This window comes from Sarcophilus harrisii, chromosome 2 (genome assembly GCF_902635505.1).
Source record: "Sarcophilus harrisii chromosome 2, mSarHar1.11, whole genome shotgun sequence".
Taxonomy (NCBI): domain Eukaryota; kingdom Metazoa; phylum Chordata; class Mammalia; order Dasyuromorphia; family Dasyuridae; genus Sarcophilus; species Sarcophilus harrisii.
In genome coordinates this window covers 149,731,227-149,803,315 of record NC_045427.1, presented here as the reverse complement: position 1 = coordinate 149,803,315, position 72,089 = coordinate 149,731,227, and the positions used below count along the sequence as shown (strand labels likewise).

The 72,089-nt window shown below is 34.7% G+C and overlaps 1 long non-coding RNA gene across 1 annotated transcript; it reads left to right on the top strand.

Annotated features, from left to right (window-relative positions):
• The first annotated feature begins 27,992 nt into the window (after positions 1 to 27,992).
• On the top strand, positions 27,993 to 54,725 carry LOC116421447. The gene is made up of 4 exons (XR_004231814.1): positions 27,993 to 28,457; positions 33,897 to 33,945; positions 48,554 to 48,666; positions 54,297 to 54,725. It is a non-coding gene; the product is annotated as an uncharacterized LOC116421447 (long non-coding RNA).
• Positions 54,726 to 72,089: the final 17,364 nt, after the last annotated feature.

The window sequence follows — 72,089 nt, the reverse complement described above, 5'->3', positions numbered from 1 at the left end:
TATATAGTAGTATATAGTAGTATAGTAGTATATAGTAGTATAGTAGTATATATATTACACTATATATATTACACTATAGTGTAATATGATTTTAAAGCTAATCTCTGGTAAATTTTATAAGATGAATTCATTTGAATGTCATTGTTTTGAGTTGGGAAAGTTATTCCACAAATTAAACACTTAAAAAATCTGGATGAATGTGACCTTATTTAATATGAAATCTATGGAATTTTGGGATAATTTAAAGAGATATAAAATAATTCTTTTCTCTTCATTAATTTTATTATACAAAAGATCCTATCTCAGTAGAAAAATCATGATATTTGGAATTAGGGGACCTAGGCTTAAATGTTAGCTCTTCCATTTACTTCCATTTGCACTACATTGGAAAAATCATTTAAACTTTGTAGGCATCAGTTTCCTCATCTCTATAATTAAAGAGTTAGTATAGATGACAAATCTATGTTCCTATGAAAAGCAAAACTAAAGAGACATAAGATAGCTAGTAAAATAATGAATTTAATTAAGCCAGTGGAAGCTAAGAAGTAGAATAAGCTGAGACTCAGATATTTAGAATAGGCCAGAAGTTTATCTGAATTAGAAACAAAAATCTAGTTTAAATCTAGTGCAATCTTTGCTATCTGTAAAATTCAGGAAAACCTTAGTTTGAATTAAGAGCAAAAGCTAGTGCATTTTTGTTTTTTCTTCTCATGTTTTCTTTACCTTCTTTCTAAATCCGATCTTTCTGGTGCAGCAAGATAACTACATACATACATACATACATATATATGCGCATATATATATATATAATATTTAACATATTTAACATGTATGGGACTACCTGCCATCTAGAGGAGGGGGTTGAGGGAAGGAGGGGAAAAGTTGAAACAGAAGTTTTTACAAGGACCAATGCTGAAAAATCACCTATGCAGATGTTTTATATAAAAAGCTAAAAAATAATTTTTAAAAAAGAGCAGAAGCTAGTTTAAATAATAAAAAATTACAGGTTTCTTTGGGGGCCAAGGAGGTAAAGACCTGAAACAAAAATAGGTAAATTTTAGGTAGCTCTATAGAGGCAAGCAGAATCAACAGATTTGTATGATTTATCTCCCAAAATATATTCCATTGCTTTCTATTGCTAGTAGATGAATTTTAAGATCTTTTGAGCTCAAAAAGTTATACCTCTATCAATCTACATACTTATCTTTAGTTTGTAATCTCAGAGTTTCCTCATACTCCATTCAGTTCCTATGCTGATGATTCATCTTGAAATGGAGATGATTCTGGGTTTTCAAATCTCTGGCAATAGAGCATAGCTCTTATGGGCCCTATCAAACTAGAGAATCTTAGAATATTGTCCCAAGGATAAACTGTATTTATGTTGTTTGGGGACCAGCTCAACTAAGAGAAACTCCTTGCCAGAATGACCACTGGGTAATAATTTGGAGTGGAGGGGAGGGTACCACAATTCACAAAGACCATTTACTAGAGGTAGAAAGATTGCAATCTTCTTTGATGGGAGAGAGTTCTCATATGAACAAGATTATAGATCTATGAAGAATTGAAACAAGTAACACACTAAAATGAAGTTTTTGTTTGCACAGGATGATTGGCTTGCACCAGTCACTCTTGACAATGGTAGGAGTGGAGAAGATACAAAAAGGACTATGTTTCAGAGCTTTGGCCACAAAAGTTAGCCATGTGAGTGGTGGCAGCATAGGAAAGGTGTCTAATAAACTGTCTAAGAGGTATTGAGGACCTCTGCCCAAAAAATGACTAAAATAGTCTCCATTTTTACTCTTGTGAAGAATGACCACAATAGATCACCTACTTATCTCTGCTTCTATAGCCTTAATGATATCTTTGATTTTTAGAAACCCAACTCCCCAAAGATATATGAATATCCTGATATCAAGAGAATAAATAATTTAAAGTGAATTAGAGTATTAAAATGTTTATCTTTGTATTCCACTTTTTCTTTGGTATATTAGTAGTGTTTCTTTCCTTTATTAAAATCCGAAGGGCAGGAATCTTGGTTTAACTTGCCAGTACATAGCTTCATATGCAAGTTGGCATTTAATTCTAAAACACTAGCAGACATCTATATACTTCATGTTAAACTTTGTCCCTCTCTTGTTACTGACTATTTTGGCACTGTCCAAAAGGCAAATAAAGGGGTTAAAAAAATAAGCTCTACCTACCATGTTACAGTATTTCATTGCTAACATTGAACTGAGGAAAGTAGGGACCAATATCATGAGCTGGATGAAAATAAATTAACTGGATGAGATTCAATCAAGACAAGACCAAAGGGCTGCTAGTTGTCTGACAGAAATGTCCTGAGAAAATGATGGAAGCTATATATCCATCTATCTATATCACCTGTCATTCTAGGGCCTGTGGTTTGGGTGCTAGATGAACACAAAATACAAAATCAAGGAGAATATATTTTCTCTTGGCTATCTAAGGCTTCTGTGGGATCAATCTTGTGCAAATACATGAAACTATTCTGACCAAGGAATAAGTGTAACCTTCACTAACTTCAGTTTATAGCCTGAAAATTTGAAAAGGTCTTGTGTCAAACAAATTCTAATTACTATTGTCTTTCTTTGAAAGATATTTAGTACAAAAATGTTGGATAGGCTTACTCTAAAGTTCACACAAACTGAAGAAAATGAGGTATAATACAAGGCAGCATTATAAAGGACAGAGTACCAGTCAGGAATATATGAGTTCTACTTCTACATCAGATATTTACTAGGTCTATCCTCATCAAAGGTCCCTGGGATAAAAAAGATATAATTTATGCAGAATGTTTTGTAAGCTTCAAATGGCTTCAAAAATGTCAATTATTATTACAACAATTGCTATTTTTTCCCTTATATTCATTGTTCTTTTGATGAAACCCTGAATTGTTCTATTTTCTAAATGGTGACTTGACTAAGCAAATTTGATGAAATTCCAGAATAGTTTTCTTCACCTATTGCAAATTGAATCTGAATGCTTGATGCAAAAAAGTGAAGTAGGTCATTCTAGTTTCTCATCTTTTGTTGTTTTAGGTCAATAAAAATGGTTGGATATTGCTTAGATTTTATTTAATTAGAAAAATAGCCACATGACCCTAACTCTCTTGATTTTTTCTGCTCTCTTTCTAGTCTTTCTTTACAAAAATAAAATAAAACTGCTAATACTCATTTCCAGCCTCTAATCAACTGATTCTGAACAGCAAATTATTTTCGTCAAAATGATGTGATTTCACCTAGAATTGAAAATTAGACCAACTAGGCTTTCCCTCACTCCCTTGCCAAAAGTTCTTTCTGTGAAGGTATAGTTCAAATATAGAAAATGAGCACAAATAACCATGTAAATTTCCATTAGGCAGAAACTATGCAGATGATTCAGCTTTTTCAGTCACTGATTATTTAATCAGATCTGTTAGGCTATTGCTTGCTATTTAGAGGTGATATTCTGAATAATGAATACATTATTTTTTATGGTTCCCTTTTGTCTGAGAGATCTCAAAGTATTTCAGAAATATTAATACAACCTCATAATATTTCTGTGAAACAGATAAGCATTAGGATGTTCATTTTATAAGTAGAGAAAATGAAGGTCACACATCAGAGTAACAGCAATTAAGGAAGAGATCCAAGTTTTCTTGAATCCATTTAGTGCTGGGCAGTCTCAGATAATTAACATTATAGAACATTGTATGTTTACATTCATAACTCTAATGTGCCATGTTTGTGTGACTGTTCCAAGCAAAGGATCTATTTGTAGTTCATCTTACATAATATTCCATATCCCATCTCCTTTTCATAGGTGTCTAGAATGTATTCCTTGCTTATTCCTGCCCAGTAGAACTTTAGGTCCTCCAAAGCACAGCTCAGGTGCTACTTCTAGCAGAAGGGTTTTCCTGATCTGAAAGTTCCTCAAGTCTCCCACTTAGTACTTTCACCCTTCTGAAATTACTTTGTGTTTACTCATCTGTGCATATCTTGTATTCCTTTTCTCTTCCCAGTAAACCGCAGGCTCCTTGAGGAATGGTCCTAATTCATCTGGTCTTTATATATCCAATGCTTAATATAGTATACAATCTGTACTTGAAAAATGTTGAATCTAAAAACCAAATAAGCTAGAACAAGAAAACAGAAAACCCTTCTCCGTAACTCAGGAATTTTTTTTAAAGAGTAATAGGTATTATAACATCATATCATTTATGATGATAAACTACACAATTCTGAGTTCAAAGTAATGTTCTTTAAGAGTTTTTGATTTGAGAAACATTGAGATATAATGGAAAGAGTACATCAGAACACTTGGGTTTGAGTTTTTACTCAATTGCTACTTTGGCCTCTGGGTTGCAGTCCTCTCATCTGTAAGATGAGGGATGGGAGGAAATTATATCTTTAAATGATTTTCCAACTCTTAATCTAAGAACCCAAGATTGACACTCCTAATTTTAAAGCAAAGAGTAGTAAATAAGAATTGTTATTTACAACTGCCAGATTCTACAACCCAACAATCAAAAGGGAATTATCCTGGGACTTAACTATATACCAATGTATCTATTATCTGTGACTGATACTAACAGATGTAATATTCACCACACTTCCCAGTTTTAGACATAAAATGGGAGATTAGCTTCCCTTCCAAGCTATCTTTACAGCAGCTTCCCATATGAACTAAAGTCAACTGAGTAGCTTTTTAAGTGAGATGAATTAGGTAGATACTCCTTTTAAAATACATGTACACATATACTCACATACAATTCTGTCTAGCCCTTCTAGGTTCCTTGTGATACTTAATTCTGATATCTTATAAAATTATGATTGAATTAAATGTCTTTTACCTAATTACCCACATGATAAATTTCATCTTGAATTTAGGGTCAGAAAAAATGTCTATGCAGAACAATGTGTATTGGTTTCTGTTTTCAAAAAATGAAAAATATGAACCATATAGCATTTTCTATTTTTCTGTTGCTATCAAAGAGTATAGAGCCAAATTTAGTATCTTATTTCTGTAATCTGTAATTTGAAAACTTCTATTGGGAACAATATGGAATATAAAAAGAATGCTGGATTTAACATCAGAGAATCTGGGTTTACATCCCAACTCTACTACTTAACTATCTAGGAAACTGTGAGAAAGTCACAACTTCTGTGGGCCTCTGATTTTTTAATCTCTAAAATGGGGTAGAAGAGGGAGTTGGACATCACTAGAATTTCTTTCCCCTCTAATTATTATGATCTCATTTCTCCTGCTTCCTTCACAAATTCTGTTCTATCCCTCAATATCTGTATTACTTTAGGCAAGTCATTTCCCCACTCTGGGCATTTTTTCTCATCTGTAAAATAGGAGAATGAGGCTAGATTAACTCTAAAATTCCTTATAACTCTATCTAAAAATTATAATTAAAATATGTATATCTTTTGGTTTTTTTTGCATTATACTCAGGATCCCTTCATTTCCCCTCTCAGAAAGCCATCCCTTATACCAAATTGTATCTTTTATTTATTTAGTTGAGGCAATTAGGGTCAAGTGACTTGCTCAGGGTCACACAGCCAGGAAGTGTTAAGTGTCTGAGACCAGATTTGAACTCCGGTCCTCCTGACTTCAGGGCTGGTGCTCTAACCACTGTACCACCTAGCTGCCCCAAATAGTATCTTTTAAAGTTTAAAAGGGGGGTAGGAGGGAGAGAAACCAGCATTGATCAATATATTGAAAGAGTCGAAAAATATGTTCATTGTGTAATACTTATGGACTTTCACAAAGAGATATAGTAGAGGTATGCTGTCATATCTCTTCATTTGAATTCTACTTGAGCTTTATCTTTTTTGTAACATTCACTTTTGAATGTGTGTGTATGTGTATGTTCTTTTTCTGTTGACATTATTGTAATTATTGACTAAATATATAGATTTTTTATTCCACTAACTTTACTCTGCATGAGGTCCTGTAGATCTTTCTGTTTCTCTATTAAACACCTACTATGGACAATGACCTAGATACTCCAGTCCACTTTCTTTCTTCCATTAAATTCTGGAATGATGTGCTTTTCTAAAATTACAAAGTTTTTTTAATGACCTGAAACTTCTCCCTAAATTCTGTATTATCAATGTATTCTCAGGACTTTCTTGTGTATGTATATGTGAGTGTATGTATTATATATGTATATATTATATACATATTTCCTGAAACATCTAAATCCTGCCAGAAATGAGTAATAAACATTAGGTTATCTAGTCTGACATTTCTTTTTTTCACATAAATATGTCATCATTCTAGCAAGATTATACCTTAACTCTGGAGTATTAAATAATTATACTGATAAAATTACTTTCTTGAATCTTGTCACTTGAGATGAATACTGTAAAAGATTGCTAACCTATAAGGAGGAGATTGAGGGGAATAACGTTTGAAAATCTAATATTTTTAATTCATCCTTCAGATGAATATGCAAGGTATTTGAGAGTCTCTGTTTATGCCAAGAAACATTAAGAGAATATTGCATTGTACCATTTTTTTTAGCATCAATATCATGATGATTTTACAGAGACTTAGAGGGTACATATTAGAAATATGAGGCAATTAGTGACAGTGGTTAAAGCAGTGGGCTTCAAGGCAGGAAGGCCTGATTTCACATCTGGCCTCAATATTTACTAGCTGTGTGACCCTGGGCAAGTCAGCTAACCCTATTTGCTTCAGTTTCCTCATCTGTAAAATGAGGATACTAATAGTATCTTTGCAGTATATTTGTTCAAAAAAAAAAAGAGCACTTAACAGAATGTCTGGTACATAGAAGGTACTACATAAATGCTTATACTCTTCTCTTTTCCTAAAACATTTCAGGTCATTTGATGTCCAGATTCTAGAGTAACTGAGATTTTAAAAAAAGACCAAAAGATATTTACTGTGAATTAAGTGGATTATAGGCAAAGTATAAAAGAAAATTCTGGTGTCTTTTGACTTAGTTACCCATAGTAACTATCACAACTATTTCTAACAGAGTAAAAGTGGAACAGCATTTTCTTAAAGAGAAAGAACAATTATAGGAGTAAACTAAACTGGATAACTTCATCAACTACTATGTTTATGGTGAATTTGTCATATGGGGACAAGTCTACAAAGTTAAACACTTTAAAATAGCTCACTAGAGAAATTCAGTAAACACAAAGAAGATATAGACAATAGCAGAGATCATGATTAAACTCCAGTAAGATAATTCCAGTCTACTTCACACAAATGCAAATTAGTTTAGATACTTTTAGACTTAAATGTTGGATCATTTCTGTGCAATGTTAATGTTTATTCCATCAAAGAGTCAATCTAGTAGGTGGTAAGTGAGATAATGATTAACATCTACAATTCACACTCAGTGGCAGATTTATGTTCTACTATAGTTGATTTCACAATTTAATAACCATAATCAATCCATCATCAAAATTCTACTCTTAATAGTTATACCTGACTAGATCAAACATGTGAAAAGATGATAATATTCAATTCAAAAAATATTAAGCACCTACTATGGACAATGACCCTGATACTCTAGTCTATTCTCCTTCCTCCATTCAATTCTGAGATGGATTATTTTTCTAAAATTACAAAATTCTTTTCATGACCTCAAACTTTTCCATGACACAAAGATTCATTTTCCCAATTTCAATTTTTTTTCTTGGTGATATTGTATGGTTTATAAATCTTGGTTTCTGAAGAGTTGAAGATGAGGATCATTGAAAGAAGAATGGAGAGATGCATGGTAGATTTGAGTAGGCCAGATCATATTGGAAATAAAGAAATGATATAAGCATGTCATTAGGGAAATGTCTGATTCAAAAAAGAGTTGATCAAGTCACATATAGTTGAAAGAACAAAGCACAACATCCTCCATTCCTCATTGCCTTCCTCAGGACATTAGAATAACTCAAGGAAGACTCCTAGCCCTTTGGGGGAAACTTCACACGCTATATTTGTGAGCAGACATGGTCTAGAATTACAGTAGGAACAGACTTTACTGGATTGTGAGATACATGTTTTTGTCATCTGCATTGATAAGATCACATATTCATTGGTGTATTTAAGAACTTGGGATATGGGGCGGAGCCAAGATGGCGGAGAAGACACACGCGTCTTTCTAAGCTCTTCTCTTACCCTCTTTATCAATAATATATCAAGCCTCAAAAATAGTCTTGACTGCTACAATTCGTAAAGATAAGAAGTAGAACAACTCACCAGCCGAAAAAAATCTGCAGTCTCGCCAAAAGGTTGGTTCGGGGCCAGGGGGAGATCGGGCGCAGACTGGGAGAGAAATTAGGTTCCGAGGAGAGTCTCAAACCGAGGGTGAAGGCACAGATCTCAGCACAAGCGCGAGCCCCAACCCGCAGAGGGGCTTTTCCTTGGGAGTTGTGATCCTGCACGGCAGGAGGACGCAGCCGAGGTTAGCCTCCAATCTGCACAGTGGGAGCTCGGCTTGGGCCATAGAGCTTTTCCAGGGCCGATTTGCATCACGCAGAGACGCTGGGCAGAGTTGTGGCTGTCTCATGCTCTGCAGTCTGCGCTCAGCTGCTAATACTCACAGTCCCACAAGAGGCTCCGCCTGGGCGGTGACACTTTCACCACTTAGTCTCTAGCCGAGGGCAATCGATAATCCACTCAGCCCTACTAAGCAGTTTGATAGCTCGGCCAGTGCTGAATCCACCTCCTGTTGGGGGAAGGGAAAACTCTCACACAGAGCACTCCCATACCTCGGAGCCGGAAATCGGTTTACATCTCTCCCTATTCTGCAGAGGAAGCTGGTAACCCCCTTGCCTAGGAGACCTACCCTAAAGGCTTTAAAACATGAATAAAAAGATGAAAAGAACAATCGACAGCTTCTATGCAGAAAAAGAGCAGGTCAGCAAACCTGAAGAGACCTCAAACAGCAAAAATGCATCAGACTGTCCTCCTTACATAATGCTCTCATAGAAGAGACCATTAAAAGTCTCAAAAGAGAGTTAGAAGATAAATGGGGAAAGGAAAGAGAAGCCTTACAAGAGAGCAACAACTTCCTGAAATACGAATTAGAAAAAATAAAGAATTCACTACAAAGTAGGATTTGTGATTTGGAAAAGACAAAGAACTCGCAAGAAAGTAGGATCCATGAATTGGAAAAGACAAAGAACACGCAAGAAAGTAGGATCTGTGAATTGGAAAAAGAAAATAATTCACTAAAAAAAAAATTAGTGAAATGGAAAAAAATTCCACAGACCAAAACAATACATTCAAAAACTCAATTGGACATATACAGAAAGAAGTAAAAAAAGCTAATGAAGAAAATAATTCTTTAAAAATTAGAACTGAACAAATTGAAACTAATGATTCATTGAGACAGCAAGAATCAGTCAAGCAAAAACAAAAAAATGACAAACTGGAAAAAACCATGAATTATCTACTTGCAAAAACGACAGACTTGGAAAATAGATCTAGGAGAGATAATCTGAGGATTATTGGACTTTCTGAAAACTATGATGAAAAAAAGAGCCTAGATACTATTTTACAAGAAATCATCAAAGAGAACTGCCCAGATGTAATAGAATCAGAAGGTAAAATAGGCATTGAAAGAATTCATCGAACACCTTCTGAAAGAAACCCTAAAATAAAAACCCCAAGGAATATTGTGGCAAAATTTCAGAACTATCAGATTAAGGAAAAAATTTTACAAGCAGCCAAAAAAAAACCATTTAAATACCGAGGTGCCACAATAAGGATCACCCAAGATCTGGCTGCCTCTACATTAAAGGAAAGAAGGGCCTGGAATATGATATTCCGAAAGGCACAAGAACTTGAGATGCAGCCAAGAATAAACTACCCAGCTAAGCTGAGCATTTTCTTCCAGGGAAGAAGATGGACATTTAATGAAACAAATGAATTCCATTTGTTTCTGAAGAAAAAACCAGAACTAAACAAAAAATTTGATCTCCAAGAATAGAACTCAAGAGATGCAGAAAAGGTAAAAATAACTCTTGAGAATTGTATTTCTGTTGTGGATATACAAAAAGAATACATGTATAATTTGATTGTACTGATATAACATAAAAAAGGGAAGTAGATATGGAAAAGGGATGATGGCAGAATAAGGTGGGAAGGAGGGATAAAAAGAGGGAAACCACATCCCACAAAGAGGCTAAGGAAACTTATCATATCTGAGGGAATTTAGAGAGGGGGAGGAACATTGTGTGAATCTTACTCTCATCAGAGTTGGCTCAAAGAAAAAATAATTGACATTTGTTTTAGAGAAAATTCTCTCTCGCCTCATTAAAAACGGGGGAGAGGAAAAGGGAAAAGAAAAAGAGTAATAAGGGAAGGAAGGGGGAAAGACTCAAAGGGGGGGAGGGAGGGATTATAAAGAGGATAAGTATCGTGATACAAGAGGGGTACATAAGTTTAAAAGGGGGAAAGAGGGTTGGGGGAGGCAAGAATAAGTAAAGCACAATCTGGGGTTATTAGGATGGCAGGAAATACAGATTTAGTAATTCTAACCGTAAATGTGAATGGGATGAACTCCCCCATAAAGAGGAGGCAGATAGCAGACTGGATCAAAAGTCAGAACCCTACAATATGTTGTTTACAAGAAACACATTTAAAGCAGGGGGATACATATAGAGTAAAGGTAAAAGGCTGGAGCAAAATCTATTATGCTTCAGGTGAAGTCAAAAAAGCAGGGGTAGCCATCCTTATCTCAGATCAAGCAAAAGTAAAAATTGATCTAATTAAAAGAGATAAGGAAGGAAACTACATCCTGCTAAAGGGTAGCATAAACAACGAAGCAATATCAATATTAAACATATATGCACCAAGTGGTATGGCACTCAACTTCCTAAAGGAGAAGTTAAGAGAGTTGCAAGAAGAAATAGACAACAAAACTGTAATAGTAGGAGATCTCAACCTTGCACTCTCAGAATTAGACAAATCAAACCACAAAACAAATAAGAAAGAAATTAAAGAAGTAAATAGAATATTAGAAAAATTAGGTATGTTGGATCTTTGGAGAAAATTGAATGGAGATAGAAGGGAATATACTTTCTTCTCAGCAGTTCATGGAACCTATTCAAAAATTGACCATATATTAGGACATAAAGACCTCAAAATTAAATGCAAGAAAGCAGAAATAGTAAATGCTTTCTTTTCAGATCATGATGCAATAAAAACTACATTCAACAAAAAGTTAGGGGGAAATAGACCAAAAAGTAATTGGAAACTAAACAATCTCATCTTAAAGAATGATTGGGTGAAGCAGCAAATTATAGATACAATTAATAATTTCACTCAAGATAATGACAATGATGAGACATCATACCAAAATTTGTGGGATGCAGCCAAAGCGGTAATAAGAGGGAATTTTATATCCTTAGAGGCTTACTTGAATAAAACAGAGAAAGAAAAGATTAATGAATTGGGCTTGCAACTAAAAAAACTAAAAAAAGACCAAATTAAAAACCCCCAATCAAATACTAAATTGGAAATTCTAAAATTAAAAGGAGAAATTAAAAATATTGAAAGTAAAAAAACTATTGAACTAATTAATAAAACTAAGAGTTGGTTCTATGAAAAAGCCAATAAAATAGATAAGCCTTTGGTAAATCTGATTAGAAAAAGGAGGGAGGAAAATGAAATTAGTAGTCTTAAAAATGAAAAGGGAGAACTTTCCACCAATGAAGAGGAAATTAGAGAAATAATAAGGAGTTATTTTGCTCAACTTTATGCCAATAAATTTGATAACCTAAGTGAAATGGATGACTACCTCCAAAAATATAGACTTCCCAGACTAACAGAGGAGGAAGTAAATTGCTTGAATAGTCCCATTTCAGAAAAAGAAATAGAACAGGCAATTAAACAACTCCCTAAGAAAAAATCCCCAGGACCAGATGGATTTACATGTGAATTTTACCAAACATTTAAAGAACAATTGGCCCCAATGCTATATAAATTATTTGATAAAATAGGGAATGAAGGAGTCCTACCAAATTCCTTCTATGACACAGACATGGTACTGATACCTAAACCAGGTAGGCTGAAAACAGAGAAAGAAAATTATAGACCAATCTCCCTAATGAATATTGATGCTAAAATCTTAAATAAGATATTAGCAAAAAGACTACAGAAAATCATCTCCAAGATAATACACTATGATCAAGTAGGATTTATACCAGGAATGCAGGGCTGGTTCAATATTAGGAAAACTATCAATATAATTGGCCATGTTAATAACCAAATTAACAAAAACCATATGATCATCTCAATAGATGCAGAAAAAGCATTTGATAAAATCCAACATCCATTCCTATTAAAAACACTTGAGAGTATAGGAATAAATGGACTTTTCCTTAAAATAATCAGCAGCATCTATTTAAAACCATCAGTAAGCATCATATGTAATGGAGACAAACTGCAACCATTCCCAATAAGATCTGGAGTGAAACAAGGTTGCCCACTATCACCGTTACTATTTAATATTGTATTAGAAACGCTAGCTATAGCAATAAGAGCTGAGAAAGAGATTAAAGGAATAAGAATAGGCAATGAGGAAGCCAAATTATCACTCTTTGCCGATGACATGATGGTATACTTAGAGAACCCCAGAGATTCTGCTAAAAAGTTATTAGAAATAATCCACAACTTTAGCAAAGTTGCTGGTTATAAAATAAACCCACATAAGTCATCAGCATTCTTATATATCACTAACAAAATCCAACAGTCAGAGTTACAAAGAGAAATTCCATTTAAAGTAACTACTGATAATATAAAATATTTAGGAATCTATCTGCCAAGGGAAAATCAGAAACTTTATGAGCAAAATTACAGACCACTTTTCACACAAATTAAGTCTGATCTAACCAATTGGAAAAATATTAAATGCTCTTGGATAGGGCGAGCAAATATAATAAAGATGACAATATTACCTAAACTAATCTATTTATTTAGCGCTATACCAATCAGACTCCCAAAAAACTATTTTAATGACCTAGAAAAAATAACAACAAAGTTCATATGGAAAAACAAAAGGTCAAGAATTTCAAGGGAATTAATGAAAAAAAAATCAAATGATGGTGGCTTAGCTGTACCAGATCTAAAATTATATTATAGAGCAGCAGTTACCAAAACTATTTGGTATTGGCTAAGGAATAGATTAGTTGATCAGTGGAATAGATTAGGTTCAAGGGATAAAACAGTCAACAAATATAGCAACCTAGTCTTTGACAAACCCAAAGATCCCAGCTTTTGGGATAAGAACTTACTGTTTGATAAAAATTGCTGGGAAAATTGGAAACTAATATGGCAGAAACTAGGCATTGATCCATACTTAACGCCGTACACCAAGATAAGGTCAAAATGGGTTCATGACCTAGGCATAAAGAATGAAATTATTAATAAATTAGAGGAACATAGGATAGTTTACCTCTCAGACCTGTGGAAGGGGAAGGTCTTTATGACCAAAGCAGAACTAGAGATCATTACTGATCACAAAATAGAAAATTTCGATTATACCAAACTGAAAAGTTTTTGTACAAACAAAACTAATGCAGACAAGATTAGAAGGGAAGCAATAAACTGGGAAAATATTTTTACAGTCAAAGGTTCTGATAAAGGCCTCATTTCCAAAATATATAGAGAATTAACTCTAATTTATAAAAAATCAAGCCATTCTCCAATTGAAAAATGGTCAAAGGATATGAACAGACAATTCTCAGATGAAGAAATTGAAACTATTTCTAGTCATATGAAAAGATGCTCCAAGTCATTATTAATCAGAGAAATGCAAATTAAGACAACTCTAAGATACCACTACACACCTGTCAGATTGGCTAAGATGACAGGAAAAAATAATGATGATTGTTGGAGGGGATGTGGGAAAACTGGGACATTGATTCATTGTTGGTGGAGTTGTGAACGAATCCAACCATTTTGGAGAGTAGTTTGGAACTATGCTCAAAAAGTTATCAAACTGTGCATACCCTTTGATCCAGCAGTGTTACTACTGGGATTATATCCCAAAGAGATTATAAAGAAGGGAAAGGGACCTGTATGTGCACGAATGTTTGTGGCAGCCCTTTTTGTAGTGGCTAGAAACTGGAAACTGAATGGATGTCCATCAGTTGGAGAATGGCTGAATAAATTGTGGTATATGAATATTATGGAATATTACTGTTCTGTAAGAAATGACCAACAGGATAATTTCAGAAAGGCCTGGAGAGACTTACACGAACTGATGCTGAGTGAAATGAGCAGGACCAGGAGATCATTATATACTTCAACAACAATACTATATGATGACCAGTTCTGATGGACCAGGCCATCCTCAGCAACGAGATCAACCAAATCATTTCTAATGGAGCAGTAATGAACTGAACTAGCTATGCCCAGAAAAAGAACTCTGGGAGATGACTAAAAACCATTACATTGAATTCCCAATCCCTATATTTATGCACACCTGCATTTTTGATTTCCTTCACAAGCTAATTGTACAATATTTCAGAGTCTGATTCTTTTTGTACAGCAAAATAACGTTTTGGTCATGTATACTTATTGTGTATCTAATTTATATTTTAATATATTTAACATCTACTGGTCATCCTGCCATCTAGGGGAGGGGGTGGGGGGTAAGAGGTGAAAAATTGGAACAAGAGGTTTGGCAATTGTTAATGCTGTAAAGTTACCCATGTATATATCCTGTAAATAAAAGGCTATTAAATAAAAAAAAAAAAAAAAAATTACAAAGAAAAAAAAAAAATAAAAAATAAAAAAAAAAAAAAAAAAAAAAAAAGAACTTGGGATATGAGAATACCTCTTGGAAAAACAAATATTTTAACTTTTCTTGTTGTAGTAATTCTGTAGCAAAGCAGACTATAACCCAGATATGTCTACAACTTACTGGCCTTAAACAGTCTCCTGAGGCTCAGGAAAATCAATGACTCTCATAATCACAAAAAACCCTGACTTTGACTTCAGAAATAGGGTTTAGCTCTTGCTTTTGTGCCTTAATACCTGACTGAATTTTGGGAAATGACTTTATCTCACTGAGTCTTAGTTTCAGAACAGTTGAAGAGGAAGAAGAAGAAGAAAAAGAAGAAGTAAAGAAGAAGAAGGAAGAAGAGGAGAAGGAGGAGGAGGAGAAGGAGGAGGAGGAGGAGGAGGAGGAGGAGGAGGAGGAGGAGGAGAAGGAGGAGGAGGAATTGTAATAGGGAGTTACTAGGGGGCTACAGTTGATAAGAGCATTGGTCCTCAAATATAGAGGACCTAAATCCAAATCTAAAATACTAACACACTTACTCAATGTGTGACCCTAATTAATCTCAATCACTTTAACAAAAAAATAAATAAAAAATAATAACAGAAGAAGTTAGACTAGATGGTTTCTTAAGATTCTTTTGGGGCAACTAGTTGGTGCAGTGGATAGAGTAACATCCCTGAAGTTAGGAGGACCTGAGTTCAAATGTGATTCCAGACACTTGATACTTTCTATCTGTGTGACCCTGGGCAAATCACTTGCCCCAATTGCCTCAGCAAAAAAAAAAAAAAAAAAAGATTTTTTCCCTTCATTTATAATCCTATGATTCTTCAATTCAGAGACAGAGTTTTAGCCCAAATATTTTTGACCCCAAGATGCTTCTTAGGACCTAAGGTTATAAATATTATTAAAATGACATAAAACTTGTCTAATAAAAACTTGAATGTTATAAATATCTATTCCTTAAAGTGGGCAGCAGGTGGCATCCAAAAGAACTATTTCTAGATAAGCAAATCAGACCAATTAACCCAGGCTCCATATATGGTGGGCAACAGCCAGGTAACTGGAGCTATGCCACTGGAGCAGTGTGGGTAATAATTTTGCCACTATTTTTATGCTGTATGTTTATATATATACCACATATGCTTTATATCAGACATTTTGGATTACTTATTTCCTCTGGTTCTCTGGTATACATACACACCCACTATATATACCAAAATATATTTTTTGTTGTTGTTGGGGAAAGAGGAGAGTAGCTAAAATGAGTCCTTGATTTTCAGACTTATTCGTCTTTCTCAACCCCCCAAATGCAGTATATTTCTGGCTCTGCTTTCTTCTAAGTGATGTTAAAATCATACTAGGTGTTTCCCTTTTATGTCTAGTCTCTTTCTCACAAAGTAATTTCTTTTTCTAGTCCTATAATTATATACCAACTATATTGCATATGTAATTATATATGTAATAGCTAACATTTATATACATGAACTATGTGGCAGATTATGCTAAGCACTTTATAAAAACTATTTCTTCTGATCCTCACAACAATATAATTAATAATAATACTATTATCCCCATTTTACAGATGAGGAAAACTCAGGCAAGTAATAGTTTAAATGACTATGTCCAGAGTCTCATGGTAAGAAGCTGAATTTGAATTAAAATCTTTTTGACTCCAGGACCTGGGGTCTATCCACTGTACTATATAGCTGCCCCTATCCTTAAGCATCCTTGAAAGGTATTTAATTCAGTTTTTCTGCTCCTCCCACCTCCCCCCCCCACAACACTTTTTTTTTTTAAAGGAGCAAAGTGTATAATGAAGGATAAAATACATATTTCATAGGAAAGGGAACAACTGGAGTTTCTCTGGAGACTTGCCAAGTAGAAAAACTTTGAGAGCATGTCTATATGGATAGAGAATAGAATAAGTAGAAATAAGGGAGGATACTCGAGACTTTTTATTTATGTAATAGATGGTCCAAAAAAAGTTTCATTTCAATAATTTTTTTGTAAATAAAATTATCTTTTAAATGTACTTAGAGAAACTTTAAATGGTAGAATGATCAAATTTTGGAGGTAAATCTACTTGAGTGATTTTACACTGAGAATTTTTTTTTGTAAATGAGAATCTTTTTAAGATGGATAGAATCACTTCCTAATTTATTTTATTATTTATTGCACATGTGTGAAGTTTTATATTTCACATTTTTTTAAAAAGCACACTTTAACAATCTTAGTTATCCACACTAATGAGAACCAGAGAAATAGGTAATCCAAAATACCTGATATAAAAATAATTCTTGTTTAACATTGTAATACCATTCTTATGTTTAATTTGAATATAAATGTCTCTGATACTCTGAGAATTTACTTCAAATAAAATAAAGATGCTCTACTGTGTAGACTGACTATTAGGAGAAATTAGGAAATAATCTAGTTTCTCCATCCTGTCATCCTCCCCATCTTATCATCCTCCCCCTCCTAACTTCTCTTTACCCTAAATCCTAACTCCCTCCTCTCCTCTCATATTAGAATTTGTGTCTCCTTACTTAAATTTCTCTTGAATACTATGTCCCGACCTTGCCTTTCTTCCCTTCCTCCATCACATTCCCTTTAATATCATACATCTTCATATGCATATTTTAATTCTCTTAGTAGAATGTAAGGGCCCTAAAGGAAAGGGTTGTGTCATGTGTCCCAGTATGACTGTCATTTTCCCAGTACTTGCATTAGCCTAGCCAAGTAGGGCCCAAAAGTCAGCCGTGAGTTTTACTCCAAATCATGGAAGGTTCATATAGCTCACCTGTAAGTAAGTACAGGTGAGAACTGTTATTCAAGTAACCCCTATGAAGATTCCTATAAATACTTGCTTGTATAAACATTCCACACTAAGCAGATGCAATCACAAGGTTAAATGCCCACTTAAGAGACATTTCTTCCTCCCTTTTCCCCTAGGAAAAGAAATACATGTAGAAATCTATCTGTATAGCTTTCTCTTGATAGGCAGTATGACTGAATTTTGAGGAGGAGATAACTAACACCTGTGAGATAAGAGGCTTTGTGAACCTTATGGCTAGGCAAGTTTAGGGTAAACATGTTGTATATGTACAACACAGGTTTGAAAGTTGACTGTCAACCTTTTATAGTTCAGAAGGACATCCCTTTACCCACCAGCACTGAGACAATTTATGGGTCTCAGTCTTTGAACTGAAGGCAAATGAGTTATTCCCAGGAACTCTTAAAGAGACACACAATTGGATCAGTAGGTATTATTAATACAATCTAGGAGACATGAGATTTGAAGAAGAAAGAGCAGGAAAAAAATAATGGAGACACAGGGATATGAGATAAAAGGGTGGGGAAAGGAGAAAGTGAAAAGAAGATTGGGTTTCAACAGAAAAGGGAAAGTTCAAGGATAGATACTGTAGCCCAAGAGGCTTTCTAGAGTTGAAGCTGAAGCTAAATCTTCAAAGATTTTGAGGAATTTTAAGAAATTCCCCCCAAAAGTCTCAAAAATAAAAAGGCTAGGGATTATATAAAGATGAACAAACGTAGAGACATACTTCTGTGTGATTATTAGTAATTTTCCAAGCTCCAAGCTGTTATGACAGAATATAGAGATTATTCTTAATTTACTTTTCTTCATGATTTAAATCCCATCAAGTAGAGAAAGGAGCCATATAGACTTGAAGGTCATCATATTGCCCCAAACTAAAAATAGAGGTTTTTATTCATGACAGAGGATCAGAGAAAGGGGATATTGCCAGACACAACAGGTAGGAACTCTAAAGGGTCATCTAATTTAACTGCCTCATTTTACAGTGGAGAAAACTGAAGCCCACAGGGTTCAAAGGCCACAAAGATAGTGGTATGTGAGATGGATATTTGTTAGGTACTGATTTTCTTGTCACCATTAGAGTTTAATATAAACAAGCCCAAACAGATGCTGAAAGTGTAGTCCAACCCAACCCAAATGGATAATAAGAGCTACAAAAATCGTTAGACTAATTGGCAAGGCTTGAGGAGGAAGAAGATATAACTAAGTGTTTGAATTATATGTGGTTATTTTAGAGAATTGTTTTGCTTAGAGAAAATTTTGGAACCTGGATTTAGTTATGTACCCCAATAAAGATATATCAGTGAAAAAAGTTTAACTTATATCTTGCGCGCACGCGCACACACACACGCATTTTAGCTAGCCTCAGAGTCAGGAAGACTGATTCTTTAATAAATATTGGCTGTGTGACTCTGGACACATCACTTAACCTGGAAGTACTCTGGCTGACTTTAGTCTTAGAGACTGTAAATTGCAGAGAAAGTGACAATTTGAGTTCGTAGAGGAAGTGTCTTCATCCACTCATTCCCTATACCAAAGAAAATACAGGTTTCCTCCTTTTAATTGGGTGTGTTTTGCGGTGGCCTTTTGCTTTTATGTCCCAGCTGCTTCTTTACAGTATTTCTAGAATTACAAAAGTAAACATTGACAGAAGTAATTCAAATTCAAGAACATTGCAACCAAGCATCTTAAAAACATAAAAAGCAGAGTCATTTTACCTGTTTGCCAACTTGGGAGGCAAACAGAATCTTGTAGGAAGGTTAGATTACGGAAATTATTTTTAAATGAAGGTGAAAAAAAATAATTATTGTTCAGTCATTTCTACCTTTATTTCATTCCAAGACAGTTGAAAAAAGTGAACTGGTTACAAAATCCCAGTAAACACTGTTGGCTACAGATATGTTACCTTCACTTGCATGTTAGCTATGCTACCAGGAAGAAAGTTGCTCAGAGCCATATTTCAGATGTTTTCATGGATTTCAGAACTACATTTGTTGCATTTGTTTTAGCTAGAGGATTCAATCTATTTATTCTGATCTCGAATAAGGTTGCTGGTGAGGCTTCTGGGACCTGGACTGGGTAATGAATAATTAAATTACTGCGTATAAATGAAAATATCATATAAATTGCTTAGAAAGTTTTCACAGTTCCTGTAAGGTATGATTTTTATTATCTATTCATTCTTTTAGTCACGTTGGACTCCATGACTCCATTTGAGATTTTCTTGGTAAAGACTGGAGTGATTTGCCATTTCCTTTGCCAATTCAGTTTACAAATGAGGTAACTGAGGCAAACATTAATAAGTCACTTGTTCAACATCACACATTAATTGTTTGAGACTGGATTTGAACTCATGAAGATGGGTCTTCCTGACTCCAGGCCTGGCCCTCTATTTACTGTATCACCTACCTTCCTGTAATGTATCTCATCATAAATAGTTTTTCAGTGTTTTTCCTTTAAACCAAATGGTTAAACTTTGACTATTTAAAAAAATCCCCTTTTACTCCTAAGTGGTTTCCTAACATCTAGCCCTGCCTTAATCTGATTGGCAGATTTCAACTCACCCTTGTTAAGAAAAGACAGAGTGGGCCCCATTCAAAATGCGGATGCCAATTTTTGCTTGAACAAAGTTGGGAAAGAGCTACTCAAATCAAATGTAAGAGACAGCTTCTTCAAAAAGAAATATGAGACATGTGATTTCTTAATGGGGTAATTGTAGGTGGGGTTAAAGGAGAGAATCTGGAACCCAAAATTTTTTTTTTTTTAAGTTTAAAAAATTGAAATATTACAAATCTAGCAGCTAATTCAGAGGTACCAGCTTCTTGAAAACTTTCTTGACAGGAACCATATCTTTCCTGCAAAGCAGCAACAACCACATAAGTTGGCATTTTGAGGAATTATTTGATAGAACACACTGAACACAAATTTCTTTGAAGGTGGAAATAATTTTTTTTTTGTAATTTTGCTCCTAAACACTAGCACAATGCTAAACATAGTAGACGCTTAATAAATGCTATTTGAATTGCCTCTCTCTCAGAGGGCAACCAATACCTTTGAACATATTGATGTTAAAGAGGTTCAAGGGGAAAAGCGTTCCATCTCAGTTCTAGCTTGGTGTGCTTGCATAATATCCTGCTACCAGATGGCAGAGCCAATTGCTTATGGTACTCTATCATTTCAAAACAAAATGCAAAAACTATATAAATGGATTTATTGACTGCAAACAATATTTTATGTCTAGTTTATTTGTAAGAAGTTACTAAAGTTTTTTTGGTTTTTGAGGGTATTTTTTGTAATTCCCTATTGCTTCCATATGTATTTCCTCAAAAGGCAGCTAGGATAATAGGATTAGCTTGTTAGATTTGAAATGAGTAAACTTGGATTTAAGTTCCACACCTAACACATTATGTCCATGCAAGTTCCTTGAGAGTAGGAATTGTTTTGTTCTAGGCATATGGTAGGCATTTAATCTATGTATATTGTTGCTGTCCTAGTAGTGTTTAACTCTGGACAAATCAGCTAATCTCTCATGGCCCTAAGCAATTGACTAGGACTGTGAATTGCAGATCTTCATTAGTTTTCTCACTTTGGGGCTCCATGCACCTAAGAAATCACAAATATAGACCGGCAAAAAAAAAAAAAAAAAATTATTATTAAGGTTAGATGTTGGGGACATAAAAACAAGACAAAAATAAACCTTTTCCTCAAAGAGTTTATATTCCTCTGGGGAAGGAGTAATATAAGAGTTACATAGATAAATACACAATTTGAGAAGGAGGAGCAATCAGAGGGATCAAAGGTGTCCATTAAAAGCTGGCACCTGAATTAAGCCAGGAAGGAAATTAAAGATTCCAAGAGGTTGAAGTAGATAGAGTGAGTGCATTCTAGGAGTGCAAAACACACTTTGCAAAGGTGGAATGCTGAGTATAATAAAGAACAGAAAGCAATCTGTTTGCTAGACCATAGAAAAGATGAAGGGAAACAGTAACTAGGCTAGAACAGAATTACCAAAATTCAAGATAAGAAGTTTATATTTTATTCTGGGAGCAATAGGGAACTCCTAAAGCTTCATGATCAAGGGGATTAAAGAGGTCTGTTTTCAAAAGATTGCTTAGACAGCTGTTTGGAAAATTATTGGGGAAAGAGAGAGACTAGAGATAGAGAGATCAATTAGAAGCCACTGAGGGATTTTGAACCAAGTGACATAATCAGATCTGTGCATCAAGAAGATGATTCTGCTAGTTTTGTGTTGTAATGACTGAGAGGAAGGAGAAAGTAGGGGCAAGCAGACTGTTAAGAAGCTATTGCAATATTCATGGTAATAAGGGCTATACTAGTGTGACAGCCTCAAGAAGAGAAAGAGGATGAAGGAGGCATTGCAGAAGTGAAATTAGTTGAAAATCAATTTGATTTTGTGAGTAAGCAAGAGTGAAAAATCAAAAATCATACTAAATTTGTGAAAATGGAAGGCAGGCCGTTATGAAGTACTCTCTCTTTCTCCCACATAGTTCTTTTAATAGTGTCTTTGTCCTTACTATAGCTAACTGGTTAGTCTACTAAAATCTTCTCTGGATCTAAACTGCCAGTCAATGGTATATCTAAACTTCATGGCATATTCCTTTAATGGATTCTTCCAAATTCCTTTCCTAAACAACCCTATTGCTCTCCTAACTCTATTTCGTATTTGCCATTCCTGGTGTGTATTTTACCTCTTATCCCCGAATAAATCTACCTTTTTGGCAAAAAAAAAAAAAAAAAAAAAAGAGCTAGGATGTATAGACGGTGACATCAAAAGGAGAAGTAAGTTCTCAAGGAAAAATACTAAATTAAGATTGTGGTATTCTAAGTTTAAGAGACTAGCAAGAAATAATAGCAATGACTTATTTAGTAAGCACTCTCTCTGGACTTTTTTCCCCTAAACTCCTACTTGCATTGGTGAGGCAGATCCCCAAAAGATGGTTTCTACTACTCCTCATGGTTTTGAAAGTTAACTCTCAAGAGTTGGATTGCTAGTATTGTTTCTAATGGACCCTCATCAGTATGCTCCCAAATCAACAAGCAATCAAAAGATACTAACTTTTTAGAAAAGGAATTTACTGAAAAGATGTGATATGAACAATTGGTGCAAAATAGTTCCTCAAAATCAGAATGTATAAAACCATAAGCATATATGGTCTCAAAGAAGGGAGTTCAAAGTTAAAGGACAATGATAGTGAAAACATGTGTATGCACATGAAAGTGCTACCTCCTGACCTCAGGCCCTGGAAGTCCTTTTTTCTCTTTGAAGAGTCTTGTTGAAGTTGCCATTTGTATATTGGATTTAGCATATATTTCTACCATGTTTAACACATATTGGATTACTTGCCATCTAAGGGAGAGGATAAGGGAAGGGGAAGGAAAATTGGAATACAAGGTTTTGCAAGGGTTAATGTTGAAAAATTATCCATGCATAATTTTGAATATAAAAACTTTAATAAAAAAAGAAGTTGCCAATTGAACAAGGAGTCCATCTGGGTTCTAAGGGTCAACACTTCTGTTGAATTCATATTTGGCACTTCTTTCTGCCACTAAGGAAGAATTTAATTCCCTGAAGCTTTTATCATCTATGGGCAACTGTCTTTACACATCTGTTTTTAGGTAATTACTCTGTCATCAATCATTATTACCCTAGAGAACTTGCTATTGAGACTTCTGAATATCTTGAACTCACCAGCTTACTTGGGAAATCTTCACTCAGAATTCTCTTTATATCAGATCAGAAAGAATAAGCATAAGAGAACAGAAGCAGATATTCACAGAAACAAAGTGGCCAGGTGGGGAAAGGGACAGTTGTCCACTCCAACCTAGTAGCTCTTGGAGGCAGTTTAAAGCATTTCTGCTTCCTTGAAATCACAAAGGATCAAGAGATGAGTACCTTGCTCCTTTTGAATGCACACTCAGTTCTAGTTCAACAGACAATAAGACCTCATAAACACATGTGTTCCTTCTCCCACCAATCCCTCATGTCTGAAAATAAAACTCCCCAAAGTTTCTATATGGTTTGAATGAAAGCAAGCAGAAAATATCACTTAATGCTGTTAGGGAATGACCTTCATAGGTCATGCTAGGTGGCACAATGGATAGAATGCTAAACTGAATGCTACTCAAGACCTGAGCTCAGACCTGGCCTTAGACATACTAGCTATATGACCCTGTGCAAATCACTTAACCACTTTTTGCTTCTGTTTACTTATCTGTACAATGGGAATAGCAAGAGTACCTATCTCAAAGGGTTGTTGTGAAGATCACTTTCTTCATAATATATCTGAGGCAGTGCCAACTATAATTATTTCCATTTAGCAGATTTAAAATTGGCCCTGAGTAATTTCATACCTTGCTCTTTAGGCCATATCTCCTAAAGATCAAAGGAGGGCTTCAAACATAGGTCTTTTGGTTCCAAGTTCAACATATTCCCAGCATTCTCTGCTTCTCCTTTTGCAGACAGAGTGATGGCAATGGAAATCAGTGTGATGGGTGAAATTGAGTCACAAAATGAAGTCAATTTGGTTTACACAATTCTCACAATTTTCTTACCAGACTGCAAGGAGTGAATGAGTGATAAAAAAGCCAAAGAATCAGGTAAAAGCTATTTTTTCAAGAAATTTGGTCACAGAGGAGAAAAAAGAAATGAATGGTAGCTCAATAAGATAAAAAGAATGAAAAGGTTTGGTTGGTTTTTTTAATTGTTTTTATTTTTTGGACTGGGGAAATGAGCATATTTGTAGGCAGATGGAAAAATGCATAGTGTAAAAGAAAATATTGAAGATAGACAGGAGAGGAGGAGTGATTCCTGGAACAAGGATGGGACTAGGACCAAGAACATGGGATTAGCCTTGGCAAAGAATGGGGATCACTTTCTCTGAGACAGAAAGGGAAAAAGAAAGAATGGATGATGATATGAGAAGTTATGAGCTACAGAGGAGAGAAGTGTGAACATATGCCTATCAGATGGCCATGTGATACCACCAGTCCAGGAAATTAAGTTGAGCCCTTGAAATAAGTTCAAATCATTTTTTAGTCATGTCCAAATCTTCATGACCCCATTTGGGGTTTTCTTGGCAGAGATATTGAAGTAGTTTGCCATTTCCTTCTTCATGTCATTTTATAGATAAGAAAACTAAGGCAAACAGAAATAAGTGACTTGCCCAGGTAATAAGTCTCTGAGGTCAGATTTAAACTCAGGGAGATGAGTCTTCCTGACTCCAGGCCCAGTGCTTTATGCACTGTGCCATCTACCTGCTCTAGTAGAATAGTAGACAGGTATAAAGAAGTTATAGGAAAGTTTAGAGTTTGGAGATTTAATGCATAGAGGAGCAAGACAATAGGCATGAAGATAATCAAGTGAATGCAAAAAGGATTAATTATTTGCCCTATTATTTGCCAGGCAAGGTCAGAATACTGGTGCAGATCCCAGTATTGTGTAAGAAGCAAGGTCTGCAGTAGATCATCAGATAATAAAGTTCCTACTAGGTATTTAAGGAGAAAGAATATCAATGGCTAATGAATGAAATAGATGAAAATAATAAAACAAGCAGGCGAGCATAAACAGTGATATAGCTCATAAGGCAAAAAATTTAAATAGGCCCCAAGCATGCTTATGGCCTTAGCATCTTGCAATAGGAAAATAGAAGGTAGGACATTGTTGGGGAAGGTGGCTGGTCTCATGAGTAGAAATCTCATTACTAAAGAAAGGCTTAGGAAACTTCTTGAAACATTGTATCACATAAGCAGAAAGAAGTGCTGATGAATTGGGATGCAATGTCTTAGAAACATCAAGCAGCCCAGATGAGATTGATATTGCCTCAGAAAAGTATTAAAAGTATGGCGTTATATTCTCCTACCTACATCTAGGGTTAATTTCAATGTTTTGTTTTGTTTCGTTTCGTTTTTGAATAGCATTGCAGTCATTCCTCCGTGCCAGGGTTAGAAAGATATAGGGAGCCAGGGAAACATTATACTATATAGGACCTGGAGTTAAGAATGCAATGTTCAGATCCAGCCTCAGACATTTACTGTTAAACTGGGGCAAGTCAGTTAACTTAGCTGTTTATTTCAATTTTCTCAACTGAGATGGAGATAATTGCACCCATCTTACAGGATGTTTATTAAGTTCAAATATGATAATATTTGCAAAGTACTTAGCACAGTGACTGGCACATGATAGGAACTACATAAATACCAGTTATTTATTATTATTTGAAGTTATCACTATTGTTACTGTTATTGTTATAATGTCATATACTCCAGTTTCATGTCCTTGACTCAATTTATAAATTCTCTGAGGCTGGGACTATGTTTGTGTCTCACACAATATCTATCATATGGTTAAGCAAAGACAAGTACTTTTTAACTTTCTGAGTCCTGGACTTGGAATAAAGAAGACCTGGCTTCAAATATCACTTCATTAGCATATAGCTTCATTCTCCCCATCAAAGAAATGGGAAAAATACAGCTATTTCCTAAGGTTGCTGAAGAGTTCAAAAGAGATAATGTCTGTAAAGCACAATGCAAATCCTAAATCCCTCTAGAAAGGTAAATTATTATTATTTCAGTCCCAGGCTTTTAACAAAAATTCATAAAGCAATTGTCTTTAATTCCTAGCTCAGGTAGAGCAATTATTATTCACTTACTTTTATGTAAAATTTTGCCTGTGGTAGCAGACATTGGGTAGTAGAAAAGGGGGCCAACCTTGGATTCAGGAAGATCTGGATTTGTTACGCTCCTCACACATATCAACTGCAAATCACTTAATAGGGTGTTACAGTGAATAGAGGCCTGGAATCAGGAAGAACTGAGTTTAAATCAGACCTTGCACACTTAGTAGCTATGTGATCCTAGGCAAGTCCAGTTAACTTTGTTTTGTCTCATTTTCTTCATTTGTAAACTAAGAATAATAATAGAAAAACCTCTCCCAAGGTTCTTGTGAGGATCAAATGAGATAATAATTGTAAAGAACTTAACATAGTGACTGACACATAGTAAATGCTATAAAAATATTGGCTATTCATTATCATCATCATTATTAATGACACATTTTCTTAGGCAATTCTCTAACAGAGTAAGTTGCAAACAAGTTAAATAACTGCATTGATAGAATTTCTACATTGAGGGTGACTTACCCTGTTGAATTCAGTGCTCCAGATACTCTTCCCCTGCTCCCCTCAAAAATGAACTGTGTAAAATATAGAAAGAATGATTAGGTCTGAAGTTCCTTCTAACTTTGACATTCTGTGGATTTTCTTTTTTTGGGGGGAGGGGGCTCTGATATTACCAGACAAGAGAAATACCAATGTAGAAACTCTATGTATGCAAATATGCAATGGGTCTACAACTTATCTTCTTAGAGTTGTGTAGAGAATTTTTATATATTCCCAACAATATAAAATATATATGTATTATCAACCAGATAATATTTTTTGAGCAGCCAGAATGTCACAATTTATTAATATCTGAAGAAATTTCATAATTCAAACACAACTTACCTGCACATTTTACAATTACAATATTTGTAAACAGTTAAAAGCCACTGACTTACATCTTAGGACATAGACATTTAGAATCAAGGCAATGACATGATGGTGAATTCTGCACTGTTAAAATATTATCTTTGTTTAGTCTCTTTGCACTTACTAATTAAGCATTCATTATAACACCATTTGTGATAAAAAAAAATTGAAATTAGATGTAACATAACTTTTGCAACAGTGTTTTGAACATTTAAAAGTTTTCCTTTATACAACAAATGATTCTGTAAGCCCAAAAGCTTGATTACAAGTGAATAGTTACTGAATTCATCTTTAAGGTAAAACAACAGTCAAATGTTAACACAATCCCAGGAGAGCAAAATAGAGTCACTTGATGGGGTTACAAACTGTAATAACTACCAAATATTGTCAAACCATCCTCATTAATAAAAAGACAACATCAGAAAGTGTATGTCAAACTGCAACTTGGAGTATTATTTAGAACCACTTTCTAATCTATGGATGACTGGAATTGAACTGAGCAGTCTAGACACAAGAGAATCAGAAATCAAAGTTTAATTTCAAAATGAAGAAAACAACTTACAAGCAAGGAAAAGACACATTTGCCAGGGCCTTTCCTCAGTGGAGGAACCAGAGACAGTATGGAGAGATTGCAGGTCTAATACCAATGGTTGTTCAGTGAATTGCAGCCCTGCCAATGAAGAGTAACAGCAACAATGAGACAAATTTGATTCATAGCAAGGCTTCATGACTGGAACAGAAATACTTGTCCAGTGCTTATCTGAGCCCAGAGAACATCTGGTACTAGTCAAAGCAATACAATAATTCTATGAAACAACTCTGGGATTTTGCCATAGCTAAGATCATCTAGAGGGTGAATGTGAAAGATTGTTGTTCTGACAAACCTAGAGTACAGCTTTCTTATTGGCTCTTAATTCTGGAAAACAGAGTGACTCCTAATATCTTGACATGTTTATATTTATATGTACACACATATCTTGGAAGGCATCATCTGTACTCACATAGCACATAAACCCTGTAAAAGTTTCATCTATGAAGATTATATGCCTGAGAGAAAAGGGTAGAGTCTTAGAGATCTAAACATTTAAAGAGATGGTTCTAATAGGCAAATTCACTGTCAACAACTTTTTCTTTATTTCTTATAATCTGAGTAAAATTTAAGAAAAATCAAATAGGTATTTTGGCTGTTTGGTACCTGTTCTCACAAGACTGATTTACTACAGATACTCATAGAACATAGAAGTTGATCTTCTTCACAAGAAGTCTGGCATGACGAAAGTGTGATCTAAAAGAAAAGAACTAAATGGTGAGTAAGAAAAAAAAGCTTAAATTTTGAGTCTATGCTTCTTTTCTTTCTTCTTCATCTTTTTTTGTTAAGCCAGTTGGGGTTAAGTGCCTTGCCCAGGGACACATAACTAAGTAATTGTCAACTGTCTGAGGATCTTGAAACACCTCTTGACTTTTCTAGGTGTTTAATCTTTTGTTGTTCAGTCAATTTTTTGTGACCCCTTTTAGGGTTTTCCTGCAAAGATACTGGGGGTTTCCTTCTCCATCTCATTTTATAGATGAAGAAACTGAGGCAAACATAGCTAAGTGACTTGCCTAGTGTTACACAGCTAGTAAATCTGAGCCTAGATTTGAATTCAGTAAGAGGAATCTTTTTGATGTAAACCTAGCACTCAATCCTTTTTCTGTCTACAAAATGAGGAACTTGGATTAAAAGACCTACAAGATCCCTTCTAACTTTTAATCTCATAACCTTAAACATTTAAAAAATTCTTTTGAAAACTACTTCTAGTAAAACTACATTTTAAGGAAAGAAATGTATATTAATATTAAATTATAGAAACATTTAAAAAAAAAAGATGGATAAGTAGGGAATGAGGAAGATGAAAGAAAGAACAAATACAAATTTCAATGTTCTTTGCCAACTTTTGGGCTACAGAAAACAGGTTCTACTACCAAAAAATCCGCATTCTCCTGAATATATGAATTATAATTAGACATGGATGAACCGGTTTGGCAATAGAGAAACCTAATACAAATATTTGCCTCTCTTTCAAATCAAAGTCTGAGTGTTTAGTTTGGATTACCTTCCCTCCCTACTGTAGACTGGCAAAAGTACAAAACGATATTACCAACATTTGCTAAACTCTTATGTGTGCCAAGTGCTATAGGCCTTGGGGAAATGTAAAGCTTTTTTAGGATTTAGCAGGAATAGTCCCTGCCCTCAAGGAGTGATCAAGGCATTGTTACTGGTCCTCTAGCAGGTGGAAAACTTACATTGGCAGTTATATCCCAAATGGGATAACAATAGAGCTTTTAGGCTGCATAGTGCTTCCCCCAATCCTACCCCTCCCCCAGTCCTAAAAGTCTTGACACTTAATAGTCATGTAGATCAATCACCAATAGATAAATAAACATTTATTATGTGTCAAGTACTGTGCTACATTCTGAGGATTCAAAAACTAGTGAAACACAGTCCCTGACCTCAAAGACCTTATAATTTAATGGGTGAGAGAACATGCAAACAAACAACTTTGTACAGCATAAATAGAAAATAATTAATAGAAAATGGGCAGTGACGTGGCATAGTGAATAGAGCACTGGGCTTGGAATCAGGAAAGCTCATCTTCCTGAGTTCAAATCTGACCTCTGATACGTTCGACAAGTCATTTAATCTTTTTTGTTTCACTCTCTTATCTGTAAAATGAGCTAGAAAAGGAAATGTCAAAACTCCAGTGTCTTTGTCAAGAAAAAAAACAAAAATGGGGTTACAAACAGTGACTGAAAAATTATAGAAAGAAAGCATGAGAATTAAGAGGAATTGAAAAAATATGACCTTGAACAAATCACTTTACCAATTTGGGCTTTTCCTCATTTGTTTTGTGAGGAGGTTGTACCAAATCATCTCTGAGGTACTTTTTAGCTCTAGATCTTAATTATGATTTTATAATATAGACATTGGGAAGCACAAGTTTTTTTTTAAATTAATTATTACTCTTATTTTAGAGAGGTAGAAATGAAAGCTAGAAAAGGTAAAGCTTTATTTATAATGTCTGATCACACATCTACATAAGAGTCTGAGATGGGATTTGAAGCCAGGTCTCCAGATTCCAAGTTTAGAACAATGTCTTTATAAAGTAAAATAATTAATTGGATGATCTTTGAATTCCACATACAGGATAGGTAAGGATGTCTGGATGACAGAATAAGGCACAAGATAAATAGGAAGTCACACAAGCCATATCAGTCAAATTTCCACCTTGACCACTAATCACTCTTCAAACCCTGATGTGTTGTCTCTCATTAAAATGGGAGCTCCTTGAGAGAAGGGACTGTTTGACTTTTCTATTTGTATAGCTAGTGCTTTGCACATAACGAGCACATATACTTTTTCCATTCACTTATTTCACTTCTATAGGAAATCACATGATCCAATAATGTTGTTCTGATTAACATCATTTCACAATATTCTAATTAATAGATTGTAATCAACCCCCTCTGTAAAGTTACAAAACTTTGCTATGTTTACCATCAGCAGAGTTTTCTGTTTGTAACATTATTCCCTTTTGCAATGAATCGACCTGTTTCCTGAACCAGTTAATGAGGTTAGTTGGGATATACTGGTATGGCAGGCAGCAGGGTTCCTGGGTTCTTCTCTTGCTACATCAGCACTATACTCAGTGAAGATATAAAAATCAATTTTTGACTTATACAAATTCTGAAGACACTTTCAAAAAAAAAAAAAAGAGAGAGAGAGAAAAGATACTTCCCTTCTTGAATTAGAGAGGTGAGGGCTATGGGTATGAAACGTTTATACTCTCAGACTCAGTTGATGTGAAATTAGTTTTCCTGCATTACTTTCTATTTTCCCTTTTCTTTTCTATTTCCTGTTATAAGATCTGGCTTACTTGTAGATGAGGCCAGAAGAAATGTATTTAGAAGTAAAGGTAATGTAAAATGTCAACAAATTTTTTTTTTGTTTTAGAAAGGAAAGTTACCTCCTACCCAGCTTCTCCTATAACAGTACCAAAAAAAAAAAAATATTCATAGCATTCAGGAATTCTGCTCCAGTGCCAAGTCTCAGAAAGAGATACTAATATTAGAATTTAAGTTTAGCACTGGGGTGAGATGGGGTATACAAGAAGTTGTGCTGGGAAAAATAGAGAACTATGTCTGTAAATTTTCTTTAGAGGTTTAGATTTACATTGTTATAGAAAAAAGCACTAAAATGGAATTCACAAGGTTTGGACCCTGCCAGAAGGTAAAAGAATCTGGAGCAGTTTTAGGAAGGATTTTGAACTTGAGGGTCTGGAATCTGAATCATATACTAAAAAAGCCAAAACAATGAGTGGGAAAATATTCTCAATTTCTCACACCTGATTTCTTTTTTGCATAGTATAATTTCTTTCAAGCTCTATTTGTATATCTGACAAGTAGGATTCTTTTCTCTCTTCAGAAGAAAGTAAAAAGTTCCAACCCTTTCCAGATACTCAAAGTAATAGGAACAGTCTTTCCTCCACTCCTTCTGTTCCCCACCCAAACAATGCTTCTCACGAAATAAACATGTGACAAACATCACAGAAGACACATAACCAGAATTACAAGGCTATCAACTCTAGGAAATGAAATTGTAAGAGAATCCAAGATATAATATGTAAGTTATATTGAATTCTTCTTATGAGACTACATTCTAAGAAGACTGTCAGTTCAGAGCTGAGATTTGCTTTTGGAACTAAAAATATAATTAGCTAAATCTGATCGGGTAAAGAGTCATGGGAAATAAATGGCCCCCTATTTTTTTTTTTTTTTTTTTTTGTTATTGTAGGATTTCATCTAGACTTTTAGTTCCAGGTTTATTACATATTTCAAAATTAATTTAAGAGACATGTTCTCTTTTATGCTATTATTTTCCATGAACTGCAGTAAATCTGCATGAAAATACACATCAGTCCTAGAAGGAGAGAGAGTTTACCAGTTCTGGACTCCTTATTTACCAATCTAGCCAGCACAATTTTATTGCTGTCTCCAGAATTCACGACCAGCAAAGGAACAAGTTTCTTGGGAAGAACACACTATGATTCTCCCTCATCAGATCTCATCTGACATTCTTCCTTATAATGTCACTTTTGCCCTCTAATGCATCATTGTATATTAGAGTTACCTGTGGCTATTTCATCCCTTTCTAGATTATATATAATTTTATGTATACCTTCTGTCTCCCTTAATGCTTACCATAAAGCAAAATACATTTAATTGGAAAAATAAATGTACAGGATAATTATTTCAAGTTGAACTTAAAATGATATTTAGAATTAAGAATGGACTTCTCCCTGGGTTTTCTGTAGTTACAGGTACAGCAATGATAGTTACTGTTTATGGGATCTTATGACTGAATGATTCATCAGCCAGTGATCAGGCAAGGAGATGAACTCTGCTCTTTACTTGGCAAGACTGGACTTTACAAATTAGATGTACCCTGTTGCCCAGACCACACTCAGTGTCTGTACTACATTAGCATAGCCTTGGAAAACCCACAATCATCTCTCTTCCATAATGATAAATCAGAATAGGACTTTGTGGAAGATATTCTAATTCTAATAGTGGTTCAGTTTTCTCATCCTTGATGTGAGGTCTCCTCAGACAGATATGTTAAACTAGTTGAAATCTGTGGGCCTTTCATCTAAGATTCTATGATTGAATGAATTCTGTCATTTCTTCCATGGCTAAAATGATTAGGCAAGAATTGCTTTTTTTGTGGCTTTTGGGTACCTTCTAGCTTCCTGACATAATCTTATCAGTTAATACTGTTAAAAAAAAAAAAAAAAAAAAAGAAATAGCATGCCCCAAGTTTGTAACAAATTAATAAGCAGAAAGGATGTGTTTATGTTTTCAGAACTTTCCCACCTAGTCTGATTCTCATCTTAATTACAATCTTGAGAAAGCTAGGACCATATAGGACAGCACTAGATCTGAACTGGTCTATTGGTTTAGCCAGGGGTTTTTAATATGGGGTCCATGAACATACATAGATGTCAGGATGTCCATAAGCTTAGATGGGGAAAAATCATATCTTTATTTTTACTAATCTATAAATGAAATTTAGCATTTCTTTCAATCATTTAAAAACATCATTCTAAAAAAGGGTCCTTAGGCTTCACAGACTTTCAAAAAAGTCTATGATATAAAAGAGGTGAGAAGCATTGATCTAGTCCAATATTAGATAAGATCTAACCTGAGAAAACTGAAAAGTCTGAAAATCAAGTGCCATTTATGTAGCTTGTTATCTCTCAGCATTTACTTTAAATATTAGCCTACTCAATAAAGTATATTGACTCCTATGTAAAAGGCTGAAATTACCAAAAACTTGGTATTCAGAAAAATAATCAATGGAAGATAATTTGATATATTTCCATATAATTCCTTGACTTATTAAAAATAGACTATTACTTTCAGACAGGTAGCACTTTATGACTGTGTTATATACATAATTATATAATTATCTGAACCCACTGTTAAATAGGGGTAGGAGGATGAATGTGTTGTGCACTGACTCAGCTCAGTTTTCTGCTACTTTAGATTAAATATTAGAACAAAATGAGACATGAATAAATCATTGAACAGTTAACAGAAGGAGATTTATTTAGTGATAGCAAGATTTTCAACAAGAATAGATATTGAGAAACCTTCAGTCAGGCTGAATAAAATTCTCTTTTCTAAGTTTTCCTTTGTTTTTCACCAGCCAAGTTTCAGAACACAACTGGAGTTCCTTGAGACAGTATTATACCCAGGTGAGTAGGAAGTCATATTAACAGCCTGAGCTCTTGAGGTAACCAAGTCTTTTTTTTTTTCTATTTTTTTTAAATTTTCAAAACATATGCATAGGTAATTTTTCAACATTGACCCTTGCATACCCTTGAGTTTTAGATTTTCCTTTCCTTCCTCCCACTTTCTCCCCTAGATGGCAAGCAATCCAATATATATTAAAATATGTTAAATGCAATATGTGTAAACATATTTATACAAATCTCTTGCTGCACAAGAAAAATCAGATAAAAAAGGAAAGTAAATGAGTAAGAAAGCAAAATGCAAGCAAACAATAACAACAAAAAGAATGAGAATGTTATATTGTGATCCACATTTAGTTCCCACAGCCCTCTCTCTGGGTGTAGATGGCTCTTTTTGTCACAAAATCACTGGAACTGGCATCAATCATCTCATTGTTGGAAAGAGTCACATTCATCAGAATTGATCATCCTAACTATTGATTTTGCCATGTACAATGATCTCTTGGTTCTGCTCATTGCATTTAGCATCAGTTCATGTAAGTCTCTCTGGGCCTCTCTAAAATCATCCTCCTGATTGTTTCATATGGAATAATAATATACCATAACTTATTCAGCCATTCTCCAACTGATGGGTATCCACTCAGTTTCCAGTTTCTGGCTACTACAAAAAGGGCTGCCACAAACATTTTTGCCCATGTGGGGCCCCTTTTCCTCCCTTAAGATCTCTTTAGGATATAAGCCCAGTAGAAACACTGCTGGGTCGAAGGGTATGCACAGTTTGATAACTTTTTGAGCATAGTTCCAAATTGCTGCCGGAGAAGGGTTCTCAATATCTATTCTATACAACAACCCTCCTGGTTGTTGTATAGTCAGCAATATAGGCAATAGTGGACCTACTTTTTCTCACCACACTTGTCAATACCCATGGGGTTGACACAGTTCCTACTATCTTCTCCACTATCTGCTGCTGTAAATATCTATTGTTAGAATCCTTACAAAATGATAAGTCAGTTGCCTGATTTAGCATAGTACTTAGCAAATTATCTAGCTCACTAATATATTTAAGTACTCATTGGAGTTCACACTTTTGGGAGATTCACAAGTTAGTATTCAGTATGAGATTCACAAGCCAGAAAACCACAATCCCACTCTCTCAGAGGAGGAATCAACCTTTGAGAGAACATAAAAACAGCTGAGCTCAGTCAGCAGAGTTGAATTGAAAAGATTCAGAGTGGAAGAGTATTAGTTCAGAAGAAGCCCACTCTCAGAGGTGGAAACAGATTCATTCATCCCATCTCACACCACCGTGGTGGCAGGCTCTCCTCCTTCACTTCTCCACTGAAAGATAGGCCTCTAAGAAAGCTAACCGGGCCCAAGGAAAGAGACGAGACTTGGAAGGAGAAAATAAAACGTTTGGATTTTATCAGCTGGCTGCATTTGGGGTGATTATTACTCTGAACCGAAACTAAGGCTGCCTCCAGAAAACCTCCCCAAGAAACCTGCTCAGAGAGAACCATTATATTTTAAAGAAGAGAACACCACATCTATACCTCTGCTCTTGGTCTGCAGGCCAGTACTACTGATGAGGTTCTTAGTAATTGGGTGTGGCTGGCAGAAAGAAACCAGAGCACTGATGGGATTATTCCCTGGTGCAGACAAGGAAGAGGTTCTGGTAAAGATCAGTTTAGTTCTGTAACCCCACCTTCTATGGAGAGCATACAGTCAGAAATCCAATTTATGTCAAACCTCTGCTAAGGTTTGGAGGTCCCAGGCAGCCCAGCAATATTCTGTCAGAAATCCCAGTCATGTTCCTGATGATAATTTTTTCTTATAAATCTGCTTATGGACCACACCATCTTTGTTGCATTCCTTTGGGTCAAAACGCCACAGCACTCTGCCCATGGCATCTTTCCCCTTATCCCTCCCCAATGCCACATGGTGTCTCTCCTCTCATCCTCCCCACTATTCTCTGCTCTCAACCCCCACCAAGGGGGTTTCCTTTCAACAAACTCTTTTAGGATGCTAAAAATCCCTTTTAGGATTTAGCCTCCCAGCTAAAGGCATGCCTCAACCTTTTGAGATATTTCCTTTCTCCCAGCTAATTGTAAGTTCCACTAGGGAACTTGTCTTTTCCATCATTAATTATTAAAACTCCTTTCCTTGCTATGTGCTCTCCTATTCTACTTCATATTTACTTCCTGGTGTTTATTGTATCACTTCATTTTGTCTGTAAACTCTTTTCCTAAACGAACCTAGCTTTTGCCAAAGAGAATGGCCATTGTATGTTGTTCACATGACCAAACCCCAACCTTCAGTACTTCTCCTAAAGCACATCATTTGGTGTCTACTATCATTTGCTAGATCAGCCAAAACACTACTGGCCCTTGTAAGTGCTGACTGTGCTCAGCCAAGAAGCTTGGGCTGCACCTGCAGCCACTGCTCTATCTCCCCTCCTATGCAAAGGGTTGCTCTAATTCTCAGTTGACACTACCCTCCTTTACTCAGCAGAACTGTTGTCAGTGATGGTACCTAACTCTCTATTCCTATGCAGAGACTAGGTGCTACAGATGAAAGTGTCCTTCTCTCTGGTTGGTCTGTCCCCATTGATGAAGTTTATAATGTTGTGCCACAGTTCCCTTTTAAGCCCTGATCCAGTTTCTCTAATGTTCTACTCAGTTACTCTGCCTCAGGCTATAATCATTCCCTCTTAATGTTTTATAGAATAAAGGTCTTATATCTTAGACATCATTAGAATATCAGGAGCTTCTCTGATACCTCCCTCCATTATGTCATCCTAGGTGCCTGCCTCCATTATGTCACCATTCTTGTTACCCTATAAAAGAATCTTGTATCCAACATTCTCTGATAGATTCTTAGAGATGATAGTCTCATTCAGCCCTGGGACTAAACCATGGATCCATTTGGTCCCAGTAAATCTCTCCCTTTCAAATAAAATATTAAATTGTTCTCTAATCTCTATCCTGCCTCAGTTTCTCCGGCATTACAGTAACTGTCACATGGGATGGATCAAGCATCTTCAAATGTGATGCCCAGCTGATCATGCCAGGGATTGAGTTCTTATTTTCAGTAGTTATCCTTTCCAATGCAGAAAAATGGCCCTATAACTTGTCAGCCCCCACTGACACATCCAGGTGGTCCTAACATCTGAAACTCAAGAATGTTGCCATAAGGAGTAGGATTGTACATTTATGATCAAGGAAAGACCCAAGGAAAAGCAAAAAGCAATACAACTAGGACTGGACTCTAGTAGCCATTTCTACCAGGATAAGGGAGTATGACTGGGGCATGACTTTGGAGAGAGGTCTTGTTGTGCCACAGTTCTCTTTTGATGTCCTGACCTAGTTTCCCATTGTCCTATTTAGTTACTCTGCCTCAGGTTATAACTTTTTCCTCTTAATATTTGATGAGAAAAAGGTTTTATATCTTTAGGTTATAATCATTCCTTCTTAATGTTTGACAAGATAAAGGTTTATCCATTTTAGATATCATTAGAATATCAGTAACCTCTCCAGTACTTCCCTCCACTGTGCCATCCTCCCCCCATCCCCATCCAGGTACCTCCCCCATTATGTCATTGTTCTTGTTATCCTATAAAAAAGCTTGTTGTCTGATATTTAGTGCTGGACTCTTTGAGATGATAGTCTCTTCCAGCCCTGGGACCAACCATGATCCCAGTATATCTCTCCATTTAATAAACTATTTAATTGGTCTCTAATGTCTGTCTTGCTCAGTTTCTCTGGCATTACAGTTTCTTACTGGAAATTCTAGAGAACGACAGAAACTTTAAATTGGTGCAACACCCCTGACAGTAAATTAGGGATATCATTGTTGTATTTGTTCATATCTCCTGTCCAGAAATGTCTTCAGGCTTTTGGGGAGAAATGAACATTGTCTTTTCAAGTTATTATCGATATTTTGCACGAAAGAATCACAACAAAATCCATAGGGTGCAATTCTAGTTGCCTAATTAAAGAACAAAGAAAACTCAAAAGTCATTTCATTATCACTGTTGTTGAAAAGTACTAAAATTCCATGGATCTGCTTTGGTTTATATTCTTTCACTCTTGAGGTATTTCATGGTACCCCTCAGTTGCTAGCTATGTCCACTTACTTTTTTTTTTTTTTTTTATTTAATAGCCTTTTATTTACAGGATATATACATGGGTAACTTTACAGCATTAACAATTGCCAAACCTCTTTCCAATTTTTCACCTCTTACCCCCCCACCCCCTCCCCTAGATGGCAGGATGACCAGTAGATGTTTAAATATATTAAAATATAAATTAGATACACAATAAGACCAAAACGTTATTTTGCTGTAGAAAAAGAATCAGACTCTGAAATATTGTACAATTAGCTTGTGAAGGAAATCAAAAATGCAGGTGTGCATAAATATAGGGATTGGGAATTCAATGTAATGGTTTTTAGTCATCTCCCAGAGTTCTTTTTCTGGGCATTAGCTATGTCCACTTACAACTATAGGATGGAGGATTTCTTGTTTATTTGCACAGTCATTTCTAAAAGCCATTCAGAACCAAGTAGTTCTTTCACTATGCCATTCACACACAAATATGACATCCTTAAAGCTGGGAGAGGCTATCTTTCAGTGTTAATGACCATTAATAAGACAAAAAGTCTAGTACCAGCAAGGGAAAAGCACAACCCTTTTGAATTTGTCCTTTTTTTAGGCTGGGGGAAATCTCTTACAATTTCCTGAAATTCATTCCTATAAGATTGCCTTAAAGGTAAACTAAGGAGATTTCCCTCATAGAATTTGGAAGAAGGTTAAATTAACTGGCTTTAAAGTATAGAGATAAAAAAGATGATAGGCATTTTACTGAAATTATTTTCAAGTTATAATTTTTTAAGGACACAGGATATTCACATAGATCTTTCCTTGCTGATGGCCAAAGGCAATTTGCTCTCTAATCTCTTAGGGCTTTGGGGGGGGAAAACTCGCTTTTAACAACCAAAATCTCCGAGACATGCCAAAATCACTAGAAGAAGCCTGAAGGTTAATCCAATTATCTTTCCTTTGCACTTCCCATCCACCACTTGGAAATTAGCTAATTATGCTCCAATTCTGTATGACTATGCAAATCGTTCTGGGCTGGGCTTGATTCAGGCCAATCCCCGGCTACTTTAGGTTTGATATAGGAACAAAATGAATCATTCAACAATTAACAAAAGGAGACTTAGCTTCAGCAGAAAGATAATATTCAAAAAGAATGTGCATTAAGGACTCCTTGAATTGATATATCTGGGTGAAACTCTTTTTTTTAGGAATCTTATTGGTAAGACCAGACAAGTGTTTTGGACTTTGTGCACTTGGACCTTCTTATGGTTATTTTGTATTTCAATAGTTAGAAAGTAATGTCCACAGTCAGCCTGAGTACTCCCCTGAGTCAACCAAATCTCAATGATGGTCTCAACACCTTTTAAGGAAAAATGAGCCTAACTTGCATGTAAGCAGGGGTTCCTATCAAAGGAGAGATTCATATGTGACAGAGCAGATGGATGTGAAGCATGATTTGGGGCCAGCCACAAAGGAGGCATTTTTTCTGGAGTTCTGTTTCAAAAAGTGCTGTTCCAATTGAGGAGAAGGAATTAGAATAAGGCAGAAGCCATCCAGGGTGGATGGCTGTGAAATGTGATCTGAAATTAGCCAAGAAAGGGGGTATTGTTTCTGGAAGTCTGATCTAGAGGGTATTTTTTCCAGACTGAATTTGGGGATTGGAGGGATCCGTTGTAGGAATGACATTAAGAAGTCTATAGTGAATGGATGTTTTCAGGGCCCAGTGAAAAATGATAATGATATCATATAGTTAGCTGTTCAGCTAAAATCTATGAAAAGGTTAAGAGAATTTTCACTGTGCAGTTTTTGTCTTCTCTAGAGAATTGAGTAAGGGATTCATTTTGCTTTTTTGCAATATTCAAAGTATATTATTAATGAAGATCTCAACAATATTTTAATTGTCAATATGCTTGGCATTAATAGTACACAATTATAAAAGAAACTAAATGCTTAGACTTACTGAGTACTTTGCCACTTAAAAAAAAATCAATCCTTTTACTGGTAGTGCCACAACAACCACAAAAAATCCAGAACTATAAGATTTTTTTTTTTTTTTACTGGAATTGTGATCTTAATTGTACAAGGAACTCCAAGTGAAGAGTCCCTTCTACCAACTCAGAGAAACATCCCTCTGTAACTTCTAGTCTGAGTATTGCTTGGGGGCCCTGAAAAGTTAATTTGTCTGAGGTCTCACATCTGAAGTCTTTCTGCTCTGAGACTTGTTTTTTATTTAGTATGCAAATTTTCCTCCCTTAGTTTTAATTTCATTAGTCAGTCAACAGGCATTTATCAATCACTTCTTTGTGCTTAAGAGATATTGCACTTAGCACTGGGGATAAAAAGAAAGAGACTACTCTGAAGGAGTGGGCATTCCAAAATGGGAGATAGGAAAACCTCTAGGCACAAACAAGAAACATACAAATATAAACTGTATAAATATGTATACATATATTGGATTTAACATACTTAACATGTATTGGACTACCTGCCATCTAGGAGAGGGGGGAAGGAGGGGAAAAGTTGGAACAGAAGGTTTTGCAAGTGTCAGTGTTGAAAAATTACCCATGCAGGTATATTTTGTAATTATGTTTTAAATAAAAAGCTATCATAAAAAATAATTTTAAAAAAGAAACATACACATACAGAAATAAATTAATCAGGGGTCCTCAGACTACAGCCCGAAGGCCAGATGCGGCAGCTGAGGACGATTATCCCCCTCACCTAAGGGCTATGAAGTTTCTTTATTTAAAGGCCCATAAAACAAAGTTTTTGTTTTTACTATAGTCCGGCCCTCCAACAGTCTGAGGGACAGTGAACTGGCCCCCTATTTAAAAAGTTTGAGGACCTCTGGAATATATGAAGGTAATGTTTATGAGGTTGAGGTTCAGCACCGAATGATGGGGTTTTGATAGAAATCCCTAATTCAAATATGAGGTGCAAGGCTCAAGGCACACGTGAATTCACAAAGGCTCAAAAGATACCAAAAGATACCTTTATTTACGAATAGATGTTATGGACAAAAGGAAGAAGTGAATTTACCACTAAAAGTGGTAAATGTGAAATAGTATCAGGATAGCAGATAATTAGCAAGGAAAGGGATTTTTAACAATTAACAATGGAAAAGACAAGTTCCCCAGTGGAGTTCACAATTTATCAAGAGAGAGGAAATATGCCATAAGGTGGGAGTATGCCATTGACTGACAGACTAAAACCATAGAGGAGTTTAGCGCTCTAAAAGAGTTAGTTAGCTATAATAAGGAAAAAAACACCATGAGGTACGGAGGAGGGGGTGAGAGAAAAGACACTAGGAGGCAGAATGTTGTGGTAGGCTAACCCAAAAGAGGTTCATCAAAGATTGTGTAGATTATGGATAGATTTATAAGGGAAATTTAACCTCAGAGGTTTGACATCACAACTTGGTTTTCTGATTGGATACTGTAAGATGGAGTTTCCCAAGATTTCTATGGGGTGGAACTATAAGGTTGAACTGATCAGTGCCCTTCCTTGCTTGCCTTAGGTAGTATTATAATTTTATCAGTACTTCAGGCTTTTTCTGCTACCCCCACCTAGTTACCCAGGACCTCATCAATGTAAAAGGGAAAGTTTTAGCAACTGAGGAGGTGAGGTAGGAGAAAAGGGAAAGACCTCCTGGCCAAAGTGAATATGAACCAAAACTTAAAACAAATCAGGAAAACAAAGAAGTAGTGAAGGGGGCAAAGCATTCCAGACTTGGAGAACAGTGTTGTACAAAGACATGGAGATGGGAGGTAGGATGTCATGTTCATGGAACTCTAAGTAAGTCAATGTAACTGGATCATAGATTAGATGGAAAGGAATAAAAAGAAGTCTGGGAAGCTAGAAAGGGGACATGTTATAAAGAGTTTGATAGATTTTAATTTATGAAAAAAAATTATAATCCATTTTCTTTTTTTTTAAAGCTATTTTCAAAGTAACATATGAAAGACCAAAGTAAAATTATGTCATAAAACAAACTGGATCAATGTAAAATTAATATAATGGAAGGAGGATGTATGGAAGTTATGTGGAATAGGTACAAGAAGATCCCCAGGCAATGGTGTATCCTTAGATATGATATAGATATCCTTAAATCTGAAAGAGCAAAGGATGATTTCAAAGACTGTTGCTCAGACTTCACTTGATGAGGCAGGAGAGGCAACAATGGGGATCTCTCATGAGTCTGTGAACACTATGATACATCATAAGTTATATTACTTGGGAAATCTGACTTTATTCAATGGACACACATGGGATTTGCAGAAGGATCTCTATGTCATCTGTCAATGGTTCATGCTTCCATCAGGAAATGTAGATAAATGTCAAAAGTAAAAATTAAAGCCCTTGGCAAGTTACTCTTGAGCCTAGAAATCTATTTATTGACTTGGAATTAACATATTTGCCTCATGGCCTTTCATTAACAAACACTAGAATGACATTGTTTCTGACACCTTCCTTGGAACACAGCTTTCATTCCAAGGGCAGGCTCCTTCACATAAAAGACTAGGATAATTTGATAATAGTTGTGGCTTAGTTCTTGTAAATTTTATTCTTACCTACAAACTACTGTAGAACCTAAATATTAAGAAATTAAAAAAGCAAAAAGTAATTATTTATAGTATTTTAAGAGATTTTCTGTGTTTAAAATTTATATAGATACATAAATTACACATTCACTATTTGTATCATTGCAAATAATCAAAAGGGCAATGGAAAGATGCATTTGGTATCCAATAAAGCTATGACATGTAATGATGACTCTCTTTAAAAATATGGCCATATTATTACTTTGCTCAAAAGTTTTCAATGACTTTATGTTTTCTTGGGATAAATTAGACTCTTCAGTCTGATTTTTAAAGCTCACTATGATATGCTCCAATCTCTCTTTCTGCACCCTTTTTAAATAATAGTTCCCTCAGACAGAGCCTCAATTGCTCTCCTACTCTTGTTATGGCTCTGCTCCTACACTTGAAATGCATTCTTGACTCCAGTAATTTCTAGTTGCTTTCAAAGCTCAATTTATGTATCATCTTCTAAAAGTCTCTCCTGGTTATTCCTCAATCATGACACACCACCTCCCATTTCCATTCCTTTGCAATATGCAGTTATAAGATCATAGGTCTAAAGTTGGAAGTGACTTCAGAGCTCAACTAATCAAATCTCCTCATTATACACAAATGAAAGCTATATAATCTGTCTAAGCCTAAAAGAGGTAATGAGCATCAAAGGTCAGATTTGATCTCAGGTCCTTTAGAATGCCCAAAATGTATTCCCTTCTCATCTCTGCCTGAGATGAGATGTCTCTCTTTTTTCAAACTGCAACTAAAGTATATAACATTAAAGGAAAGGAAATGTTGAAAATCATACAATACAATAGAGTACATATAAGACTATGTACACACAGAGTATACATACACACACTTGTGTATATGTATGTATATATGCATGTTTGTATGTGTATACTAGTTTCCCCCATTAGTATGTAAACTATTCAAGAGTAGGATTTTTTTTCTGTTTATTTGTATCCCTAGCACTTAGCAATGTACCTGCTAATAAGGTAGTAGATATTTGGTAAGTGTTTATTGCTAACTGATTCCCTTCCTTTATTGATCTTTCCCTCCAGATGCCTGTATTTATTCATCTGTGTAACTACTATACGCACTGAGTAAAATGGAAGCTCTGAGAACAATACATTTTCTCAAGCTTACATTGAATAGAACTAATACCTAATATTCTATAGTTTCTTGCATATAGAGAATACTTAATGTTTATTGTGTGGAATTATGGATAAAAGAATATAAAAAGGGATATGTATAACTAGAAAAGGAGCTAGACAATCTACCTGTCAAGAATAAAACAGCTTGAATGGTACATTGTTATCATCAAGATAGACTGAAAGCAAAAAGAAGGCCTCTAGCATGATATATAGCTCTTCTGAAGAATATTTATGGAAAAACATGAAGAATCATCAAGGAAGAAGAAGCTTGTTATGTATGTCAAAAGAACTATCCATTTTGATGAAATGAAAAATCCTTCAAAATAATAAAATATCAAACTACTAGTATTTACCCAAACCATAATTTTATGGATTTTTCATATGTAGCAAATACCATCTACTGAAAAAGACATTTTTGTATATATTATTTATAGCATTTTAATGAAATGCTATGTTATTGTATTATTTCATACATCATGTTTTCTTCACTTTCTGCTTCTTCCAACTCCTTTTTTGGTTATATCAAGAGGCCAAAACTTATTCTGATATTTGGAGACACATTATTTTAAAAAATTTTAAATGTCACAATGATTTTCAACATGTCCTTTTCTTTGATTTTTATATTTGTTATGGTTTCATCCTATTTTGTATTTCCTGAATGCAGTTTTTGTTTTATCATTTTATAAATCCTTATTTTCTAAATTCAGAACATTAGCGATTTATTTTTCTATTTCAATAAGAATACAAATTAAAATATTAAAAACAATGTGTAAACAAAATAGAATAAAATTATTTTTCCATTTTTTAAATATTATAATATTAAAAACAATTTTACTGCTGTGTTATGACAATTTTGCATTCCACTTTTTTTAAGATCAAAAGAAAAGTCCTTCTTTATAAATTCTACTTCCTGGAGTACTCACAAGACAAAATCCCTCAAATCTTAAGTATCCACTATTACTAGAATACCCAAATTGGAATAGGAGATGTATCCTAGATTCTCAAATGAAGTGAGGATTACAGGATCATAGGATTTAAAGCTGGTAGGGACTTTAATTTAAGGTTATTGACTTTATATTATTCGCTTTCCTGTTTTCTACATTCTGGTCAAACTCAACCATATCCACAATATGACATCTTCTACATTGGTTCATAGGCAGAGGTGGTTTCCCTACTTGGAATGCATACTCTCTCAGTTCTACCCAGCTCAGGGACCTCCTAATATAGAACTTCCTGCTTTTGTATGCATTTTAAATTTACTTGTATGTTGTATTTTCAGAAGAAGTTAAATTCCTTGAGAGCAGGGACTGTTTTATTTTTGTCATTGTATCCTCAGTGCCTGCCACTATCCCTTATGACATAGGAGGCACTTAATAAATGCATGATTAATTGAATTGGATTTTTGCAAATTCTGTGATAAAATAATGGTCTATTCATTGAAAAGCTTCACATTATAAGTCAAGCCACTGTAGAAAGGAGACAATGTTTTTCAATTGCAATTGTTTCTGCAATGTTTTAGGAGAAGGAAAGGAATAGTAGTAGTAGCACTGGAAACTACTTTAAGCCTAGCCCCATGGAAATTTTCCTGACCTGCTTTCTGGAAGTCACCCAACCTTGATCACAAGCAGGAATTTTTATGATCTCAATGGACAGAACAAGCTGCTGAGCTCTAGCCTGGTATAATGTGATGTTATCAGTTACTTCCTTATTTTTGTGGGTTGTTAGAGATCTCTCTAGCTTCCAGTCTCTGGAGAGGAAGTTTAAAAAACTGGAAACAGTCATTATGCATACAAGTGAAAATAAACAAAACTCTCCAGGATATGCCAAGTGATCTCTAATACTTGTGGTTTTATTAACTGGTATCCAACAGTCACTGGTATTTTTGAGAAACATGCAATAAATTGTTTGCAGCAAGATACATTGCAATAATTATAGACTTCAAAAGTTTGTCATCATTTCCTTCGTCTAACAAACAGCTTAGCAAAAAGAATATTTTTAGTGTCACAGCTGGTGTTCCACTCAAAATGTGTTAAGCTTTGGAAACATATTTAAAAGAAAAATGTTAATTAAACTATTCCACTGAGTCATAAGATAATATCTCAGGGATATAACAAGGAAAGCTTGATAAGATAATTATTTGCAATTATATCTGGACATTACAGGCAATGAGATAATTAGAATTCATGCTATCAAAGAATAGCCAGTACAGCCTAAGTAATATATTAATCATATATAAATATTGGAGAAGTCTGATGTTCCTCCATTGAAACAGATGGCTAACTTTTTGTGATTTAGCAGGTAAAAATCTTAAGGAGCTGCTTGAGGCACACAGAGTTTAAGTGACTTTCCAGGGATCACACAGTTAATAAGTTTTGGAGGAAGATCTGAAATTACTCCAAGTCTAGCATGCTAACCATACTATTCCAGGATGAATCATATTTTGAATAAAGAAATCACATTGGATCAAAAGCCTTGAATAATTTACCAAGGGATTGCACTGACTTTTCCACCATTTAGATGTATTCATATAAAAAGTAGTATTCAATATAGTGAATAGAGACATAACCTTGAAGTCATAAAGAGCAGAATTGAAGACCACCTTCTGACACATATTGGTTGCATGACCAAGGGCAACTAAGACTGAATTCCAATAAGGTTATAGTGTTTGTTAGTGTGGAGAGTTTCCACATTTGGAATTAGTGAAATGAATGAAAACAATGATATGGGGAGACAAAAATTTTTCTTATGGGGCAGCTAGATGGGCTAGATGGGCTAGATGGGTTCAGTGGATAGAGCACCAGCCCTGAACTCAGGAGGACCTGAGTTCAAATATGACCTCAGACACGTAACACTTTCTAGCTGGGTAACCCTGGGCAAGTCACTTAACCCCAATTGCCTCAGGAAAAAAATTTCTCTTGTGTAACATCCCCTCTGAAGTGCTCAAATTCAGATATTGGTATCCCTACAAAATGGCTAATTATTATTTGTAGGCTTATTAAGAAATATAATATTATTTGAAGTGCTGGGGTTTGTAGTACTGTAGCTCCTGAGCCTCTGCCAATATGTTTACTATAAATCAGAAACAAACATCCCCGTTACATTTACAAAAGGTATTTGGAGAGATGATATAGTAAGAAAAGTACTGATAAAATTATTCCCTCTGACAGAAGGAAAGTAGATAACATATATATGTATGTATGTATGTATATATGTACATATAGATAACATATATACATTTATGGTGGACCCAGTCTGAATGTAAGTAGGAGCAGAAGTAGATGTTGAGAATAATCCAAATTTGGGGTTTGGCAAGTAGTGACAGTTAAAGAGAGCAAGAGATGTACAATATGACAAATATGGAAATATGTTTGAAAGGATTACACATGTTTAACCTATATCTAATCACTTGCTATTTTAGGGAGAAGCGAGGTCAAAGGGAGGGGGAAAAATTGAAACACAAAGTCTTAACATGTTGAAAACTATCTTTATACATATTTGAAAATTTGAGGAAAAAGAGAGGACAAGAGATTTGAGAGTAAAGGGCAGTGTTAAGAGGTCAAGCTTTGGGAGTAAGGGGAATATAAATGGAGTGGGATTGATGGATTGGCAGAATGATAAGGGATTTAGCGATTACAGGTTAATATGAAGATGAAGAATAGTTTAGGGAGGAGTATGGAATAGGTAGATATGGAATGACAGCAGATTGTTACTGGAGAGAAATTACATTGGATCAAAAGCCTTGAATAATCTATGGAGAATTTTAGATACATGATAACACAAATGGTTTTTAAGGCTACTTAAATGGGGCCTTCAAGTACTCCTTTGAAAATTTCTGAAAGAACAGCTTCACATCTGGAATGCAGTTCACTTTTTTTCCCCCTGCTCATTCCTCAGCTATGGCTTTTTAGTCTTAGAGAACTTAAAAGTCCTACCCATTAAGGCTGACCTCTTGCTGAAAAAATATTGAGACAGCCTATGAAAATTAGGAGCAAGAGGATGGTAAAATACTAGGTGACATTACCTTGTATTAAGCAGTGTTAATAATTTCTGAAAAACAAAGACACACAATATCATGTGTGTTTATAATAATACTTAGTAATTTTAGATGATTTTCTGTGGCCACTAGTTGCTGAATCAGGCTATAGCTATTTTTTGATCAGGAAAGAAGTTCATGCCTCAAAATAGTCACATAATATGGAATTGTCAATTTCTCTGAGCTCCCATATACCAATTTAATTTTTATACTATAATAGACTGGTGCTTAGACAGCTGCTCTTCTCATTCTAGTAGTTAAAAATGTAGTAAAGGACAGAATTAGATTTGAAAGAGTTCTTAGGAATCACTTAATTCAAACCTTACCTAAAGTATGGATTCATTCTGTGATTTCCTTGAAAAGTGATCTTGAAGATTCCTCCTTTCTTGTTCCGCCTCCCCACCATGAGCAACTCACTAATCAGGTCATTTGTGAATATGATTATCAGGAAGTTCTTTTCCCTTCTTGTAGTTCCCTAGGGGCAAGCAGATTGAATCTTATTTTTTTCATATGATATTCATTTATATATTCAAAGACAGTGATTATAGATAAAAGATTGTCATCATAGGAAAGTTTAAGACCTCTCTTGCTCACAGGGATGGGAACTTTCAATGATCTGTTGAGATACCTTTTAACTGTATGACCAGTAAGTATTACTGTCCTCACAGAAAAGAGAAAAATTCGGAGACATGCTAAACCTACGATGTGTATAGGAGTTCAAATGAGGTCTTTTAACTTATTTCTCCATCAGATATTGTTGTGACTCCCAGACAACACTTCCTGGCATTGAATTACACTGGATCAGGAACTGTTTTGTTCCCAAAGATACCACAATTTACTCCAGGAACATTGACTATTATTCTGGTAAGCTTCAGTATAAGTTATTCTCTAAACTTGACTTGCTGTATCTCATTTCTAGTTGTTCATGAGGTCATTTTTCATCTTTCTTCTGCATCTAGAAAATATGCTTGCACTTAGTAGGCCCATAATAAATATATTGTATTGAAGCTTCAAAACAAAGAAATCTTAAATGTAAAATTTTAAAGTTACTAGATATGATTGAATATAATTTATATTTAGCATGGTACAAGTCAGTGGAGAGGAAGAAAATATGATGGAGTATAAGGTTAAAGATAATATAGTTTGCTTAGAGGACTTTAGAGAGTCTATAAGTTTAATTTTAAAATTATTAATTTAGATAAAGTTGAAGGATATAAGATAAACCCACAAAATTACAAATCTTTCCATATATTACTACCAAATTCCAGGAGAAAAATGTAGAAAAATAAATTCTATTCAAAACAACTCTAAAATATATAAATGATATGGTAATTAAAAGCATTTAAGAGACACTCAGTACCTATGTGGATACAACTATGAAATACTCTTTACAGAAAAAAAAGGAAGACAACAAATTGAAGAGAGATTAATTGCTCATGGTTAGTCTGTGCTTACAATATGTAAATAAAACAATTCTAAATTAATTGATAGAATTAATGCTGTGCCAAACTACCAAGGTTTATTTTGAATAATTAGATAAAATTAAGTTTGAAAAATTCTCTTGGAAGTATAAAAGGTCAAGAATCAAAGGGAAACTAGTGAAAAAAGGAGAAGTGAAGGGAATTTTAGTAAGTTTTTCCTGATAAAGTTCTGATATTGGAAGAGAATTGATACAAATATCTTAGAGCAAGAGTCATTCTCCATTAAATAAGTAGTCTAAAGGAAAAAAAAAAATAGATGTTTTTCACTTGTCAAAATAAGGCACCAAAACTGTCATTCCCCCCTTGGTTGTCATTGATCATTATGTCAATGATCATTATGATTATTATGTTTAGCTGAGGTCTTTATTCCTTATTAGACTTGACTTCCCTCCAACTCTCATTGACTCTTACCAATCAAGTTCTGCTGTCTTGATCTTCCAACATTTTGAAGTTCACAAGATCACAAGCTAGATTCTCCATCTCTAATATTCCTTTACCTAAGGCAGGAAATATAGACACTACAAAGAAAGAAGCAAGGCATTGTGCTCATGGTTTCATGAATTGGAGCACTGGGGAAGAGCAGGCTGCTGGAGTTGGTTCATTTTCTCCACCTGGAAACTAGAAGTAGTCTTTTCCCCTTCCAATCTGAATAGCATTAGGCAGGAAAGTACATGATAAACCTTAGCTTTAGTTGCTTTGTGCTTTTTGAATATATACCCACTTTTGACTTAGCAACCAATCAAAAGTTTCTTTGTCACATAATTGATGGACCAGAAATAATCATTGAATACTTATACAAGTTTTGAAGTAAAGAACAGAACTCTGTCATTTCACATTACCAGGTAATTTCAGAAGTAGGCTCACCAAACTCACATGCTCTCAGGACTGAGTCTTCATTAATCAACAACCTGTTACACTAAAAATAAAAGTGTTGCTATAAGGCAAATTGTTTCCTTAAAATTACAGAAGCTATTTACTTTCTTATGAGAATGACATAACCACCTGCATCCTCCTCCTCCTCATCTTCATTATAATTATTATAACTCATATTACTTATTGCCTTGAGTTTTTCAGAATGGTCCACGTGTGTTATTTCTGATCTAATGACAATAAAGCACCCTCATTTATAAACTATGTGCATAAACCAAACAAATAAAATTCTACATGTTATGTTTATTTTATTATGGATCTCTATGCAATTTTTAAGTGTTCAAAGTAGAGAAGTGAACCAGAAAACATATTTTTGGAGAAAATGTGCAATAAACTTTTTAAAATTTAAAATTTAAATTTCCCACATGAATTATCTTATTCACTAAGCCAATTCAACATTTTGCCAGGAAATTCTGGTTAAAATCTTTAGGCTTACATTGAAGAGTGATCGTTCAATTGATTTCACATCAAACCACCAATAAAACTCACAGTGTCCAGGGAAGCCAAAGCAAGAGGCTAGCCAGTGAAGCCGCTAGCCTTTTGATACACAGCTGCTGAAAACAGGTTTAATCCAAAAAGTGATCATTTATATTCTGACCATGTCCTGCATCCTGGTTGAAGAAGAGGAGAGAATATTCAACAGAGCCAATAACAGGAGAGGGATTATTAGTCTTCTGTATTCAGGCCAAGTGATTATTGTAATCACATGCATAAATTGACTTACTTGAGTTTCTGTTTTCACAACTACAAATAGAAGAAACCAGGACAACACAATAGTTAACGTGTGTATATGAGCAAATCCTTTGCTATGGTGCAGTGAGTTAAAAGTTCAGTAATGGTATGCTACCAAAGAAATTTCAGCATTTTTAAATTAGAGAGCCAATTAGTGATGTAGCCTCATTATATTTCCCTTTTTGAAGAAGCTGTTACCTTCCCACATTGAAATTTTCAATAGCACAAATAGTTTTTTCTTAAAGGGGGTGAAATCAGGGTACTTAGATTAGAGAGTGAGACTGAAAATTTCCTTTTTGTCTCTTTAATTTGGGGATAAATTTATTAAATATTCTCTATTGTTTCACCTCTGTGAGGAATAAATTAATCTTAGCAGTGGAAACCCCTGGCTATTTTATTTTTAATTTATTAACATCATTATGATGGTGATGAATTGCCTACCCCAAAACCCCAACAGAAAACAAAAAACTAGAACTAGCTATGCATAGACCCTATTCTATTTCTTAATTCTGCCTCCTATATGGTGCTGAACAAGTTCCTTGATATCTCTCAACATCATTTTCCTCATCTATTATTGGAATGAGTCGCTTCAGCCCTTGAATCCTCTGATATCAGATGTGTTCCTAGAAAAATCAACAACAAATAAGGGATCTTTTCTTTTTTCAACCTTTAGGCAGATTGCAACCTTTCTATGAGAGATGTGTTTGGAGCTGTTCTAAAACAGGACTTGAAATCAGGTCTTTTTGACTCACTGTCCATTATGCTTTTTGACTCAACCAACCCATTATGTAATATCATGAAAAGTTGTAAATAAATAGAGTTTTTATAAATGAGTATTTTAAACACTTTGTACATGCCACGGTGATGCCTTTCATAAATCACAAAGTCTTCTACTCTTCACAAATAAGAATTCCAGTTCAGAAAAGTACTATTCTACTTATCCCCACTAAGCAGGTACTGAGTTGCTGTAGGCAGTTTTCCTAAAAAAAGTCATTTAACTTTCTAGTAGTCAAAAGCATCTTCTATATAGGAATATATATACATACTCAGGAACCCTGAGACCTAGGTTCTGCATAATAACTCACTGTTGTCTACAGATTATATCTTATTCTTGTTTCCATTTTTGGCTAAAGCTCTAAGCTCAAATTTCCTCTAGGCTAGTTTGGTTCCAAATAATATGAGTGATATGTTTTTCTAAAAAGGGATTATTTATGCATCAAATTTGCAGGGAAATAAGTATCTGAGATAGATAGCAGAAGTATATTCAAATCATGTGACAGGAAGGGTGATGTGACCTTCACAGTTCCTGTTTGAGTAGTATTTTAGAGAAAAATAAAAATAAAAAGAATCATGTTGGTTTACTTTGATGAAAGCTAGTAATATTAGTGGGAAGTAGTTATATTGTTCCATTGCACATATTTTACAGAAGATAGAATTACCACAACTCAAGCCTCATAGGCAGAAAAAGGAAACCCACTGAACAGCAGATTTAGCAGCAGACTCCCTGCTTCTGGACCTTGGTATTTTTGTTCCAACAATTATGAAGGAGGCTGCAGCAAGCATGAAGTTGGTTAGACATTGAAGATGTCAAATTCATCCACTGCATCCTGGGCCATTCCCTTGACTTTTGTCTTTACACTGGATTTTGATGTCTTTAGAGAATAAAGGGGATGACTTTGTTCAATTGCCTGCTTAAATCCAGTTCATGTACCTGTGATGTCTTCAAAATCAAAGGATGAACAATAAAACAATAAGGAATTGTCCATTCATTGAACTGTGCCTGAAACTAGCATTTCTTTTGTGATAGTTATTGGATAGCCAGAACCTTTAAACCCTTAATTTTCAATTGGCTTTGCTATTAACAGAGTTATTTTTTATCAATATTCATGTTAAGGCATTGGCAGAGGGCTCTAGGAAAAGCCAAACATACCTAGTAAGAGCCCAACTAGTTTGAGCCAACTCTGGGATAGTATTCTAACAGTAATTCTTTTAGTTGTCACTGCCTGAAGATTAGGGATGTTACATTTCACTTCCTCCCCCAGTGTTCTTTAGTAATTTTTAGCGATTTAGGGGTCTATAAGCTCACTACCACTGGCTCTAGCCTCCCACTACTTACGCTCCCCCAACTGTAGGAGTTCCCTACACCCAGTTCCCTTTAACCATATAATAAAACCCACTTAGCCTTTACAAAGGAATATTTATATTTACTTCAAAAAAAATAACAAAAAATATATACAAACATCCATTCCTTGCTCCCCCTCATCCCTTCTATAATACCTCATAATCTGGAGAAATGATTTGCTAATCTTAATTCCTACAAAGCCAGTCCCAACCTCCAAGTCTAATGATCACCTGGGTTTCTCAAAGCTTTTCATATACATTCTGGAATCCTGCCTCTAAGGTTGGCATAGATCATATTCCCTGATCTCCAGCCAGGGGGAATTCCAGATTTGCCCCTTGAAGGAAACAGAAAAAATGAAACCTCAACCTCAAGTCTGTTTCTGAGGGTCAGAGAGTTAAAGGAGAAAGGAGAAGGAGACTCTTCCTCCCACACAAGTCGGTGTATGTGTAGTATTACTTTCATGTACATAGTTGTAAGTATACTATATATGTGTGTGAGGATGTGTGTGTATGTCTATATGCACACGCTGTATTGTGTGTTGTGGTCATGTGGGTGTCTCATGTATATATTATTATAGATTATATTATATATATTTATATGTGTCCTGTGCATGGACTTATGTATGAGTATATTGTAAACCTGCTGTGAACCCATACATATGCACAATCTCATGCCCATGTACACAGAAATATGTATACAAAAAATACAAATGTGCACATATACATTGTACACAACATTATGCATGCTGCACTTGTTGCACATGCATGCTCATAGGGACACACACACATGTTTCTGTGTGTCATACACATGTCTGTGCTTCTAATAGGATGTGATCATACATGTGTGCCATGTGGTGTAATATATGTGTGTATAGTTTGCATATGTTTATGCACATGTGTGCTTGTATGTAAGTGTATTATACACATGTGGGTCATAAGCATGTGCCTACAACTATATGTTCATGTGTATTATATATGTTATGCAAGTAAATGTCTTCTGTGTAAATGTATATGTAAACATATGTATAGTGAATATATATATGCATGTGTATTGTACATGTCTATATTATTCATATATACCATATTGTACTTATATTTTATATGTGTACTATGTAGTGCATTGTGGGAGGGTACTATGTATACCGTTAGGAAAATATATAATTTACATGTATGCATTTACATGTGTTCATATATATTATTTTTGTTTACCTTGCATGTGTATTTATGTAGACATCCACACTGCTTTGTGAGTAAACTTGGACCTTCATCCTCTCTGAACCCTTCAGAAAGAGAGGGAGAGACAAAGTCTGTCCTGCTTCTGCAGCCAAGAAAGAGGCTGCTTACCCTCTCACCCCACTGATGCCCAGCACTACCACAAGCACGGAATATCTTCTCCCAAAGCTGGTCCCTCTCTCTTAGATGATCTCAGCGTACTACAGCATCTGCTATTTAGGAACCCTAACCTTTTTCTTGGATGACTTAAGGAATTTTAATATTGAGGTAACTGAAGAAATAAGTGCATGTAAAGGCCTTTGGGGGAAGAAAACTGTGTTTTTGCTTTGATTTATCACCTTACTGCTCTTTTATGAACAATGTTTACTGCAACCTTTTTTTATTCAGAAATACTTGTTATGCCACAGTTCCCTTTTAATGTCCTAACTCAGTTTCTCCAATTGTCCTATTTAGTTACTCTGCCTCAGTTTGTAACCTTTCCCTCTTAATGTTGATGAGATAAAGATGATTTATATCTTTAGGCTATAATCATTCCTTCTTAATGTTTGACAGGATAACGGTCTATCCATTTTAGACATCATAGAATATCAGTAACCTCTCCAGTACCTCCTTCCATTGTGTCATCCTAGGTGCCTCCCCCCTTTAGGTTATCCCCATCCAGGTACCTCCCCCATTCTGTCATCATTCTTGTTATCCTATGAAAAATCTTGCTGTCTAATACTCAGTGCTGGATTCTTTGAGGCAATAGTCTCATTCAGCCCTGGGACCAACCATGGATCCATTTGGTCCCAGTATATCTCTCCATTTAATAAATTATTAAATTGTTCTCTAATCTCTGTCTTGCTCAGTTTCTCCAGCGTTACATACTTTGTTAAATCCAATTACATTCTTTTCTCTTTTTATATTTATCTTTTGTGAAAGAAGGAAGTCATAATAATTCTCATTTAAAATTTTAGTTTATGCTAGAATAATTATTTAAGAAATTCAATAGATGAAAGTGTGCCTGCACAAATTAATACCATTTATTTATTTTTAAGTTTTAGGTCAAGTGACAACAGTCGTGGAAATTTGTACACTGCCTTCTACTAATAAAGAAAGTACTATTGACAGGGCAAAAGGAAATTCCACATTCTCTTCTCTTTTATAGTTATGGTAACTAAATCATGTATGAACCTGACTGTGGGACCTTACTACTTGAATTCTTTCTTTGGGAATTTTTGTAGTACCTTTTCTTTAACATGGTAACTCTGGGTTTTGGCTATAATGTTCCTGGAAGCTTTCATTTTTTTATTTTCTTTCAAAAAGTTACCAAAGGATTCTTCCTATTTCTACTTTGCCATCTGGTTCTAAGATTTCTAGGTAGTTTTGTTTTTTTCAATAGTATTTATTTTTCCAAATACATTCAAAGATAGTTTTCAGCATTCACCTTTGCAAAATCTTGTGTTCCAAATTTTTCTCCCTTTTTTCCTCCTCCCCAAGACAGCAAGCAATCCGATATAGGTTAAACATGTTGGGAAGTTTCCTTTTAAGATTTCTTGAAATAGGATGTTTAGGTTCTTTTTTTTAGTCAGTCCAATGATTCTTAAATTTTTTCTCCTTGATATGTTTTTTAGGTGTACAGCTTTTACTATGAAATACTTAACATTTTTTCCTATATTTTCAATCATTTGACTTAATTTTAATATTTCTTGTTGCCTCATGGAGTCATTGACTTTTAGTTAGTCCATTCTTATTTTCAGGGAGCTTTTTGTTTTTGATTGGGTAGGGTTTTGTACCTCTTGTACTAAGCTGCCAGTTTCCTTTTGAATTTACTTATTTATTTGTTTTTGCCATTAGTTTTATTTCTTTTCTATTTTTTTCCTCAAGAACTTTTATTTCCTTTATAAAAACTTCTAAAATTTAATATTTGGTTCACCTCTAGGAATCCTAGTTGAATTTGTGCTCAAATTTATGTATGATTTGTAATCATTTTCTGTTTCTGTGTTGCTTGTTAGCTTCTCCACCACCATAATAGCTCTTTTTAATGGGATTCTTTTGTTTGCTTATTTGCTTTTGCTCATTCTTCCAGCCTTCTTCCTGACTTCAGATTTAACATTTAGTATGGGGTCTGTGGCACTTACAGGTGGAACTAAGCTGATTCTATTATTGCTTTCTTATAGTCTTGCATATTGTGTTATTGCAACATCTCAGGGATAGGCTGGAAACTTACATGCTCCCATTGCTCCCAAAGTGATCTGATCCAAGGGCAAAGTCTGATTGTTCCCATGGTCTGAGCTCTGCAAATTCCTGATCTGGATTGGGTCAAAACAAGAGTAAATTGCTGCTGGACTCTGACCCTATCAGTAGGAAAGCTCATTTAGCTCAAAGTGGCAGAATTGTCGGTTTCCCTTTGACCAAAAATTCCTGTCCTGGTTATTCCTCAGCAGTCTGGACTTTGTGCTGGAAATGACAGTCTGCTCTGTATCTGGGTCTAAATTACATTGCTGTTGTTGCTTGCATCTGAATTTCCTCCTTTCTTGGTACACCATCCAAGGCTTCCCTCCCTATTAATGCCATGTCCCCTTCTCAATTCACCTTGGGTCTATCACCCAGAATTGTGTATGGGTAAAAAAACACCAAAAGAAAGGTTTGGGTGTATTTTAGTATGGGTCTGTGACTGCCTCTTGCCCCAGTTATAACAAACATTCCTGTCTATCTTGTATGCTGAGCTGAACAAATAATTTTCTGGATTTCCTGGTCAAGATTCAATCTGATGAAATTTCTAGAACTATTTGGAGGAGTTTTGTGAGTAGAAACTCCTTGTACTTTTTTTTTAAATCATTGCAACATCTTGGATCTCTCTTCCTCTATTCCTTCTTTCCTTTCTTTTTAGGCAATCAGGGTTAAGTGACTTGTCTAGGGCCATACAATTAGTAAGTGTCTAAATTCGATTTGAACTCAGGTCCACCTAACTCTAGGGCTAGTGCTCTATCTGCTACATATAACTGCCCCCTCTATTACTATCTATGTGATCCTGGGCAAATCTTCCTTCCTGTAGATTGGTTTCCTCATATATCAAAGAGGGAGTTGATCTAAACCATCTTTAAGGGCACTTTCAGCTCTCTTAAGTTCTAGTATTCTGAAGAACATGTGGTTAAATTGCAAACTATAGACAATTTGTCCATGACAGGAACAAATCAACTCAGATTTATAAGAAGGCATTAATGAGCTTTATTGAGAAGGGAATATAAGAAGATAGTCATATGAAAAAAAAGTAGGAAATCATGTTTCTTTTTTTTTTTTTTAAAGAACATAAAAGTAAAAAAAAACTGGCTTAGGATAATTGCTTCTCTCTTTTCAAAAGCTAATTAAACTATAAAACATAATCATAGCATCATTACAACAGATCTTGATTGAATTTTAAAATGTTTTCATTTGTCTGAAATATGGTTTATTAAAAGCTAGGTGTCAGTTAAGCAGGGATATTTTTAGTTAATTGTAGGTGGTAAATGTGGAATGGTGGTGGATAATGGAATAGATGCTGAATAGAAATCTTATGTAAATGGATCTTTTGAAGTGGGCTTGACTATCATTGATAAAAGAATATTTTCCAGCTGCATATGTGCAGCAGGTATAACTTGTATCTTGGACACATAAAATTCTTTTAAAGTTGCTAATGTAGGGAAATATTTGATATATTTTTCTTTAAGAAAAAAACTTATGCTTTTATACAGTTTAGTTTTTGCATCCTTGTCCTCAAGGGAACTCCCAACACGATGGGACAGATATCATGCAGACAACTATGTACAAACAATCTAGGTAGAGAATAAATAAATAGTAATAAATAGTATTGTATATATTACATATATATATATATAATATAATAAATAATTAAATAAATAAAAATAACAGCAGGAAGGTACAGAATTAAGAGGCATTAGGAAAATTCACACAAGTATTAAGTTAAAGAATTTAACCATCAAAAGTATTTTTGTTTGTTTTTTTATTTCTAAGCATAAAAAGTGACATGACTACAAATGTCCCTTAAGAAGTCTAATCTGATGGAGTGTGTATGCAGATCAAATCATACTATTTTAGCTTTTTAGGCTTTTTTTGTGGTTTTTTCCTTTTGTTCTGTTTCTTCTTTCACAATATGACTAATGTGGAAATATGTTTCCATGATTGCACATGTATAACCTATTGCAGATTGCTTGCTATATTGGGGAAGGAGAGTAGAAGAAAGGAAGAGAGAAAGAATCAAAATTCAAAATTTTATAAAAATGAGTTTTTAAAACTATCTTTACATGTAATTGAAAAAATAAAATACCAATTACACAAGAGGAAAAAGAAGACTATTCTGGCAATAGTATGCAGGATGGGTCAGAGCAGAAAGAGACAGGGCATAGGAAGACTAGTTAGGAAATTGTTATAATAGTTCAGGAAGAGGAATTTAGAACCTAGATTAGGGTGAAAGTGGAGAAAGAGAAGATAATATAGAGGCAGGACATGCTAAGACTTGGCACCTAAATGTTTGTGGAGAGTAAAGAAGGAGAAAAAACCAAAATGATATTAAGATTTCAAATATGGATGAGTATGGGAATAATAATTCCATTGACTAAGCATATGTCAGTTCTTTACCTATAAAATGGGCATAATAATACCTCCATTCCCTACCTTGTGGGATTGTAGGCTACAATATGTGAACATTTTATGATGTTCCAACATCTTATGAAGCTCCAAGTAAGCTTATGAAGTAAGTGAAATTGGTCTTTTGTTTCTTCCTCTTTGCCACAGTGCAAAGAATTCTTTTTCCTTTGAGCTTGCTGGACATCTTAAACTGATTTGAAGCCTTATTCCTTCATTTATACAATGATGCACTAACCATTGATTATGTGTTTAAAGTGAGAGAGACAGAATCACAGAATCTCATAATTAGAAGGGACCTCAGTAAGCATTTAGCAAATCTTAAAAATGGAGTCCTTCTACACATATTGACAAGTGGTTATCCAGCCTTTGCCTGAAGATTGCTAGTGAGGTGAAACCTACTTATGTACAACTGTCAGTCCATTCAACTTTTAGTAAACACTAATTTGGGTTTTATTGTTGTCATAATAATAAAATAGCTAGATGGTGAAGTGGATAGAGAGTAGGGCCTGGAGTCAGGAAGATTAATCCTCCCAAGTTCAAATACATGCTCGGATACTCACTAGCTATATGACTCTGGACAAACAAATCTTTTAACATTATTTGTTTCAGTTTTCTCATCTGTAAAATGAGCTAGAAAAAGAAATGGCAAAACACTCCAGTATCTTTTGCCAAGAAAACTTCATAGGATCATGAAGAGTTGGAATTAATGGGAAATTTATTATATTTGGGGACAGCTAGATGGCTCAGTGGATAGAGTGCTGAACCTAGAGTAAGGAAAATGTATCTTTCTAATTTCAAATCCAGCCTCAGACACTTAATAACTGTGTGACTCTGGGCAAGTCACTTAATCCTGTTTGCCTCAGTTTCCTCATCTGTAAAATAAGCTTGGGAAGTAAAAGACAAATCATTACAGTATCTCTGGTTAGAAAATTATAAATGAAGTCATGAAGAATCAGACACAACTGAAAAGCAATTGAACAACAACAAATTTTTGTATAGAAATGCTGTCAATTTTTGAGAATTTATTTTATAGCCTAGACTGTGCTGAAGCTATTGTCTCAGTGTTTATGCCAATTCCCTATGATTTTCCAAGTGTACCAATCATATCATGAGCAAAAAGGAATAGTTTTATCTCTTCTTTATTTATCTTTTTGCCTTTAATTCCTTTCTCTTGTGTATCCCCATTGCATTTTATATTACATCTGTTTTTTACCCTCTCTCTGTTGAATAAAGTCAACCCCAAATGAAAGTCTAATAAAGACATACAATACTTTAGGAAAACTTCTTCCAAGATATTCTTAGAATGAATTCCAAATTGTGTTTTCCTTTTCCTTAAATACTTGAATATTGTCTTTCTTTGTAAGTGATAGCAGGATATTAAAGCCATTACTACTTTGGGGACAGACAGGTTGATATTCATGATATTCATATTAAATCTTTGGGAAAAATAGAATTTTAGGAAAGCTCCAAGGAAAAGGAATATAATAAGAGGGAAAAGACAAGTATATTTTAATAAATACTCAGGATTATAGACCTGGTTCTATTTTGTTTAACTAGTGTTTACAAATAAGAAAACACTGTAGTTTAACATAGGTTCTCCAATTTCTATCGTTCAACCCCTATACTATTAACTTCTTGCTTACTCTTCTCTAAAAAAAAAAAAAAAAAAAAAATCATCATTCTTGTAGCTAAGCAAAGGGATTCAATTTTGTAATCACATGTTTACTAAGTCAAAGGTTGAGAAATTAAACTGTCTTCTGCAATAAGCCAAGTGGGTCATTTGACTTCTCCCTCATCTTTACATTAATCCCAAATCGGTTTCTTTGCCCCTAAATCTATCACTCTGAGCCTGGATTTTGTGCACTTGTCTATAAGAAAACCCTTGTTTTCTACAGTGAAACAGGAAGAAAGTCTGGAAACAAGTTGGAGCAACTCCATGGTTCTTTTAAATCATGACTGATGCTTTGTTTAAGAAAAAACAAATGGGTGGCTATAGATATGAGGAGTGAAGAAATGAACTCTTAGTTTGGATAAGATAGGGAGAAAGAGCTAAAAGTATTTTAGTTTGAGGGTTGCAAAAAACCATAATCACTCAGATTTGTAGTTAGATGAAGTCTCTCTTATGCTATAAGTTAATTCATAAAATCTTAGCAGTTTGGATCCCTTCTAAGAGGGGCCATTTAATTCAATTGATCTGATTTAAAGATGAAGAAAAAGAAGACTGGAGAAATGAAATAACTTTATAAGTCACAAAAGCTAATGGCAGATTTAATAGTACTCAAGTCTCTAGACACTCTAAACATTTGAAAGAGACATTCCCTTTAAGTCTGGGACTTTGAAACTTTATCAGGCCATATTAAAAGTGCCCTATTATCCACACAATCAGAAAAATGTCAGGCAGAAATTCTTGGCAAGCAGAGTCTTCTGGTAGTGGGGTTCCTGTTTTTTGTTTCCTTGATTAGCCAAGAACTTGGCTTTCCTCAGCACCAACTGCTGCTTTAAACATAACTTTCATTCAGTCAGATTATCACAAACAAAAAAGTCTTATTGGTCAAAAGACCCACATGGAGGTAAGTATGAAAAGTAAGAAAAAGACATAAATCAAAGTACTGTTAAGTGACAGAAAAATCTTTCTAAGTACCTTAGCCAATATAATCAAAGATCACAAGACAGGAAACAAGCAGCTATAAGACCTTCATAAATTGATTTCAAAAACAAAATATGTATTCTGAAACTTGGGGGCTTCATAGGGTGAGATCACTTAATCAGAGAGTAGGAGGCCAGGATTGATGTGATTTTACTAGCTGTGTGATGTTGAGCAAATTTCATAATCTTTTTTGAGCCTCAGTTCCCTTATCAATAAAATGAAGGGATTGATCGTCACTAGAAAATTCCTAAAGTTCCTTCTAGAGAAATGATTTGATTCTATTTTAAATTCTGGTATTTATAATGCTGACAGAATAAAAGCTAAATGTTAACTTTATTTTTAACTTATAAGAGAAGGGACTAGAGGGTGCCAAAGTCCTTTATTCATTCTAGATGTTTTATGATCCTATGATTGAAGATTACCAAGTATCCCTTGCATTTACAAAGTTCTATGCTTTAATCAAATACACATCTATTTCAAGTTCTTAACACTTTTCACTTGGAGTACTTTAAAAGCTTACAAACAGGTTTCATTTCTCTGTTTTCTCCCTTCTTGAATCTATCCTTCATATAAGTAGCAAATTTCTAAATGATTTCTCTGCTCCAATTCCTTCAGTGGTTCTGTATTGCCTCCAGGGTAAAATATAATTTCTTTCACCTATCAGTTAAGACCTCCAGAACCTTTCTCTAACCTCCATTTTCAGACTTATTTTGTACTAGTCTTCCTGCACCCTAGATTCTAGCCAAATTGGACTACTGATAGTCCATGAATTTGGCATTCCATCTCCCATCTCTGTTCATTCTCCCCAAACTTGTCACTGGGCTTAGATAACTGTTTATTACTTTAGGCAGGGAACATTGTTTTTCTACTGTTTTTACTCAGTGAGCTAAATTTAAATTCTGAGTTTATAAGCAGCATTTTACAAAGGTTTGTGTTGCTCAGTTATTGAACTATGTTGGACTTTGTGATCCTGTGACCAATGCACACCATTCCAATATCATATCTTTTGGCATTTTAATACTGTCCATGGGGTTTTCTTGATAAACATATGAAATGGTTTGCCATTTCCTTCTCCAGTGGCCCACCTTTTTCAGAACTTCCCACTATGGTCTTTCTGTCTTGGGTAACCCTGCATGGTATAGCTCATAGTTTCATTGAGTCACCCAAGTCCCTCCATCATGACAAGGCAATGATCTGGAAGGCGCTTACAAAGGTTAATGTCAATTGTTGTTTATGTTTTTCAGTCATGTCCAATTCTTTAAGACCCTATTTGGGGTATTCTTGGCAGATTTATTGGAGGGGCTTGCCATTTCTTTTCTAGCTCATTTTACAGACGAGGAAACTGAGACAAACAGGATTAATTGACATGTCCCAGGGTCACACAGCTAATATATGTCTCAGGCCCGGATATAAGTTTAAGAAGATGTGTCTTCCAAACTCCAAGAATATGTATCTTCCAAACTCCCAGTTTCCCTTACTGTCTCTAAAAATGTCCTACAGTGAACCTTTTATATGAGCCTCCCAATTTCTTTATATGATACTTCTAATAAAAACAAGTTTAAGTAGGGCCCAAATTCAGCAAAAATAGAGAGGGAAATTGTGTCCTTGGTGCAGCAATGCAAAGAAGATTGGAGCTAGAGTCTGAAAAAGTGAGTTTAAAACCTTAGCTCTAGCACTGCCAAATATATGACCTTAAATAAGTAACTTCTCTACAGTTATTGCTTTGTCTTAAAGAGGAATAATAATGCTTGTACAATCTGCTTACATAGGGTTGTATTTGGTCCACCAAATCACATAACCTTTGCTCAAAACTATAAAAATGTGTTATTGTTTTATCATTCACTTTTCCTCCTCATTTTAGTATTCCCTCCTCAGAAGCAGTGCTTTCATCTTTTCCAAAGTGACTTTTAGTATAAATAGCTTTAGTATTGTTAAATCATTATGCAATTAATCTTACATCATTTTTTTTTAAAAATCATATCTGCTGTTGCATTGCTCTGTTATTTCAATCTTGTATTCTTATTTGGTTTTTAGAAATTGTGAACAGTACTGGCTTTAGGAGACAGAAGATCTGAGTTTTTGTTATTGTTGTTATTGGTCCTGTGTGACCTTAGAAAGTCCTCTAAACTCTGTGAACCTCATATTCCTCATTTAGAGATGGAGAAGATTGAAGTAAATAAATTCTAAGATCTCATCCAGTCTTGACCTTCTCTGATTCTGTGAATATATCTTGTTATTCCAAGGACTATAAATTTGAAAGAAATGGATTCATTCTTCTTTATATCCTGTGCAACATTAGTAACTTGGGCTTACACAAAGTAGGTTTATTCATTTGACTTGCCCAGGTCCCTCCTGACCCAGAATAAATGAAATTTAGACTAACCCACACTGAAGTAATAATGTACTTACATTCAAAGGAAAAACCAGAGGATGGGGCAGCAAGAACAAAGATAACTTAGAGAGTCGAGCGTAAGGAAACTAGGATAGGGAGTGCCTTCAAAATTAGATCACATGAGGCTCTACTGATAGAAGAGAAGTTTTAGGTGGTACATGATAGCTCTCTTTAAATATTTGATGGGCTCTCTTTTGAAAGAGTTTAGACTTAATTCTTCCCTTTGAACAGAAGGCAAAAATAGTAGAAGTCTCAAAAGGGCCAATCTAAACTTGAAGCACTATATTTGGGGGCCATTTTAAACAGTGGGATTGTCAAGAAAAAACAAAAAAATGCAAAAAATGTGGCAATATTTCATAAATGACAAAAAGGACACTTATTTACAGAACTGTAACAAGAAAGTAGAATGTTGCTTTTTTTGACCTCAAATGGAAAGAAAACTTGTGGGAGACTCAAATTTTTCATTGCTATTTGCATGGACTAATTTTGGGTTACAAATAAATTTTAGGAAGTAGCTGAATTTGCAGATACGAAATCTGCAAATAATGAGGATTTATTAGATATACTTATATTTATATATAAATATAAATAAGTATTTATCATATTTATATCTATATATGTGTTTTATATAATATTTATATAACATATACATACACATATGCATTTAAATGCATATATATTTGCATGTATGGATTATTTGCATATATACACAGTATATATACATATATATATTTTCATACATATATATGTATACTACACGACTACTATATTGTAGTATATGTGAATTGTTAAAGGATATTTATGACAAAATAAATAATAACATATAAGTATTTATAGGTATGTATATATGTATATTAACTAGATATATATATAGATATATAACATATATGTATAAAATTATATACATGTGTATACATATTGTATATATACATGCATACATACATATGTGGTATGGTAAAATTGGTATTGGTAAAATTGATGGTAAAATCAGTTCTCACAATAAGAAATTAATACCCACAACTGAATTACTAATCCCTTCCTAAGTTTTTTTGCTGTTGTGCTAACAGGAATTTTGGGTGATAAGAAATCACAGAACCTATTATTGGTTTTCATCCACAAGCAGAGTAATTTAAGTTTTGATAGCTATGTGTTCAGTTCAGGGTTTTTAAAAAATTTATTTTATTTTCAATTAACAAGATCTCAGGAGAAGAAATAGTGTCAAACTGTCACATTTCCTCCTCACCTATTAGTAGTCTCTTAAAACCCTTATCATTCCTCAAGGCTTAAACCTAAATTTTATGTCCTAATAAGCTCTGTTCTGATCCTATTTGGTGTCAGAAATAATCTCCCACCCCATCGCAAGTTACTTTGTACATATCTTATTTTTATTTGCTTATATATGTTCTTTCCTCTCTTCTTACTCCTCTGGGACCATATATAAGCTCTTGGAGGGCAAGGACTGTTTCTTTGTAATTATATCAAGTTGTGATTGTATCAAGTATCTTTCCACTGGACTCGGATGGTTCTAGAGGAGAGAGTGAAGCTGATGACTGCACAGCCCTCTCCAATTCACTTGCATATCATGGCATCACCTTCCTGATATCATGTCTTTGAGAACAAGGGACAAACAACAGCAACCCAACTACTCAGCCCAGCACCAGGCACATGACAGGTACATACTAATACTCATTTAATGGACACATTTCTTATGATTCTGCTTTAAAAAGATGCAATTTCTTTAAATTAAAGAAGAAACTTTTTCATTCTTGAGATATGATCAGACTGAGGGTTTAGTTCTTGGTAGTCTGTAAGACATGTTACAAAAATAAACAAAGCCAGAAAAGTCTTTGCTGCTTAGCATCTGAGACTTAGTCTGTAGTTACAGTCTCTTGCCTCTAAACACACCACATTTTATATATGAGTTTATATATGAGCTCTTAAGCTGCTGTTACAGATTTAGTACTGGACTAAGAAGATTTTGGGGGGAGTGCCATTCAAACAGAATTCAATGTACTATATTTATTTGTGAGCATTAAGAACTCTCTGAAGGCAGAAATGATCATTTCACCTGTATATCCTCAGCACTTAGCCTAGGGTCTTGAATATCCTAAGTGCTTAATAAATATTTTAAAAATAGAATTGAGTTGAATGTCACCTCCTGAACAAAACTATTAGCTCTAGGAGCTCTCCAATGGTGTTTTATGCTGTCTTGTATCATTTCTCATGTATATAACATGTATTCAATTCATTTTTGGCTAATACTTTTATTATAGGGATTTTTGTGTGTGGCTAGTTTACAAATGAAGACAGTTCTGCTGAATGTAAATGTGTGGTTTGACTCTTGGCCAAATGATGATGAACTAGATGGTGACTGGGGTGTCTCTCTGTCTCAGTTCTGTGTCACAGGAGAAATGGTTAAAGAAACTGAGGCTATGTCACCTGAAGAAGAGAAGAGTGTCAAGTATGTAAAAAAGTTATTCTATGGGAGAAGGACTTAACTATGTTGCCTGGCCCCACAGAAGAAATGGGAGGAGGATGATGTCTAGAAGAAGAAAAAATAGCCTTTATGTAAGCAAATATTTGGTAATAAAACAAGCCACACAAAAATGGAATGAGTTACTTCAAGAGTAGATGATTTCTCCTCTTTTGGAGAACTCTTCTTAAAGAATGACCATTTAAGTCTTTTACTTGGATTTTTGTGCAGATTATACTTGAAGTTGTTTCTGACTTTTAGGGGAAAGTTCTCAGAGTTTTCAAAATGACTGAATTAAAAGTAAATCAAATAAGTCAAATATTCTGTGCCTACAAAACAAAAGTAAAGATCAACTTTGGCAATATCTTGGTTAATCTACTCACCACAGCTAGACAAAATGATAATTTAGGATTTGAAATGGAAGGTATATATGAATAACATTGTCTGGTTTGGTTAGCTACATTGATAAAAATGACTAGAGAAATATTGAATCTCTATTAGAATTTAAACTGTGTAGATACAATTATAGATTGAAAAGACAAATCAACATATGTTTATTAAGTGCCTACTAAGTTCTGGACACTGTGTTAAGCACTAAGAATACAGAGTAAGACAGAAAGCAGCCCCTGCTATGGAAGAGTTCATAATCAAATGAGGAAGACATCATGCAAACCACTACGCATAAGCAAGATGAATACTGGATTAAATGCAGATAAACTCAAAAAGAAGGCATTTGCATGAGGGATTGGGAAAGGTTTCTTGAGTCTTTAGCTAGAGACTTGAAAGAAGCCAGGGAAGACAAAGGTGGATATGAGGAGAAAGAGAGTGAAGGATATCCAAGAGGACATACTCAGAGTCTGGAAAAGTAAAGAGGTGAGTGTTTGTAAATAGGAATTGTGAGAGAAGGCTGGGAAGAATTCTGATTATAAAGGGTTTTAAAAACCCAACATAGGATTTTATATTTGGTCCTGAAGATAATAGAGAATCACTTGAGTTTATTGAATTGAATTGAGCTTATTTAATTGATAGAGTTAGACTTGTGCTTTTGGAACATTAATTTGATAGCTGAATGAAGGATGGGCTAGAGTAGGGAGAGACTTGATGTAGGGAGATCAAGCATCAAATTGTTACAATGGTTCAGGAATGAAAAGATGAGGACCTGCACCAAGATGATGGTAATATTAAAGGAGAGAAGTGTGTATATATGACAGGCATTAAGATAGAAACAAGACTTGGCAAATGAGAAGACAGTAAGAGACAGTAAGAAATTGAGGATGACACGTAGGTTGTGAGCCTAGAGGAAAGAGAATATGGTGGTATCTTTAAAGTAAAGGGAACTTAGAAAGAGGAAAGGGTTTAGGGGGTAAGAAGATTCATTTGGTTTTGAAAATATTTAGTTTAAGATGCCTGAGATAACTAGATGGTGCAGTACATAGAGCACCAGCTTTGATTCAGGAGGACCCGAGTTCAAATTCAGCCTTAGAAACATGTGACCCTTGGCAAGTCACTTAACTCCAACTGCCTCATTAAAAAAAAAAAAAAAGAAAGAAAAAGATGCCTATGAGACATACAGTCTGAGATGTCCAATAGGCAATTAGAAATATGAGAATAGATCAAGAGAGAGGTTAGGGCTGGACATATAGATCTGAGGATCATCTGAGTGGAAATGATAATTGAATCTATGGGGCCTGATGAAAAAATGGCATTTATCAAACCAAGAAGACAACAACATTCTTATAAGCTATAGATTAAAAACTGAAAGGGCAATGAAGTCTAATTCCCTTATTTTATATTTATCAAAAATGAAGCTGAAAGTAGTTAAATAACTTGTCTAGGATCACAAGGCTAATAGGTATCTAAGGCAGCATTTGATCTCCCGTCTTTCTAACTAAACCCACTAGCTTTCTGCTCACTATACAATTGTTACTTGGCTATTGCCAAATCGTTTGATAAGTAGTATGGAATAGTGGAAATCATGCTGGAGGCAGAGGACCTAGGTTTAAATCCAAGTCCTTCCACTTATTATTTGTGTGACTGTGTAACTTAGTACTTATTAAGCATCACTTATGTGCCAGGCACTGTGCCAGGTGTTGGAGATCCAAAGACAAAAATGGAACAGTCTTTGCTCTCAGGAAGTCTATGTGATATTGAGGAGACAACATGTAAGTATACACAGAATAAATGCAAAACAGAAGGTGGTTTGGGGGGCGGGGAGGGCGTTAGGAATTGAGGAAATCAGGAAAGGCTTCCAGGGGAAGGTAGCACCTGATTTGAATCTTGAGGGGATTAAAGGATTCTGTGAGATGGGAGGTGAGGGGAGAGAGAATACAGGAATGGAGTCAGAGCAAAGACACAGAAATAGAATATGGAGAACCACCTATGAGAAATAGCAAGAAGACTCTGGACCCTTTTCTTCAGAGAAATTTTTACATGACCCTGGTTTGTAGGTATATAAAACAGGCATCCAAATCAAACATTTACTGATAATAAATATAATTTTGCAATCTCCACATTCAGTTACAAGATCCCATCTGGAGTTGCAAACCACAGTTTAAGAAGCTGGGGAGTAGATCATAGACTGAGTAGGGTGCAGGAAGGGGAGATCACCTCTTTAAACCATAATTCCCTTATTTGTAAAATGAGAGTATTGGTCTAGATCAATAATTCAAGTCAAGTCAGCAAACATCTTCATGTTTTTTGGTGTCATGGATCCCAACTAGATGAAGCCATAGATAGAGCTCATCTTCTTGAGTTAAAATCTGGCCTCAGACACTCAACAGTGGTTGTATGGCTCTGGGCAAATCACCAATCCTGTTTGACTCAGTTTCCTCATCTGTAAAATGAGCTGGAGAAGGAAAGATACCACTCCAGTATCTTTTCCAGGAAAACCCCAAATGGGGTCATGAAGAGTTGGACACAACAGAACAACAAATCATGGATCCTTTTGGTAATCTGATGAAGCTGTGAACTCCTATCAGAACAATATTTAAAAATGAATAAAATAAAATGCATGAAATTACAAAGAAAGCCAATTATACTGAAATATAGGTATCAAAATATTTTAAAAACTTGTGATATAATAATCTATGTGCCTTCTTATTAATGCATTAAATAACACAATTTGTTGAGTCATTTCAGTCATGTCTGACTCTTCATGATCCCATTTGAGGTTTTGTTGGCAAAGACATTGAAGCATTTGCCATTTCCTTCTCCAGCTCATTTTTACAGATGAGGAAACTGAGGTAAACAGGGTTAAATGACTTGCCCAGGATCACACAGTTAGTAAGTGTCTGGGGCCAGATTTGAACTCAGGAAGATGAATCTTTCTGGCTCCAGGCCTAGACAGTCTATCCTCTATGTCACTAATTGTTCCAACAAGATAATAATTTAAGATATAATTGAGTTAAATTTTATTTGAAAAATATTTGCTACTATATTAAAATATAATTAGGAAAATATTTTAAAATTTTGTGTTATATAACATGTATAGTTCTTAATATATAAATAATAAAACAATGCATCTAAAGTATAAGCAAATTAGAATTAATTTTATTCTTAAAGACATATCATTGGAAGATTGTTATTGCTTATTTTGAATTAAAATGGAATGGTCTTTAGACAAGACAACAAGAACATTATGTTGAATTGATTTTCAACTATAATGCAATATGAAAAACTGCAATTTCTACTAATTAGAGCCATCATCACTAATTAGAGCAATCAATAGCTAATACTATTCTAGTTTACTCTAGTACTCTACCTACAATTGAAGGAAATGCTAAATTTCAATTAGAAGTTAGTAAAAATAAAGATTTTTTTTCTTATCCAATTTCAGAGTGCAAGTTAAGAATCCTTGGTTTAGCAAACTTTTAAATTTCCTTCTCACTGTATTTAAGATCCTAGGAAAAAATGGAAATACTGTTGAAACTGATTCTTCAAAAGCCTTTGTAGGTCAAATAATTTTTTGTAAATAACCATGAAAATTCACTCAGTCTAAAGAGAAACACTTATTCTGTGAGACAGGTAGAGTTAACAGATTTACTGATCATTATTGCAGTTGTGGTATAGACAAAGTTAATTAATGAGGTTCTGGGGATATATATTTTATGTTCAATGAAGCAAATGATCTCTCATTTCATTTGAATTGTTTTCTTTAGATGTTACTTCACACATGCAATTAGTTCAGTAGTGGTTTCTTCTGGAAGCTATAACAAATATAATTTAATAGGAAAGGAAGGGAGTAAGCATTTATATAGTGCCTACTATGGATGCCAGGCTCTGTGCTAAGCACTTTACAAATATAATCTCATTTGATCCTCACAACAACTTTGGGAGCTAAGTACTATTATGACATCTACTTTACAACTGAGGAAATTGAGACAAACAGGTTAAGTGATTTGCCCAAAGTCATGAAGCTTGTATGTGTCTAATGCTAGATTTGATTTTGGATCTTCCTGATTCTAGACTCAACATTCTTATCTACTCTGCCCTGTAGGTGTCTTTAAATTCTAGGAGAATTTATACTTTAGGATAATTCTAGAACAATTATTTGTCAAATAAGCTGATCATTAACCTACCTTTGTCTAATTAATATAGAAGATATAAATTATCAAAGTGTTTGGTAAGGTCATCTCTGAGATTCCTTCCAATTCTAATTCCATTAATTGACAACACAAATTAAAGGAAAATGCCTTAACTGGCTAAAATTCTGAAGAACTGAAAACCTTCCATTATTCCATAGATATTTTTTCACTTAATATTTTATTTTTCCAATTTCATGTAAAGATAGCTTTCAACATTCATTTTTGTAAGATTTTGAGTTTCAATTTATTTTTCTCCTTTTCTTCCTTTCGTTTCTCTCCCCACCCCCATCCCAAGACAGCACACAATCTGATACAGTTTATACAGTTCAGTCATTTTAAACATATTTCCATATTAGCCATGTTGTGCAAGAAAAATCAGACCAAAAGGGGAAAAAATGAGAAAGAAAAAGCAAACAAAAATAAAAGGTAAAAGTGGTATGCTTTGATTAACATTCAGTCTTCATAGTTCTTTCTTTGGATGCAGCTGAAATTTTCCATTCCAAGTCTTTTGGGACTTGTCTTGTATTGCTGAGAAGAGCTAAGTCTATCATAGTTGATCATCACACAATTTTGCTGTTACTGTGTCCATTGTTCTCTGGTTCTGCTCCCTTCATTCAATATTAGTTCACCACACAAACTTTTTAAAATGAGGTTTTATTGATATACTTTCAGAAATTTTGAGATGATAGTTTAAGGTTAAAAGTTGGAAGGGATCATTGAAGTCATCCAATCTAAAGCTTCTTAAGCCATGGGTTGCAAGCCCATTATATGTTTGCATAATTGAATATGGGAGTCATGAAAATTTGGACAACACTAAAGGTTGTGAAATACTCTTCCAAGATTTAATTCTTTATGTAAAAACAGACAAGCATATCCATCTCATTAATATGTACATTTGCTTTTGTCTGTAATAAATGGTAAAATTATATGTACACCAAAGAATTCTTTTTCTTTATGATTTATTATCAGTAAACATTTGATTTGTGTACCTATTTTAGATATCTATATACCCAAGATCACAAAAAAATTTCTCCAACAAAAAAGGTCTGCAAGTGGAAAATGTTTAAGA